At 36.1% G+C, this 72,089-nt stretch overlaps 5 protein-coding genes and 1 pseudogene across 6 annotated transcripts; 3 read left to right on the forward strand and 3 right to left on the reverse strand.

The window, feature by feature from the left end:
• Positions 1–7,299: 7,299 nt before the first annotated feature.
• LOC145040810 (protein CANDIDATE G-PROTEIN COUPLED RECEPTOR 7 pseudogene) lies at positions 7,300–8,576 on the forward strand (annotated as a pseudogene).
• A 27,215-nt stretch (positions 8,577–35,791) lies between these two features.
• LOC145043840 (putative amino-acid acetyltransferase NAGS2, chloroplastic) lies at positions 35,792–40,478 on the forward strand. The gene is made up of 6 exons (XM_078992603.1): positions 35,792–36,261; positions 38,220–38,307; positions 38,424–38,617; positions 39,437–39,588; positions 39,697–40,039; positions 40,285–40,478. The coding sequence occupies exons 1-6, from the start codon at positions 35,941–35,943 to the stop codon at positions 40,399–40,401; spliced, it is 1,215 nt and encodes a 404-aa protein (XP_078848729.1). The 5' UTR covers positions 35,792–35,940; the 3' UTR covers positions 40,402–40,478.
• A 33-nt stretch (positions 40,479–40,511) lies between these two features.
• Positions 40,512–41,949, reverse strand: FRO1 (NADH-ubiquinone oxidoreductase-like protein). The gene is made up of 5 exons (XM_078992604.1): positions 41,722–41,949; positions 41,255–41,343; positions 41,007–41,136; positions 40,892–40,921; positions 40,512–40,762 (listed from the first exon to the last, which is right to left on the reverse strand). Exons 1-5 carry the CDS (start codon positions 41,884–41,886, stop codon positions 40,703–40,705), a joined length of 474 nt encoding a protein of 157 aa, XP_078848730.1. The 5' UTR covers positions 41,887–41,949; the 3' UTR covers positions 40,512–40,702.
• A 6,163-nt stretch (positions 41,950–48,112) lies between these two features.
• Positions 48,113–48,894, reverse strand: LOC145043842 (Ribosomal protein L12/ ATP-dependent Clp protease adaptor protein ClpS family protein). The gene has a single exon (XM_078992605.1). The coding sequence runs from the start codon at positions 48,803–48,805 to the stop codon at positions 48,320–48,322; it is 486 nt and encodes a 161-aa protein (XP_078848731.1). The 5' UTR covers positions 48,806–48,894; the 3' UTR covers positions 48,113–48,319.
• A 1,685-nt stretch (positions 48,895–50,579) lies between these two features.
• QQT1 (P-loop containing nucleoside triphosphate hydrolases superfamily protein) lies at positions 50,580–52,759 on the forward strand. Of its 2 annotated transcripts, XM_078992607.1 has the most exons (11): positions 50,580–50,692; positions 50,786–50,899; positions 51,033–51,077; positions 51,164–51,243; positions 51,355–51,429; positions 51,497–51,600; positions 51,689–51,845; positions 52,012–52,099; positions 52,171–52,243; positions 52,323–52,453; positions 52,579–52,759. In XM_078992607.1, exons 2-11 carry the CDS (start codon positions 50,808–50,810, stop codon positions 52,637–52,639), a joined length of 906 nt encoding a protein of 301 aa, XP_078848733.1. In that variant the 5' UTR covers positions 50,580–50,692; positions 50,786–50,807; the 3' UTR covers positions 52,640–52,759. The 2 variants fall into 2 exon arrangements, with proteins under 2 accessions (XP_078848733.1, XP_078848732.1); XM_078992606.1 differs by having other exon boundaries at positions 50,583–50,899.
• Positions 52,760–53,007: 248 nt separating this feature from the next.
• On the reverse strand, positions 53,008–57,068 carry DG1 (Tetratricopeptide repeat (TPR)-like superfamily protein). The gene is made up of 9 exons (XM_078992608.1): positions 56,361–57,068; positions 56,082–56,273; positions 55,891–55,972; positions 55,607–55,798; positions 55,404–55,517; positions 55,204–55,297; positions 54,900–55,057; positions 54,150–54,584; positions 53,008–53,822 (listed from the first exon to the last, which is right to left on the reverse strand). The coding sequence occupies exons 1-9, from the start codon at positions 56,954–56,956 to the stop codon at positions 53,163–53,165; spliced, it is 2,523 nt and encodes an 840-aa protein (XP_078848734.1). The 5' UTR covers positions 56,957–57,068; the 3' UTR covers positions 53,008–53,162.
• Positions 57,069–72,089: the final 15,021 nt, after the last annotated feature.

Genomic DNA, 72,089 nt, shown 5'->3' on the forward strand with positions numbered 1-72,089 from the left:
GCATACCACTTAGCATAAAGCTAACTATCATACCACATATCTCCACTACAGCTAGTGTACCACATAACATAAAATGGGTCAGCCTTGGTGCCTTAGACCCATTGGTATGGTGAGAAGACTCACCTCGCACTGTAGAAGCTTCCCGCATGAATTCCATAGTTGTTGTCACTACCAAAGACTATACTCAATTAGCAATTAGGTCTCATACCATAATCCTTAATCAATGCATGAGGGTAAAATGACTATTCTACCCCTAGCCCAATATGATCCTAACTGAGGCCCAATCCAAAACAAAAGCCCAACACTAGGTACACTTTCCAAGCCTACTAGTGGCCCACTAATGGCCCAAATTGCTAAATCGGGCCTAACCCCTCCAATGGGCCTAACCTTAAGCCTAAACATATTCCTGGCCCAAAACATTTGACTTCTGATGGTCCACTAAGGCCCAAAGTCCCAAAGTCCACTCCTTGGCCCAAAACACTCCAATCCCATAACTGATGAGTATGCGGGGCATACTCCCTTGTACGCTAAGCGTACTGGAAGAAGGTGGTGTACGTTGCGCGTACGTTCATGTACGCCCAACGTACTCCTCTGTTAAGCCAATTTTCCATTAAGTGCTTAATACTCTACTCCAGAAGCTACAATTACAGATCCAAGTCCTCTTCAACATCTTAAACCATAGAGTTGTTTACTTTATGGCTTTGGATGACCCACATAAGCTCAAACTCCAAAAATGATAATGTACTTCCATGGAAATGGTCTTAACTCAAGCATGAAGCCATTAAGACCTCTAAGATGGAAACTTTCTGCCTTAGGCACTCATTTAACACTGAGAGTAACAACTCTAAGTCTAAGAATCGGATTTCAACCATAAAGTTCCATCCTTGGGACCAAAATAAACTAAAACTCACAATGGTAGATCTAAGAGATAAATGATCAAGATCAAATCTTTATACCTTCAGCAAGTTGAGAAGGAGTCCCAATCCACAAGCTCCTCCTTGATTCCCATCTTTGCAACAAGTTCCATCTTCTTGAAATGCACCAAAAACCACACAAAATGCACCCACAAAGCTCACAACACTCTTGGATGAAGCTACCGCTCGAATTTAGGGTTTAAGGCTCTAATAATGAAAGGGAGGCACCCTTCCCTCAGACTTAAGGTGCTTAAATAGTGAGCCAGCCCTAAAAATTACGGTTTTGGTGATGCTGGATGTATGTTGGGGGTAATCCACGTATGTTGGGCGTACGTCTTCAACATCCGTGTTTTATTATCCAGCATTATATTGGGCGTACCCCAGCTTACACTGGGCTTACTCACCTGGCTGCCACCTTGCATGCGTGCGCTAAAATGCAAGTTTTTACCTTAAGGGACCAATTCTACCAACAACTTCAAAGTACTATAACTTTTTCACTCTAACTCCATTTCTGACGAACTTTATATCCATGAAATGGTGGCAAGAATCCCTATGCTCCTAGCTACAGCCCAGGCCTTAAAACATTTTGAATAAAACCTGAGACCTATAAAAGACCGAGTCATCAGATTACGCTTATACCCTTAGCCTCTGAAGACACAATCGAACACTTTCAAAACCGGGTGTTACAACTCTCCCCCACTTAAATTAGATTTTGTCCTCGAAATCATTCCTTACCATTCCTCATGCCAAATAACTAAGGCCTTATGGCCACATCCCCGAGCATACCCTAGCATTTCCAAGGCAACCGAAACCAACCCTCGTAGGGTTCTAGAACCCGAAGATGAACGAATTCCTTGCAACCTGATCACATTTGCTTCATCCGAAATCTGAAGTTCAAGGCGATTTGTCCCCCTGACAGATTGCTCACATCGAATCATCATTGAACTGATTCCTCGAGAAAACCAGCCTAAAATAGAATACTTTCCACCCGTAATACCTTGAGGCTTCCACAAGGACAAAATCACTAGTCAAATGCGACTACCGAATAATAATCAATTCCACACACAGACCCCAACTCACTGAATTTGTTCCTAGTCCTCTTCCTGTCACATGGCTGCTTTCCTGAAGAACAATCGGGGACCTCCCTGGTCCCAACCTGTCTGCCAACTGCCTGAAATACTGTACACCTACCCGATTACTGAGCCAAAAACACTCTTTTCAGTCCCCTGCGACCTCCGAAGAATACCTTGTCTAACCAAAATAGCTCTATCTCCTTCAATCCATTTGATCCATCCGATCGAGATAGGATGACAACATGTCGCCACTGAAACCGACACAAAAAGGTATATACTACCAGAATAGTTGTAGTCTTACATCCTACCCAGTCTCCTTTGACCTACCGTTTCCTGATTCCGACATGTCGTGTCTCTATTACGGATAGAGCCACCCGGGACGCATCACAATGGCTTAAACTACCATCAAACCAACCGTTCTCCACCTTGGAATTCTATCCTCTATGCCCTCATCATATCGATGCCCCACATCCCATCTCGCTGAAACAAAATCATGCACGAATTCTGATTCTGGTTCCTACCCAAATCCGAATTGTTACTCCGCTCCTATCCAGAGATCCTCAAATCGGCATTTGCATAATGCACCATGACTTCCTGTCTTCCTTTACTCGACCGATTAATAAATAACCTTATCCGATTCCCTGAGACTCCCAGTCTCGCACTTAGTCCAACCACCAGGTTCTTATGAGATCCAATATCAGGGCTACCCAGTCGTAGCCCTACAGAAACATGTACTACTTGACCAAAATATCATGTATCACAAGTTCTAACCCTTAGCTCAGCTGTCTCTACTGGTTCCATCCTAAATTCCCATAACCATCTCGGCTCACCCCGAATAACTGATCGATCAATCACATCTGGTCCTGATCCTAGCTAAGTTCTGGTTCCCCCACAACCTTGCGAACTAGCCTACCCTAGACCAAATCACCTGGAAAAAAAATTCATTAACACTACGACACCCCCGCAGTCTTACAACATTCTCTACTACTAGTGAATGCTACGACACCCCTATAGTCTTACAACACTTTCACCCTTGCTTATTCCCTGGATACCTGGATGGTTCTCTCCCACTTAGATTCAACTAAGTCCGCTCGGCACATGATAATTGAAGGATTCCCAATCCTCATTATGTTCCAATGTTCACCTTGCTGACGGTCGATGCTTACCAAAGCTAAAACACCAAAAATACCCCTATCCAAACAACACACTTCCTGAAAACCAGCTAACACTTCTTGCGTTCCAACTACATCAATGACCTCAATCACTTAAAACCGATATCACACTCAGATCTCGGCTTCCAATGAACGGATAGTCTCACCAAAACCTCAGTGACCACTCTCTCTTCCCTCGGCAATCCCGATGGCTCCTCCAAAACATAAATACTAAGGCTACTGAATACTAGCCATAACTCCCTCGTTCAAGCCCTTGAACCCACCCCGAGAATGGCTAGAGCAGGTACACTCAATGTTCTTCCCTGATCGTCAGACAGTCGACCTCCTTATCGTCCACCTAAACACAACGAAAATGTAACGGGCTTACTCCTTATGGCCAATCCCTGATGACATGGAAAAACCTACTATACCTGTAGCAACCCAGATCACTAGACAGATTCCGACAACGACTCAGAGCAATCACGGTACACGCGGAATCCACTCCGCGAGATACATCCATCTGAAGATCTCTCAAAGATTCCTTGACATGCTGGATGGCATCTAACAACCCTTGCTAACCCAGACAATAGTATAATACCGACCTGAGAACCAACTTATCACAATTTCCCAAGCGATACAAATACCTGATATCCACCAGAAATGGCCGAATATAGCATATTCGCAAACATCTGAAGGAATCATGACCACATCCTCCTGTGATACCTCGACCACCCTGAGAACATGATGTAACACCTCATTCCGATCCCAATAACAATCCAAACCCTTGGAACGAAATTTGATCGCGCAGTCCTTCTGCTAACTGGTTCACCAACGGAGTCGGGACCAAACCCTGGTCCCATCCCCTGTGTGCTCATCCTTATTCTGCAAAGCATCTATTCCCACGATCAAGGCATAACCAAGAAGTCTCCTTCCCCTAAGCTTCTCAGATTCTCCAAGACTCTCACCGATTCGAGTATGGATCCTATGCTTTCAGTAGTACGGGCCCAATACTACCTTCCACACCTATCCATACTTTCCTCAGCAATCCTCCCAAATCCTCTGAGTCACTTAGTCCACCGATATACTAAATGTTTGCTAAACAGCAAGACAATCTCTACCATAGCGCCTCCTAGGTTCCCACTTCACTGAATCGCCCCCCTAAACTCACTGGAGCATATCCTAGGCTTCCCTAGGTTCCTAACCTCACCTTGCCCTCAGTTGTTGCAAGATTCCCATTAATGTCAACTAGCTACCTCGTGAATATAGCTACACGTAGCAGAGATCAGATAATCATTCAAGTAAATGACTCATCCCTAGAAGGGTTAGACTCATACGAGACTTGCGTACTGTGCTACATATGACTTAGCATATTCACTTAACAGCTAACTCACATTAATAAAAGTCCCACAAAGCACAAAGCAAGCAACATTTGGACAACGGATAACTAGCCAACATATTCCAATCAAACAATTCTATCTATACGTCTAATTTACAATCAGGTGAGTCATGTCACTAACCTCATCCTGGGCTTACCCTAGGGTAATCTCCGACCCACAAACTATTATAGAATATTCGGCCCATATACCACAACCATGCTGTCCACATCCACCCGTGTTGTCAGCTGCCTTATGCATGCAAATTATACACAGAATAGGAAATAAGGCCAAATCAATTATTCTAAGCCTATAAGATCCTAACTGTATACAATTGTAAAAGCATACACATTGCAGTTACAAATACCAAATATCATTCTCATTCCGGCATGGCATCCAATATCCTTATGGCTACAAGCACCACATATCAGGCCAACCTATTACTGACTACTCGACACAAGTATGCAAGTCTACCAGCTCATATAACATATACAGGCATCTCCCCTAGCCCTAACTAGCATGTGATTTACAGATTCATAATCATATCATAACAGATAACAAATGTGGGTATTCTAGGGAAACTTACTCAAGCTCGGCTGATTGCATGCACCACACCCTTTCTTGTCTTGGAAATTCTTTACTTAAATCATTTTTCTTTTGAGAGAATTACTGATCCTCAGTCTGAGTTCAAACACACCCGAAAGTATGTCTGAATCACTCAAACCAAGGCTCTGATACCAACTTGTAATGACCCAAAAATCAAGGGTAAAAAATTCATTTTTAATATAGCTAAAACATTGATACCATTTATTCCAAACATTTCAAATTATCATTAAGTAAAACATTTATCAGAGTTCATCACAAAATCATTCATTGCGGAATCATAGGTATGTGCACTACAATCAATCCGAGCTCTTCATTTCCAAAACGAAGATACCTAAAACCAAAATTGTAAACCGTAAGCACGAAGCTTAGTGAGTCCCCCAAAGCATACCACACACACAATCCACATAACACATACCATATCAGCTATAAAAACTACATGTATCACATAAACCATGCATACATAAACCTGTAAGGATGTTATGGGCTGCCCTACATGGTCTTTACCTAGGAATGTCATGGTCTACCCCACATGGTCTTACATCAAATGTCATGGGCTACCCTACATGGTCTTTACCTAGTAATGCCATGGGCTACCCCACATGGTCTTACATCCAATGTCAAGGGCTACCCTACATGATCTTTACCTAGGAATATCATGGGCTATCCCATATGTTCTTACATCCAATGTCATGGGCTACCCCACATGGTCTTTACCAAGGAATGATATGGGCTACCCCACGTGGTCTTACATCCAATGTCACGGGCTCCCGTCGGGGTCTTCCATGCAAGTATCACAAAGACAACTATCATAACACATATCATATAATCACTAGCATGCCACTTAGCATAAAGCTAACTATCATACTATATATCTATACTACAGTTAGTGTACCACATAACATAAAATGGGTCGGCCTTGATGCCTTAGACCAATTGCTATGGTGAGAAGACTCACCTCGCACTGCAAAAGCTTCCCGTATGAATTCCTTAGTTGTTGCCCCACCAGCTTCTCGAGCTATCACTACTAAACACTATACCCAATTAGCCATTGGGTCTCATACCATAATCCTTAATCCATGCATGGGAGTAAAATAACCATTCTACCCCTGGCCCAGTATGATCCAAACTGAAGTCCAATCCAAAAAAAGCCCAACACTAGGTGGGCTTTCCAAGCCCACTAATGGCCTAATTTGCTAAATTGGGCCTAACCTTAAGCCCAAACATATTTCTGTCCCAAAACATCTGACTTCTGATGTTCCACTAAGGCCCAAAGGCCCAAAGTCCACTCCTTGGCCCAACCCGAGGCCCAAAACACTCCAAGCCCATAACTGATGAGTACGTGGGTCGTACTCCCTTGTACGCTAAGCATACTGGCTGAAGGTGGTGTACGCTATGCGTACCTGTATGTAAGCCCAGCATAGTCCTCTGTTAAGCCACTTTTCCATTAAGTGCCACTCACCATATTTCTAAGAATCATGTTTTTCATGAAAGAACAAAACATGTCGAGATTGATGGTTATTTCTTTGGTAAGCGTGTGGAGTCCAAAGAAATTTTACCATGTGCGATTACTACTACAAATCAACTTGCGGACATTTTTACCAAACAACTAGGAACACCCTCTTTTCGTTTTCTTTTAAGTAAGATAGGCGTTCGTGACCTCCACGCTCCAACTTGAAGGGAATAAAGGAGTTTGTTTAGGATTAGATTTCCATATATCTAGTTTATTATTAGGATAGTTATAGTTTCCATATTTTATTATTAGTTGTTGATCAAGAATGTTCTTGTATAAATACTCTTCCTATTCTTCAATAAAAATATAGTTCATGAATGCAATTCTTCCTGTTAGCCTAATTCCGTTTTCTATATATTTTTCGGTTGCTACATTTATTTATTAGCATGTTGAAACATAAAATTCGAAAACAAACGCGTGTGGAAATATATACAAAGAGTTTTACTTGGTAGAAAAACAAAAGGATTGAATTTCACGAACCTTCGGTGGATATATCTACCAAGTACATATTTCTATATGATTAGGATGATCAGTCGATATATACCTTTTCGTGTATATCCTTTCGATTTTTTCAATATTAGTTGGAGAAGTTATAGGGTTTAGTTTAGATTCTATATAAACTATCAATTGTATTATCTGATATTCATTGTCTTCCTTACCGGTGAATCCAGCATGATGAATTTAGCCAGAATCCTTACTGGTGTTCTCCTCCTCTTCTTCCTCTTCACAGCACCATCCACCGGGGAGATCACATCTGTGAAGATCCAATCCGATAACCGACACAGAATCTTCTTCGAGAAGTCGGATTTACACAAACCGGTCATGTCTCCATTGCCATCTCCTCCGTTTCTGTTACCTCAATGCCGGTCACCTCCAACTTATCACGACCTGATCCTTCACGTATTGGTTTCTATCTTATCTCAGATGTTGCAAGACCCTATAAGAATTACGAACGTATTTCATGCAGTCTGGACTCCAAATATATCTCACTACTCTTTACTTTCCAAGATCTCTCCCCTTCTCCTCAGTCTTCCTTCAACAAATCCCACTCTGTGACTTTTCCCAGTGATTACTCACTCTACTTCGCCAATTGCAACCCTTTATCCTACGTGACGATGGACGTCAGGACAGAGTTCTACAACACTGATAATGGCGACACCAAAGACTATCTATCAGCCGAGCTAACACAGCTTCCGTCTCTTTACTCTAATTTCTCCCTCGTTTATCTCCCTTTTCTAGGGTTTTGGATCTTGGTATGCTTCAAGAACAAGCTATCTGTCAACAGGTTTCATTTACTAATGGGTGTGTTGCTTGTTATGAAATCGCTTAGCTTGTTCTGTGCTGCAAAAATTCATTATCATACGAAGGTTACAGGTAATCCTCATCATGGCTGGAATGTCATGTTTCACATATTTCAGCTCATCAAGGCTGTGCTTTTGTACATTGTGATGATGGTGATCAGTGATGGCTGGTTTTTGTTAAAGCCGTTTGTGCAAGAAAAGAGAATTAACAACAAGGTTTTAATGGTAGTGATTCCAATTCATATTTTGGCTACTGTGGCTTCTATAGTAACAGGGGAAAGCGGCCGTTTTATTAAAGGCTGGATGACTTGGAACTGTGTCGTATTGGTGATAGAGGCCGCATGTTGCTATGTTATAATGCTCCCCACAGAGGTGATTTGTTCGTTTTGTGATGTGACTCGTGAGAGTGATCAAGATGCGAAGGCTGCTAAGAAATATTTGACAATGTTCTCTACGGTTGTTTTTGGATACTTTGGTGTTGTGTGGTCCGGCATTGTCGTACAGTTGATGTCTATTAGGTCATTGGAAACGACTAATCTTGTGTTCTATATGGTGATGTTTTGCATGTTCAGGCCATTTGGGAAAAACAAATACTTTCAACTTAATCTTAAAGAACAAGGGGCGCAGGAGGAGTTCGTACTTATCTAGATTATACTCGAGTAGTTTTTTTTTTTTTTCTGGAACAATTTGTTGATAATGTCTTATTGTTTTCTTTTTTGTCGTATGGAATGAATGTGGTAATTGTTAAAAATTTTGGATACTTCTCGTTAATGTTGGTAGTTCAAAGTATCTGCAGCTGTAGTTCTTCATATTATATTGTTCGTGTCTTGCTTTGTTTCTTTTGAGGGTAATTCCAGTTTTGTGCTTGATCTGTTACCTATCTTGACATTTGTTATTCATGATATTTTTCCCACCACCTCTAATACATTTAGAGATCTCTCCGTATTATTATACGTTCCCCCATAGCATTTAAATCAAAAGATGTGATCTAAATATGTTAAAAGATATAGGGAAAATGAATTACCGGCCCAACAAAGTTTCCAAACCGTTCAACAAACTCAAATCATGTTTTGTCTGTTCAAAAAAAAGTAAAAAACCCAACAAACTTAACATTTTGTCTAAAAAACTCAACTAAGTTACACTTTCCTGAAAGTCAAATAAGAGAAACAGATGACATGGTTTATTAACGTATCGGAAAAATGACTTGTTAGACCAATGAAGTTTCCAAAACGTTTAAAAAACTCCAATCATGTTTGGACTGTTAAAAAAAAACCCAACGACGAACTTAAACAAAACAAAATTGGGATTTTTTGAAAGATTTGGAACTTTGTTGGACTTTTTAGACAAAATTTTAAGTTCGTTAAGTTTTTTTGAACAGACAAAACATGATTGGGGTTTTTTGAATAGTTTGGAAACTTCCTTGGGCTTTTAAGTTATTTTCCCAAAGATAAATAAATGATATATTCAAAAGAAATAAAAGATAAACATATCACAACAAGAATTGGGAGTATTTGGGACATCGCTTTTTGCAACGACATGACCATTAGCGGCGACACCAGAGTAGACGCGCTTGGTGTCGCTGCTAAAACAACATCGTCGTCGCTAATAGAGGCGTCGCTAAGATATGCGTAGGAGATCCGTCGGAGACACGCCCCTTTTAATCCTAACCCTTGGTTCGACACATAATCCAACGGATAGAGTTTGTTCAAGTGGAAGGCAATAAAGAAGACGCTTTTAGCGGCGACACGGTGCCGCTATAGGTGTCGATCCGTTGACCAACCTTGGATCAAATCTTGGCCCAACGATTCTTACGCAATCCAACGGTTTGTGATCCCCAAAAAGGGCACGTTCAGTTCCCTCCAGTATGCCGCCGCTAATAGCCCCTTTGTCGCCGTTATTAGTGTTGCCCTTTTTGTTCGTCTGCGTCTTCCCAGACTCCATTATGTAACTCCAATTGATAACCTGTCTCAGCTAAACGATGTCTTCGTCGACGATTTGCGATATCTCCAGTGACACCACTGCTCTCCACCGCTGATTCACCCCCAAAGCCGACTCCCACCACCGGTATAACCTCCATTCCGATTTCAACTGTTTTTTTTTTTTTTTTTTTTTTTTTCTGTTTTAAGTTCCCAGCTTCACCACCGAGTGCAGCTTCACCACCGAGTCTAACTTCATTTTTCCAGCCAAGAACAGGTTAGTTTGATCTGTTTCACTTTTGAATATGGATTGTATGCATGTGGATATCTTAATCATTGTATGAATTTGGAATATATATGTAAATATGATGGAAACTATTGACTGTGAAATTGATGGAAACTATTGCATATTAGTTTGATTATTTTGATTTGTTTCACTTGTTTGAATGTATATGTAAATTTGATTGAAACTATTGACTGTGAAATTGATGGAAACTATTGTATGCAGGAATATGTTAGTTTGATTAGTTTGATATGTTTCATTTGTTGATCATGTAAGAATTGATGAATTTATATGTAAATTGATATGTTTCACTTGTTGATCATGTATGAATTTATGAATTGATGAATTTATATGTAAATTGATATGTTTCACTTGTTGATCATTTATGAATTGATGAATTTATATGTGAAATTGATGTATATATGTGAAACTTTTGTATGTTTATCATTAATTTATATGTAAAATTTAAGAATGTTTATATGATTATTAGAAATATATTTTATTCTATATTAAAAAAATACATCATAATACATAATTTTTTTCTATAAGCTAATAAAGAAACATTGGTCAAGAATGTTTTTAAAAGAAAAAGAAGAAGAACAAGAAGAAGAATAAACAAACTTGTAATTGCTACAGCCAATTCAGCTTTTGCTAAATCTTTTAATTTCGTTATCCCTAATACATAATTTTTTCTATAAGCTAATATCATTTATGAAATATATTTTATATATTAAAAAAAGTCATAGTTCAGTTTATAAAATACAAATAAAAGCATTTTATGATTTAAAACAGTAGTGACTATATTTATATTTTTTTAACGATAATAAACCCAACTATTTCCAAAAAAGATTTTGAGATAATCAACTTTCATATTCTTTTGATATAATCAACTTTCCTATTCTTTTTATATAATCAACTTTCATATCTTTTACTCTAACAATACTATTTCCAAAAAAATATGATAGTTATCATTCAATAATACAATCATAATAAACTAATTAAATTATTTATAAATTAGTTATTGAAATATTAATCACTTTAAGTAAAAATTAGATTAAATGAATCTTATTATGAAAACAAAAAAACTTGATAAATGAATCTTATTACATATAAAAAATAGGTTATTTAGGATTATATCCATTAATTTTATCACTTCAATATCTATATTTTCAATCCTAATTCTAGTTCTTGTAGAGTAACACTAAAACCTAACATATATTTCAGTTGCAACATGTCTATTGATAAAACATGGACTAGTATTCAAAAACCGTAACATTATCCTGTTCCAACAAGGTCTCAAATCTTTTATCGAGAGGTCCAAGTCACACGTCGATAACAAAGGTCAAATCAGATGCTCATGTAACAAATGCAATGTCAATAAATTTATACTACTAGCCATAATGAAATTACATATACTTCAACATGGTTTTAGTCCACATTATGTTATATGGAAGTATCACGGCAAAAATATAGTTCATCCGGTTGTTGAAGACATACCACGTAGAACGAGATGGACGGTGTTATTGCTGATGTTATGGGGGTGTGATTGGAAATGATACCAACCACGATGAAGGGAACCTAGATACCGGCGGTAGCGGTGTCGATGATGGATTTCAAAAGCTGTTAGATGAAGTCTAATTAAAATTATATCCTGGATGTTCGTTTTCGTCCCTTGACTTTTTAGCAAAGCTAATGCATATCAAGGTGATCAACAAATGGACTGATAGTTCATTCGATCAGCTTCTTGAGTTGTTGCAAACTGCATTCCCTCAAGGAAACAGGGTCCCCCCCCCCCCCCCGGTCACATTATGAAGCAAAAAAGACACTTAAAGAAACATGTACGTAAAAACGACTGTTTCCTTTTCTGGAAAGAACACAAGTTGTTGCAAAGGTGTCCAATGTGTAATGAGAGTCGGTGGGTTGATGAAAATAAAAAGGGCAAGAAGGTGGCTCATTCACTCCATGCATGTGATATAAATCGGATTTTTCGTGCAATCCAAGTGTAAGATTTGGTGGTTCCAAGGAGATCTCTATCACAAGAATGAAACACACACTTTGGGGCCTTGGATAACCCTAAATGTATGGTTTGGATACATGCATCTAAAATTTTCTTGTTCTTCTGTAAACTCTAGTATAATATCATTCACTTTCAACCATAAAGGTTATGCATGTTGTACTTGTGAACATATGACCCAAATGGGCACTTTAATCAACCAAAAATAACATGCATTATGTCAGAAACAATTGTTCGGCTTTGAACAGCCATATCTCACTCATTTCTTGAACAAATCACGATATTCTTTTTCTGAGACGTAATTCTATGAGTTAACTTTCGAACCCACTTGTCTCACTGTAAAACATTAAGAGTTCGACTTTTGTCGATTTTTACAAAACAGTTGCGCAGACAAAACCTTTTATGTGGTCACTAGTATTTCATTACATAATAAAAGGCCTTAAGCCTCACAATAAATCTGAAGAAAATTATTTTAGGAATTTGACACATTTATCTCAATAGACCTAAAATTTCATGAACAAACACGTTATATAAGTTTCTACAAAAATTGTTGAACTTCCAACTACATTTGGAATTCATGCACTAGTTGGTGCTATATTTCTAAACTTCTTGGGGTTGAATACCCCCATTTAGCTCCGAAATAATTTTTAGCCAAATTGCTTTATGTAAGCTCATGGTTTCAAGGGAAGGGATGTTCTATAAAACCCCAAGTGCTAGAACAAATTTTTTATTTTTCTACAAAAATAAGGATTTAATGGCTAAAAATTCAAAATAAATACTTATGGATGAGATAAAATTCTGACAATTTATAGAACGGATTTATGTATGAAATAAGGATGTCACCTAAATTTTCATACAATTTGGTGAATGTTTCGTATTTTATTCAAATTTTTCATTGAATTAGAGCATGAATGTGCTAAGTTGCATAATGCTTAGATTACATAATTTTAGACGATAGGTGTTACTCTATTGCATATATCTTGTCTCAATCCAACCGTTGTAGTGTGAGACCTTTCAGTCGAAGAATTATCTAGTTTCGGTACTATGTAATTGCATTCGTGAGGTAGTTAGATGGTATTAAAGGGGGTTCCTTTTGCAGTTGATAGCGGAGAGTGGTGTGATAGTGTCCTAGGAGATCCAAGGAGATGCTTTAGAGTAGTGAGCGTTTCGCTATGTAAGTGGATATTTAGATTGTTAGAAAAGTAACTTAGAGGATTCGGGGTGATTCTTGAGGAAAGTATAGATAGATGTGGAAGGGAGTATGGGCTCGTACTACTAGAAGCAGAGGATCCGTACTCAAGTCAAGGAAAGTCACGATGATACCGGGGAGCTTGTAGGGTGTGGAATTCTTCAAGTATATTCAGTTGGTTTGTATGGTTTATTTTCAGAACGGTGGTCACTCAAGGAAATTTTGGTGTTGATATGGGTACCAGTGTCGGTTCTAGTACAGGTGATGGTTCGGGTTCAAGCTATGGGGTCAAGATTATGGATGATTAGATGCAGGAGTTCATTTCATCAAATATTACCCGCAACATTCTTGAGCAAACTCATGTGATCTTTGGTACAATCAAGGAGGGTATGATTCCGGATGAGCGCTTGGGTGCATTTTGTTCTGAGATGGTGTCGATGATGGGAGCTCACACTTTGACTTTCTGTGAGTTTCAGGCTTGTGGGGCTCCGGAGTTCTTCAGGAAGAAGGACCCGGTCACGAGCAAAAGTTGGTTAGCGGATGTAACGAATGCCTTCCGTACTATTTGTTGCCCCGATGGGGTAAAGGTTAGACTTGCATCCTGTCTTCTAAAAGACAAAGCTAAAGATTATTGGGAGGAGGTTGGATACGCCTTGGGAGGCGAGGCGGTGGAGTCGATGACTTGAGAGGATTTCATGATGAGGTTTTCGGCTGAGTTTGCACCATTGATTAAGGTCTAGCAGTTGGCAAGGAAGTTTCAGGACCTTCTCCAGATTATTGAGGCGGTGGTGGATATCACTGTTATGTTCTGAGAGAGGTCGTTATTAGTTCTGCAGTATGTGGTGGACAAGGAAATGAATAAGGTGAGATATCACAAGATGTTGAGGACCAGTTACAGCACCCGCTCCGACGACCTTGAGTAGGGATGTTATTCGGGTCGGAACCGAACCGAACCGAACCAACCCGAATAAACCGAAAACCGAATAAGGGTAATTGTATGAACCGAAAACCGAACCAAATAAGCAATATGGGTTCGGTTCGGTTCGGTTCGGGTATTATTCGGTCGGTTCGGTTCCGACCCGAGTAACCCAAATAACATGTACAAGATGATTAAGGAGTCGAATAACCTGAATAACCCGAGTAACCCGAATATTTTGTATTACTTTTGTAGCTTATGATTTCATAACAAATCTTTTAAAGAAACAAATTAAACACTAAAACTTACACATCCAAAACACCAAAAAAATCTATCTATAAGTATATAACCGGAATAACTTCATCAATATGGAATGAAACAAGTAAAACAACATATATGGTTTGTTTTCATTAAATTCTCTTATTCAAAGTCAAAGTCCCATTCCTTGGACTTATAGAAAAAAAAAAGTTAACTGTTAACATAGCACATTCAAATTTCAATTGATAACATACATAATAACACATTTAAAGATTGAGTAGTAGATTAACACATCCAATTTTCAATGAGTAACATACACAATATCACATTGAAAGATTGAATAATAGATTAAGATACAAATTCTTACTTGTGTTTCTTGATTTAGAACCCAATTTTCCATGAATTGAATGGAGTAGAAACTAGAAAACAAGATGAGGAGATGATTCATAGAAGTTTGAAGTACGGAAGTTGATCAAAAACTAATGTCGATCAAAGACTAATGTCGCAAGGAGCAATTGTCGATCAAAACAAATTGTCGGAAGGAGCAATTCGCAATCAACAACTGCCGATCAAACAAAATTGTCGCAATCATCAATATGGAAGTAGTCGACTCGATTTGGTGTAATAGGATATTCGATTTGGTGTATTAAGTGGGTAACGATCTTTGATTTGGTTTTTTTGGGATCGATTGTGATGATCACAGAACCGAATACGTAAATTGTGCAAGGGAAAAAAACGACTCTTCATATTCGGTTCGGTTCTTTGGACCGAATAAGCCCTTATTCGGGTAACCCGGACCGAATAACCCGAAAACCGAATAAGTCTTATATAGATACCCGAAAACCGAATCGAATTGCTTATTCGGGTCTAATTCGGTTCGGTTCTCGGTTCGGTTCGGGTTTTCGGGTCAAATTCTCATCCCTAACCTTGAGGATCACAGATAGCCGCCAGGGCAAGGCAGAGGCACCTGTTCTTAGGAGCTGGGAATTTCAGTTAATAGCCGAGGAGACTCATGCAGCACCAGATGTGTTCACGGGTATGTATGTTATCCTTATCTTTTTATTTATTTTGATTTTCCTTCTTATATATGTGTTTTGCTTTTAAGGTCGTTCCTGATGAACGGTATCTCTAATTTGGTTTTGTTTGATTTAGGGGCTACCCGGTCTTTTATATCTCTCGTGCTCAACAAGAGATTTGTTGATGCTCCCAGGGAGTTGGCGTATCTATTAGAGGTTGAGATTGTGGATGATCATCTTGTGCGGGTATCTAGGGTTCATCGGGGAAGTATATTGGAGTTGTTTGGTGATCGTTACCTGATTGGTCTGGTTCTTATTCCTCTGTATGGGAGCAATGTTATTATGGGGATGGATGGGTTAAGCCCCAATGGGCAATGATTGATTGCGAACATCAGATGGTACGTATTTGCACCCCAACTGGGGAAGAGTTAGTGATCCAAGGAGAGGGAGTTCATTATGGGTCGGTCCTCTATTCAGTAGTCAAGCTCAGGCGTTATCTTCAGCAGGGTTGTTCTGGGTTTGTGGCTTATGTGATGGATATCCAGGAGAAAGGTAAGACGACTATGAGTGATATACCAATTATTCGGGAATAGTTGGATGTTTTTCTATAGTATTTTCCTGGTGTGCCTCCGGAGAGGTAGGTGGAGTTTCGGATTGACTTGGTTCTAGGTGCGGCTCCGATAGCTAAGGCACCTTATCAGTTAACACCCCCATAGATGCAGGAGTTGTCTACACAGTTGCAGGAACTATTAGACAAGGGATTTATTCGGCCAACTAGTTCACCATAGGGAGCACCAATCTTGTTTGTAGAGAAGAAGGATAGGTTGCATCGGATGTGAACCACCTTAAATGAATTAATTAGCCTTAATGGACCACAAACCCATTCCTTGTACCATCTTGGGCTGTGAACCACCTTAAGAGACCAATGGGACGAAAAATATTAATTGGGCCTCATAATTTCGAACTAAGTCAAGATATGGCCCAAAAATTATCCCAATTCCTTTTCTTTTGGCCCAATCTCGGCCCAACAAGAATAATAAAAAAAATAAATAAATAAATAAATAAGAGAGAGAGAAAATGAGGATTTATCTATGCTTGCCACCACACCTTTAACCAACATACTCCTAAGCTATTAACTTCCATACAACAATGCACATCTAATCACCTTTTAAGAAGTCAAACCTCTTCATCTCTCCTCCCCACTCTTTCTCTCGGCCAAAGAACACAAAAACACATACACACATTTCAACTACAAACTCTCTCAATTACTCACTCAAGAACTCCTTCAATACTCTCTAAATTTTCGAGACTATAGGGCGCCTCAAGGGAAATTCTTCATCAAGAACTCATTTATTTTGGTAAGATCTTACAAACTCAAGCGTATTACTTCATCTTTGAACACCTTTACTCCCCTTACACTCTTGTTTTCGTACATAATGTTCTTAGAACATCGTAGAGCTCGAATATCATCTCCATAACACATCTAGGGTCGAGATATCTTCACTTCTTCATCAAAACCGACTTCCAAACCCCAAGGTGAGTTCATACCCCCTTGTTTTTGGTTTTTACTTGTTTTTGGGGGAGAATACAAGTTGATTTGTGTAGATCTATGTGTATATGCATGATTATGTGTGATTTCCTTGAAACATTTGGTGATTATGTGTGATTTCTTCACTAATCTACAAATATGTTAAGAAACTTGAAGTGTATCACTTGGATCTTTATATGAATCTTGAGAGAAGTATGTTTTATCAAACATAATACATGTAAACTAGTATATACTAGATTTATACACTTGATATAGCAAAAATGAGTGTTGTGGTTAGAGATCTATAAACTAAATTCACAAAACAACATTTGACAGAAAAGTTTTGGTCCAATCTCGGATTGTTTTGACCATTAAAATGGAAGTATTTTTCAAAACTGTTTTACATGGATAAATTTCAGGTTTATACCTTTAAAATGACTACTCGCACGTTTTCATACGATTTTTCTACGATTTTTGGCGAAATTTACAAAACTGACTATCATATTTGAAATAATTTCGGACCAACCTGTGAAGATGAATAATTTCACTAGGCCTGTCAAATCGGGTCATCGTGTCGTGTTTTTGTCTGACACGACACGACACGACAATGTTTTTTGTAACACGAACACGACACGACACGATGTCGTGTTTTTTTTCACTAACACGAAAACGAACCAATTAAAAAACGACAACACGACACGACACGAAAAAAATAATATTACATAACTATTATTTTATTTAATTCATATTTAATCATATATAACACGATAAAAACGACAAACACGAAAACACGACAAATACATGCTTAATCGTGTCAATTTCGTGTAGATTTGTAAACACGAACACGACACGACACGACATCGTGTTTTTTAAACTTGACACGAACACGACACGAAAACGAATTCGAATTTTGATTTCGTCCCGATTTCGTTTCGTTTCGTGTATTTTTGTCGTGTCGTGTCATAAATTGACACCCCTAAATTTCACACTAGTTTGAAGCCATCAAAAATTATGAGAAAATTGTTTTAACAAAGTAGACAAAATTTCCAAACTTCCAGAATTTACAGATCCAAATTTCAACTTACGATGAATTTTCTACAAATTTTCTAAAAACTAGGTCGGAAAAGCCAAAAACCAGAAAAATGTGCATTTTCACAAAAATCAAGCAAAAATGATATTTTTTGACAAAAGTGAGTTTATAAATGTTATTTTTACCAAAAAGTAGTCATCAACACAAGTTTTTAACAAAATTGGAGATCAAAGTGTTATTCTTACAAAAATTGGGCCTAATTGTAAATTTTATGCTTATTGGGCCAAGAACGTCATTTTTACAAAAAGGAGGGCCTTTTATATCAAATTTGTAAATAATCAAGCTAAAATAAACAAAACAATAACAAACGGGTTAAAAACGATATTCATATCCTTATTGGGCCTGGAAATAATAGACACGTATAGTGAGCCTTAGTGGTCCACTTACATGTTTATTGGGCCTGAGAATGGGTTTTATATGCGTTCTTCTTTTTATGCTATTTTAGTGAATACTTGAACTAAAACCAATGATAAACCAACAAATGGATTTAATTTGATCATTTTCTAGGTTATTGGGCCTTAGTGACCCATTTCTATGTGTGATAGGTCTTGTATACTATTTACATGTTTATTGGGCCTCATTGACCCATTAACATGTGCGACGGACCTTGGATGCTATTTGTGTGCTATTTGGGCCTGTAAATACTTTATATGTGAAATGGGCCTTAGTTGTCCTTTCATATATATTTCGGGCCCATGTTATATAATCTCATTCCATTTGGGTCTTGAAATGATTTACATGTTTAGCGACGCCTTAGTGGTTCACTTACATGGATCATTGGTCCTAGAATGATTTTATACATTTTTCTTCGTGTAAATTCGATTAAGGATCTAGCGAGTTTTTATCGGTTGGCACCTATTAAGTGTACGATCGTAGCATGTAGTTATAACCAGAGTCTCCTGGAGGGAGAACGGGGATTTGTGTATAGATCTATACGGGGTTGACACCCCACACCTCAGTTGTTCGCTACAGTTAGACTTACTCGGTCTAGGGTGACGAAAACCTTATTCTATTTTTCGCCGGCGTCCAACGACGCCAAAACAGGTGAAATTGTCATTATTTAGTATGGTTATGACGGCTCGCTTAGAGGAATTAACGTTATGAAGTTTACGGAAGACATCTACATTTTTTTTTAGGCAACGTTGGGTTGTCTGGGAACATTCTCTTTACATGCTCTTACATTCTCTCTACATTCTCTTTACCTTTTTAGTCAAATAAACAATAGTATACATGCATTAATACAAGATCTAACACAAACACACTAAACAATTTTCAGAAAATATCGGATTTTTTGGTGGTTTTCAAAGTTATACAAATCATTTTCACAAACATGCTTATGAACTCACCAACATTTTTATGTTGACCGTTTTCAAAATAACTTGTATTCTCAGGATACCGTTGAAGCAGGATGAACGAAACAAACTAATGGATATTGTGTGATATTTTGTTTCATCATACTCTTACTATTTTGACATGTAATATTCAAATACAATACTCGATGTAAACAATGAATGTTGTAATATTACATATGTGATGATGATGATGTTATGTTTCAATTATATTCACTGTAATGATATTTCAAGATGAAGTCACGCGCATGCCCCCGGACGTTTCCGCCGTCTGGTTCGGGGGTGTGACATCTATTCCAAAACCCAGGAACATCATGAGGACCGTCTGAGGGAGGTGGTGGAGAGTATAAGGATGGAGAGATTATATGCGAGGTTATCCAAGTCTGAGTTGTGGTTGTGCGAAGTGCATTTTTTGGGGCACCTTGTCAACCATAACGGTATTTTGGTCGATCCGGACAAGGTTGAGGTGGTGATTAGGTGGGAAGTTCCGAGGTCTACATTTGAGATTCGGAGTTTCCTTGGATTGACAGGTTACTATCAAAGATTCATTCATGATTTCTCCAAGATAGTGGTTCCTCTAACTCGGTTGACAAAGAAGACCATCATGTTTTGTTGGGGGCCTCAGCACCAGGTAGCTTTTTAGACTCTGAGGCAGATATTATGTGAGGCACCGATTCTAACCATGTCAGAGGATGTTATGGATTTTGTAGTGTACTGTGACACAATAATCACGGGTTTGGGTGCAGTGTTGATGCAGCGGGGTCATCTGATCACTTATGCTTCGAGGTAAATGAAGCCTCACGGGGCGAATTACTCTATGCATGATTTGGAGTTAGGGCTTGTGGTGTTCACCCTCAAGATTTAGCGACATTACCTCTATGGGGTCTGTTATACTATCTACACGAATCACAAGAGTCTGAGGTATCTGATTCATCATCCAAATCTTAATATGAGGCCACATAGATGGTTGGATGTGGTGAAGGATTATGATTTGAGATCCTTTATCACCCGAGGAAGGCCATCATGGTGGTCGATGCTCTCAACCAAAAGACGGTTATTGCCCTAATTAAGGATGTGTGTTTAAGGATGACCGTGATTACCCCACTCTTAGAGAAAATTCAAGAGGCTCAAGTTGAGGCAATGAAGGAAGAGCACCGGAAGAGTGAGAGCATAGTGGGTCAGGTGGCTTCCTTTGATTATGATAGCCGAGGATTATTAATCCTTCATCAGAGGGTGTGGTTTCATTATTGGGGTGGTGTGCGTCAGGTTTTGATGGAGGAGGCTCACAAGTCTAGATTCTCTATTCATCCCGGAGCGACAAAGATGTATACAGATCTCCAGCCTGATTATTCGTGGCCATGTATGAAGCGAGACATGGCCTGGTATGTGGAGAGCTGCTTGACTTGCAGGAAATTCAAGGACGGGCATCAACGACCTCACGGAAAAATGGATCCATTGGAAATTCCCGTTTGGAAATGGGAAGAGATTACAATGGATTTTATCACAAAGTTACCACGAACGACGCACAGAGTGGAATTAATATGGGTTATCATGGATTGATTGACCAAGAGCACGCATTTTATCCCAATCCAGCAGAGTATTTTGGTGGAGAAGTTAGACGATATCTACATTTGGGATGTTGTGGAAAAGCATGGGGTGTCGGTTTCCATGGTCTCTAATAGAGATGTTCGGTTTACTTTCAAGTTTTGGAACAGATTTCATGATAATTGGGGTACTTGACTGCATGTTAGCACGGCTTTCCACCCGCAAACTAATAGTCAGAGTGAGCGAACTATCCAAACATTGGAGGACATGCTGCGGGCATGTATATTGGATTTTGACGGGAGTTGGGATACATATCTCCCTTTGGCAGAGGTTTTGTATAACAACAGTTTGTTGGATTAGGTGTCTAAGCATATTATAATTAGTATGTAGTTGACCCGATAGTAGCATGGTCCTTTTGGGTTGCCTTTACCAGAGCAATTTGATAGGATGGACTTTTGAGAAAGAGGTTATTTGTGATTTATTAATATATTATAAGTATAATATATTAATTGAGAAATCATATTATTTAATTAGTATTGATCAAGAATTAATTTGGAATTAAATTAGTGATCAAAAGAGACTAATTAAATTTACAGGGACTGATTAAGTAAATCAAAAATACTTATAGTTTGGGCTAATGATCCATGGTTAATTAGGATGGGCTAAACCTATATGATAGTCCATGAAGGTTTAACCCAAAGGGACTAAGAAATATGAAGGGTCATGGTGAATTAGGGTTTGCATGGAAGAAACCCTAGTTTTTCCCATACTATAAAAGAAATCCCTTAACCCTTAAAATCGGCCCCATGCATTCCAAAGAAGAACCATAACCGATTTTGGTGTTACCTAGCCTCTCTCTCATAAGCTTCCTCTTGCATTTGGTGTTTGTGACACATTACAGGCATCACATTTGAGGTGTTAAATCTTTTTAAGGCCAAGAACTACAAGCTACATTAAGAGGTATTCATCTAACTTGGTTTTATGTTGTATATCTCTAATTGCATGCTAGTTAGGGTATATGCTTTGGAAAAATAAAATTGCATGTATAATTAGAGAAAACTTAGATCCAAAGCATCTAGGGTTGTATGTGCACCATAAGAGTGTTATAGTACTCAAAACCCAACAGTGGTATCAGATCCTAGGGTAGTTTCCTGTTATATTGATGCATTGGTAATTGTTCAAAGCAAGAAATCGTTTTCCTTGGAATCCGACTGATGACCACGACGTGGTCATTTCAGTGAACATTTTTTTCAGTTTTTTGGCCAAATTTTGGATTAGAATCATTACCACAAACTGTTTTGACTATTAAAAATCATTTTTGTGATAAGGTAATGATTTCTCTCATCCAATTAAAGAACAATTATCAAATTTTAAGATAACAAGTTGATTATTTGTATTATTTGATTTGAATTGCCTTGCCTTTTGAGTTAGATTAGATCAATGACAAATTACATGATAATGTTATTGGTTAATATTGATCTAAATGCTTTTAAAGAATTCCATAACTTGTCCTCAAATTATGGAAAATGAAAAGTCTCATTCATCAAAAATGCATTAACTCATAAGTTATGGAAACCAAGAGTTTTGAAGAGTTTCAAAACTTACCCTCAAGTTTTGGAATTTGTAAAGTCTCATTCATGAAACATTTAATTCCAAATCCTAGGATTTTAAAATTTTAAAATTCAACCAGTATACTATTATAATACTAAAAGTTAATACTTATATATATATATATATACATATATATATATATATATATATATATATATGTATGTATATGTATATGTATATATATATATATACGTGTGTGTGTGTGTGTCTAAGACAAGTCGGTATTATCGTTAGCAGGCCTCATTCACAAAGTTGGTCTATAAGGAGGGTATAAGAAAATTGCCTATAAAATGGCGGTTGAATGGGTGTCCACTCTTAGCCACTGCTCACTTGACTAGTGGAGGGTTGTTAGCCAGTAGGATAGGACATTAATCCTCGTTAATAAGTATAATAAAATTATAAAGTAACTAAACTTTTATAAATTCTCAATCTTGCATACTTTATGAAATATGTGAAAATGGTGCTATTCCATGAAATTGCACTTTGCACTTTGCCAACTCGTTAGTGGAGCATGTGTGGTTAACTGTGTAACGACCCGAAAATCCTATTGTAAACAACGTTAATTTTTCTGTTACTCGAGAGACTATTTATGCAAAATATTTTAGCTCTATGAGGTTAAAATGGAATAAATTAACTAAAATAGTATTATTCAATATCTAAAAAAATTAATATAAATTAAAAGGTGTGTAATTTAATGAAATTGACTTATGAAATTATTAGGGTAAAATATAATTCGTTCTAATGGGGTAATTGGGGTTGAGGGACTCTAGGGTTTAAATTTAACAATTAAAGGGGGCATTAGGTAAATTATGGCATAACATCCCAAGGAGAAGGATCGATCCTTCTCGCATCCGTTCCCTATTCACGTCCAAAAAAGAAAACGGCGATATCTTCTATTCTTGTGCGTGTGTGTCAATTGGGGAAACAAGAAAAAAACAATCTTTGTGTGTATGATCATGCGACGCAAGTTGCAAGGGAAGAAAAAAATGACTTGAGAGGGAAGAAGACATCAACAAACCAAAGGAGGAGGAGGGAGGAAAGAAACCTTGATTGATCAATCCTAGAGAGAAGAAAGAGGGTTGCGATTTTGGCAACAATTGGTAAAAAAATTCTCTTCTAATCTCTTTTGTTGTGTTTATATATCAAATCTCATGTCAATTGGTGATTGTTGTTGTCAATTATCTTCCTAATTAATGACTACAATCTCATCTTCTTCTTCATAGAAACCTTTAAAAGTTCATATGGTTTAATTCCAGTGGTGTTGGGTGTTTTTGATGGCTTAATTTCTGTCAAAAAAATTTATGAACACCTTAAATAATTTCCTTGTTCAAGTTCTTGTTTTAGTTATCTTCAATTCTTTTGGATTCGTATGATTAATTTCCTTCATCTAAGACTTTGTTTTGAACCATCCAAAAGGTCCTCAAAACAGTCCCTAAAAGGTCTTAATGTGATGCTTAATTGTGGAGAAAACTAAAGCCCTAGTGATATTTTCTCTTGTGGCAAAGTACTTTGTTTTTTCATATAAGCAATGTACTTTGAATAATGGCTTGAGGTGGTAACTGTTATCTAAACTTCTTGACATGTTGCTACTGTTTAGTATTTAATTTTCATCTATATAGTTGATTTTGGTTAAGTTTTAATGGGTTAAGTTGTCAAATAACCCTTAAAATGCATTGCTGGGAAATTCTGAAAAATTACCAATATGCCCCTGTTTTGAAAAAAATGTAGAAAAATCATCATATGATGTATCAGTGATCCGTAAAATCTCAAAGTTTTAATTTTGAGTCTAGTTTGTCCATGAATTTTTCCAGGACCTGTTGTTGCCTCTAACTTAGGTGAAAATCGCCTTTTTCACCAGCTTGCAGAATTTAGTTGCACGGATAGGCTGTCTTGTAAAATCCATATAAAATTGTAGAAAAATCCTTTGGACCTTCAAAAGTACTTCCTGAAACGATAAGAGTCCAAAATACTATAATATACAAAAATATTGTATATTTTGAAGTTCTTTGTGGTGTTAAAATGGCTTTGCAACTTTACGTGGAAACCATGCCCTAGGAGGTTAGATCTGTAATATGGAGCTTTGGTGTGGCTTAAAAACATATGGATAAGAAATGGATTGCATGAACTCAACAAGTCACATAGACGACTCGACGAGTCCGATGACGATTGAATCTTGATAGTTTCTGCATGGACTTGGCGAGTCAGTAAGACGACTCGAAGAATCAATTAGGGTTTTCCCGACTTTTAGACGCGCATGGACTTGACGAGCTGTCAGGAAACTCGGCGAGTCAACTTGGGCTTTAGGAATTCTCGAGTTCTAGAAGGACTCGACGAGTCAATAAGCTACACTCGACAAGTTGGGTCAACACGGAATTTTGACCTTGACTGTTGACTTTGACTTTAACCAAGGGTTGACCAATTTCACTTTTGGGGGTATTTTAGTAAATTGGAAATTTATGGAAGTGGTCTTATGGTATATAAAGGTGGTGGAGTTCATGGTTATAATTCGACTTTGAGCTTATCACTTCAGTTCGACATTTGTGAGGTGAGTTCTCCTCACTATACTAAGGGGTCTAAAGCACCAAGGCCAACCCATTAGATTTGATATCCTAATAGTTGTTGATATGTCGGGTATGAGTTAGTATGGCATGCTAGTTGTTATGATAGTATGAGAGTGGTTATGCATGCTAGTTGTTATAATAGCTTGGTAGATCTGTAAGACTACATGTGATATGGCTTGATTATCTGTATGCATAGTTAGTATTATATGTCGACATGTTATGTAGGTAGGGTTGAGGTTGCACTGCTCCGTGCGATGACCAACAAACCCTAGAGTATGCCAGATATGATTTGAGGACCAGGGAGAGCATGCCAGACTCATACTGAGGACTACTAAGCATTCCAGATGCAAGCTAAGGGCTAGGAGAGCATACCATACTAGCATTGAGGGCTAGTCATTTCCTTATAGTCCAAGGACTCAGGGAGCAAGCCAGATATGAGTTGTAGGCCTATAGGGCAAGCCAGACTCATAGTATGGTCTCATGGGTAATTCAATATGTAGAGTTGTGGACCCATCACATGTTGTTTTTATGTGTGCTACTTGTTATGTTTCGATATTTTGGGGAACTCACTAAGCTTCAGGCTTACAGTTTCAGTAATGGTTTCAGGTGCATCAAATGATCGCGGGAAGTTGAATGCATGATCGTACAATTCCTCACATTTTGATTTTGATTTCTGGGATACTCTGACATTAAAATATTTTGAAAACACTTTGTAATAATTAATGGTTTTAATTTGGTTGAAAAAGTTTTAAATTGGCTCAAATTTTATGGATGTTACATTCTCACTATACTCGTGGGTTAAAGGCACTAATGTCGTCCCACTGGATTATGTTTGTAGGATGCTAATTGTCTTTGTGGCTCTTGTATATGTATGTATGTTTCATATGGGTTGGGCCTGATTATGTGGGATCGGCCTAAAGCATGTATGTTGGGTTGGACCTGTTCTTGTTTGATATATTGTACTTTGGGGGAAACTCACTAAGCTTTCTGCTTACGATTTGTGTTTAAGGGTTTCAGGTACTTCCGGTTCAAAAACAAAAAGTTCGGTATGATGGCATTGAACACCCTAAAGTTTCTTCAGCATTATCTCTTAATTTATCATTGATGTTTTAGGATATATTATCATACTGTGATCATTTTTATTTATATTGAATGGATGTTGGTTTTTGGCTATTTTAAAAATGAATTTTCTACCTTGAATTTTTAGGATGTTACATGGATCCTAAAACTTTATGATGTAAAAAAAATATAATTAATAATGATTGTTGATGCAAATTATATAATCTATAATTTTAAGATGCAAAATGAGTGTTTGGATAATATACACATTCATCAAAAATTATGACTCAAACTTTAGATCATATTTTTATGTATCAAAGAATTTTTTGAATCTTACAATTATAAATCATAAAATTTTTCATTATTTACTTTGGATCAAAAAGTTTAACATCATACAAATCTCAATTGTTTTTTATCATGTATTTTTTTAATCATATTTTTAAATATGAAAAAAAATTGAACCATACAATTCTAAATCATAAAAAATTTGTATCATTTTATTTTGGATCATTAATCTTTTCTTATTATAAAAATACTTCAACTTTATACTACAAATATAATAAAGATCCAAACTTTTATATCCTATATTTTTGGATCATAACTAATATTTTGCGTCATAACTTTTGGATTATAATTTTAGGATAATAAATTTCAAGTATTATAGTCATGATCCATAACTTTATAACTCATCTTATGTTTTGGGGATATAAAGTTTGGCATCATAAGTTTTGGATCATTAATTTTGTAACTTGTATCTTTGGATTCAAAATATACAATAAATAATTTTTATGATTCAAAATGTACGACATACTTTGAAGTTTTAGTTAATTATAGCATTGTCCTTTCAAATGTTTAAAATTATGACATTATACTCTTACAAATATCCCTAGTTATAGCATTGGAGTTTTGAAGATCCATTAAATTGTACACCTTGACCTTACAAAATATACATATATGTTATGATTCAAATGGTGAATATGCATTCCAGCTACCTACTTCTAAATTTCTTTATTCAAGCATTATAATGGTATAAATCTACATGAGTATAAAATTATATTTTTTAATATTATGGTGCAAATAATCTACTATGATTCAAACACATAAAACCTATATTGTGTATTTTTTTTTAGTTATGTATTGTAAAAACTATAAACATGTCATGCCACATTATTCACTCTTCACATATCCTTTTTATGAACCCATATTTTTTATGATCTAAAAGTTGTTATGATCCAATACATGTTATGATCCAAAAACTGTTATGATCCAAAAACGACTATGATCTAATAGCAAATAATTAAATTGATTTTTCTAGTCCAAAATGATATGATACAAATATATTATGATCTTAATCACTACAATGCTCTAGTTTATATCAACACATATATTATGATCCTAAACTCTACAATTATCTAATTCGAACAGTTTACAATCCAAATAGTTTTATCATCCAAACATGTTAGGTTTCAACTCTACCAATGAGATTAAAACTAAAGATATAATTTATCTAATCCAAAAGGGAATTAAAATTCCAAACATGTTATGAGCCAAAACTATGATATGATCGATAATTGTGTAATGCTCCAATTCAACAATAAAATGATTCAAACATGTGATAAACCATAGAATATATCAATGTATAGACCTAATACCAATATAAACCTACAATTAGAAGACATTCAAAAAACATTTAACTTGAGCAACTTTTAGCTTAACATTAGGGAGCTTGAAAACCATGAGAAACATTACACTTGTGAAACTCTATGATGAAACATTAGGCATCTTGAAAACCTTATACACATTGATGTCCCTAACAATAATAGAAAACGACTTTAATCCTTAATAATGACTAAAACAGCAGCTTTGAGAGCTAAAATTGCTATGAATCTTGTACATACTATCACAATTAACCCATTAAAGTAATGGAAAAAGAGCTTTTATCCCCTTACTAAATAAGACCATGTATTTTGAACAATAAGGAAGCAACATCAGAAACCAACTTTGTAATGGAACCAAACCAACCCAAAGATGCAGTTTAATGCCCATAAGATGAACATTAAGATCAAGCATATACCCATGATCATCACCTATGACATTCCATTTCAAAAAAAATAGGTCAGGCCACTAGACGGAGGCCAATACAACAAAATTATATAACATTTAGGAACCACCAGACACAAATTATGATCATTAGGACATCAGTTATAGAGAAAGTTGAACCATCAAGCAATCCAAAAGACAACAAATAACATTATGACACTTGCAAATATGCACACCATCAAAAGAAAAAACACTTGAAAGACACCCACTAAACACAAAATTAAGCTGAAAACGATAAACACTACAAGAAAAACTATGAACTCTCTTATACATTTCATCAAACTGTTGGAATAGTGTCTAAGGCTATAACTATATTCGGTTGTGCATGGTCCTTTTGGGTTGCCTTCACCATAGAAACTTGAAGGATGATTTGTTAAGAGAGAGTAAATATTATAAGAAATAATATTTATCTATTTGATTAATATAAGTCATAAATTAATTGGTATTAATTTGGTGACTTAAAGAGATTAATTAAATAAGAGGGTATAAACTGTCAATTGTTTGATAGTTAAACTTTAGACTGTAAATCCATTAGGATAGACCTTGGACGGATTCTAAGAGCTTTAGGATAGCTCAAATCGTCCATATGGTTATCTATGGAATGGATTTGGATAGCCTTAAGAGAAGATTATCCAATTAGGGTTTAGGGTGAAACCCTTAAGGAGTCTACAAGTATAAATAGACCCTATGGGTGAGGGAATTCGACACACAACCTTAAGCAAGGATACTCTGGCCGAATTCCTCCCCTCTCCTCTCTCCTAAATCATCTTGCTTGCTATTGGTGTTTGTAAGCCATTAGAGGAGTGACAATTGTGACTCTAGAAGCTCCAAGACAAACAAGATCAACAAGGGATTCAAAGGTATGATTCTAGATCTGTTTCAATTTTGTTATTTGACCTAATTAGCCATTAGAAGTCTTGGATTCAAAAGCATGTTTATTAGAAAGCCTAGATCCAAGCATTAGGGTTTTGCATGCGCACATAGGAAAGTTCTTATGGCTAAAACCCATCAATGGTATCAAAGCCAAGATTGGTTTTCTTTAAATTGTTGCTTGATTAACTGAAACAAACCGGCAAAATTCGAATTTTTGGGTTTTGAGTCACTGACTCGTCGAGTTCCAAGGTGGACTCGTCGAGTAGGCCTGACTCGTCGAGTCCCCTTGTGCACTCGGCGAGTCCAAGCGTCAGGAAGGGCCAGATTCTGGATTTTTTCATAATTATCTTATGGAAACTTACCTTAATCATATTAGATCAATCTAAATCCGATTTTTTGATAAATATGATTGTTATCTTGATCTAATTAAAGATATTTATCATCTAATAAAATATTTAATTTCCTTATATGATAATGATTAATTATTTTGGTAATTATCTTCAAAGAAATCAAGATAAATCAAATAAAGATAATTAGAATATTAAATTGTTAATTGGAATTATTTGTTATTTGATCCTCCATGGTTTTTAAATGTTTAAAACCTACCCTATAGTTTTGAAATTTATATTTGTGATTAAAAGTTTTAATTTAGACAACTTAAATTTCAAACCCTAGATTTTGAAAAGTTTAAAATGCAACCCTATACTTATATGATATTACTAGAATAATATATATATGTATAACTAAATGCTAGTCTTACCGCTAGTAGGCCTCATTCACGAAGCCGATCTATAAGGTGGGTATAAGGTTGCGGCCTATAAAATGGCGCTTAATGGGTGTACACTCACACCCACCGCTTGCTTGATTGGTGGAGGGTCGTTAGCCGAACGGGTAGGATAGGGCAACCTCATCCTCTCATTAAAAGTATAATAAGAAATACGAAGTAACTAAAACCTTTTTTAAAAATTTCCCAATCTTAGTTACTTTAGGAAAAGTGAATTGATGCAATCCCATGAAATTACACTTTGCACCTTGCTAAGATGTTAGTGGAGCGTGTGTGGTTTACCGGCACACTAATTGGTTCTAAGCGAAGGTAGCAAAGGGTGATTCATTGTTCATCATAGTTCGATGGAGCGTGTGTGGTTTACCGGCACATCGAATAGGTGATCGTTACAATGAAGGCACCATGTGAATTTGCATGGTAATTCACACCCGCTTTGTGATCCTCGGCATCCCAGTCACAAACAAGAGGGGCATATCGAGATTTAAACATGCCATTGAATAGTTCAATGAATCTCATCCGAACCTAGGAATTCTCAAAGACACTTAGGACTAATAGTTTAAGTTTTTGTGATGGAGAATTAGTGAATCATCATTCACTTACCTTCAATTTATTTGCATGTTAGATTACGGCATCCCTTTTCTAGTATGTAAATGTTATTGTTGGATCCTAGCCCTAATTTTCTTATTGGGTGATAATTAGGGATTCTTATTCTAATCTATCTTTGTCCTTTCTATAGATGTCAAACGCAAACAACGCTGCTGCTAGTTCTTTCACGTTGATGAGCCTTTGTCAAAAGGTCACCTTCGATGGAACGAACTTTAGCGAATGGATAAGATACATTCGCACTATTGCTCGCTATGAGGATAAAGAGTATGTCCTCGATGAGAAGCTCGAGAAAATCAACCCCGAAGTTGCTACTCCCGAAGAAATCACCGCCTTCGAAACCCATGAGCGAGATGCAACGAAGGTACATTGCATCATGATCGCCACCATGAACTCCGAATTCCAAAAGTCCTACGAGGACATGTATCCATACGAGATGCATCAAGACTTGTTGGAGAGGTACCACCAAAACGCGAGGCAAGAGCGTTACGAGATTTTCACTAACATGATTTCCGCTAAGATGGGTCATGGAGAATCTCTTACCGTGCACTTGCAAAAGATGCAAAGGTATGTCGACCGCCTTCGCAAGTTAAACGTTGACTTTGGCGAAGACTTGGCGATCGACATGGTGCTTCACTCGTTGCCTCCGATGTACAACCAATTTAGGATGACCTACCACATGAACAAAGAGGAGGTCACTCTAAGTAAACTCCAAGGTCTCTTAAGGGTTGCTGAGAACAATTTCAAGGACAAGTCTGTTGCACCAACTCCCAATCCATCCGCTGCTCCTGTCTTGGCTATTGGTCAAGGGAAGGGAAAGAAGAGGAAAGCTTCTTCAAATAACTATCGAAAGGTGAAAGCCCGAGATGGTTCCTCTTCTAGTGGGACCAAAGTTGATCCCTCTAAGCCGTGCTCTAACCCGAAGGAGGCAGAGTGCCACCACTGCCACAAGATAGGACATTGGAAGAGAAGCTGCCCGGATTACCTGCAAGCCATCAAGGAAGGAAAGATCAAGCCATCTTTCGCAGGTATATATGCAATCAAATCTAACGATTCTAATCATGCTATTTCTTGGGTTCTTGACACCGGTTGTGGTTATCACATTTGTTTTAATGTGCAGGGACTAAGAAGAAGTAGGGATGTGGAGCAAGGAAGGATCAATCTAATCATGGGGAACAGAAGATCGTCGCCTGTGACCAAGATTGGAGTGTATTCTTTAGTGCTTAAGAATAGTTTAGTTTTAGATTTGAACAATTGTTGCTATTCGCCAGAAATGGCTAGAAACATCATTTCATTTCATGGTTTATATAGACAAGGATTTAGATTTTCTTTTAATAAGGAAGCCATGGCAGGCCCGGAGTCTGCGAAATGGAAAGAGGCGATGGATAGCGAGATCCAATCTATGTACGATAACCAAGTTTGGAATTTGGTTGATTACGTGCCCGAACGTAAGACCGTAGGGTGCAAATGGATCTTCAAGAAGAAGACCGACGTGGATGGGAACGTACACACTTATAAAGCGCGATTGGTCGCGAAGGGCTTTACTCAAACTCCCGGAGTTGACTATGATGAGACCTTCTCACCAGTTGCGAAGATTAAATCTATTAGAGTGATGCTAGCAATTGCCGCATTTCATGATTATGAGATTTGGCAAATGGATGTCAAGACCGCTTTTCTTAACGGAAAGTTGGCTGAGGATGTTTACATGGCTCAGCCAAAGGGGTTTGTGGATCCGAAGCATCCGAATAGAGTGTGTAAGCTTGAGAAGTCCATTTATGGACTTAAGCAAGCGTCTCGCAGATGGAATCTTTGCTTCGATGAGAAAGTCAAAGAGTTTGGATTTGTACGAAGCGAATACGAATCTTGTGTATATGTCAAAGCCAGTGGGAGTATAGTAAGCTTTCTCGTTCTATATGTCGATGACATATTACTCATAGGGAACGATGTCCCGACTCTGCAGGAGGTTAAGTCCTGGCTCGGGAAGTGTTTCGCTATGAAGGACCTCGGAGAGGCTTCTTACATTTTGGGAATAAGGATAGTAAGAGAAAGAAGTAAGAGACTAATTGGACTTAGTCAGAATACTTACTTAGAGAAGGTACTAAAACGTTTTAGTATGGAAAACTCAAAGAAGGGAGAACTACCGATACAAGGAAATGCCAAGTTGAGTAAGACTCAAAGTCCGAGTACCGAAGCCGAGATAGCAGAAATGATCCGAGTACCATATGCTTCCGCAGTTGGCTCAATCATGTACGCTATGACTTGTACTCGCCCTGATGTAGCTTTCGCTTTGAGCATGGTTAGCAGATATCAAGGGAACCCTAGCAAAGCACATTGGATTGCGGTGAAGAACATCCTTAAGTACCTTCGGAGGACGAAAGAATGGTTCTTAGTCCTTGGAGGGAGTGATGACTTGAAGGTGCGAGGGTATAGTGACGCCAGCTTTCAAACCGACAGAGACAACTACCGTTCGCAGTCGGGCTGGGTCTTTACCTTAAATGGAGGAGCAGTGACATGGAAAAGTTCCAAGCAGGAAACCGTAGCTGATTCAACGTGCGAATCATAGTACATCGTAGCGAGCGAAGCGTCGAAGGAGGCAATATGGCTAAAGAACTTCATCGGTGATCTTGGAGTTGTGCCAGCCATAAAGGAGCCCATGGAGATTTTCTGTGATAACGAAGGTGCGGTTGCCTTGACCAAGGAACCGAGGGATCATGGTAGATCTCGACATATCGACAGAAAATATCACTTCATTAGACATCGTGTAGAAGAAGGACAACTCGTAGTGAAGAGGATATCATCAGAAGATAACCCAGCAGATCCGCTTACGAAGGGACTGAGTAGGGTTAAGCACTTGCAGCATGCTAGGAGTATTGGGCTGAAGGATGATATTAGCATAAATTAGATAGTATTAGAAACGTATAATAGATAAATGTAATTAACATTTGATGATTAAATAAAGGAGTGTTATTTATGAGTAAAGTTACTGTCACATGTTAGTTGTTTAACTATGGTTTCACTTTGCATGTTTTGACTTCCAGAATAATTGAATTTATTAGGAATAATCGAATTATTCAAATGGTCCACAATCGTTCATATGTTGGGAGTAGATATGAATGAAGATTGTCATGAATTGGTGTGTAGAATGTCTAAATGGTGTTAGACATAGCAAGGGTTGCTGCAACGTTCATGAGTGCTTATGAAGTGGTTTTGAGCATTGGAATAAACCCGCGCTTGCTGGAATCACCTTATGGAATACGATATAAAAGGTGATCGCAAGACGATAATATCATATAGTCTTAAAACCTAGATATATGGTTTATTATTTGTTAATTAATTGTGCATTGATAATGCGAAAACGCATCAGTAACTTGATGTTATAAAACGCATTGTTGTGTATAGTTGGTTAATGAATAAGTAAATGCATATAAGTCGAAGTTTATCTGTAAATTTTAACCTAAGAGGGTAGAAGAGATATCTTGGCCACTCGATGATTTGATTTGACTTATGTGCCGGGCCCGGTCAGAACTGAATTGATGTGTTCGATTAAGTTCTTTGTCAAATAAATCGGAGATCGAGAAATCAAAATGCTTGACTAACCATTCCATAGGATTGTCAGCATGATATCTAACAGAGGACTGTAAGATCCCTTATCTAAAGGACAAGATTGATTAGATCAGAGTTGACAGCGTCTTTGAGAGCTACAATTGCAAACCGTATTGTACTTGTATAGTTACTAGACTTATCCAAGTGGGAGACTGTTGGAATAGTGTCTAAGGCTATAACTATATTCGGTTGTGCATGGTCCTTTTGGGTTGCCTTCGCCATAGCAACTTGAAGGATGATTTGTTAAGAGAGAGTAAATATTATAAGAAATAATATTTAGCTATTTGATTAATATAAGTCATAAATTAATTGGTATTAATTTGGTGACTTAAAGAGATTAATTAAATAAGAGGGTATAAACTGTCAATTGTTTGATAGTTAAACTTTAGACTGTAAATCCATTAGGATAGACCTTGGACGGATTCTAAGAGCTTTAGGATAGCTCAAATCGTCCATATGGTTATCTATGGAATGGATTTGGATAGCCTTAAGAGAAGATTATCCAATTAGGGTTTAGGGTGAAACCCTTAAGGAGTCTACAAGTATAAATAGACCCTATGGGTGAGGGAATTCGACACACAACCTTAAGCAAGGATACTCTGGCCGAATTCCTCCCCTCTCCTCTCTCCTAAATCATCTTGCTTGCTATTGGTGTTTGTAAGCCATTAGAGGAGTGACAATTGTGACTCTAGAAGCTCCAAGACAAACAAGATCAACAAGGGATTCAAAGGTATGATTCTAGATCTGTTTCAATTTTGTTATTTGACCTAATTAGCCATTAGAAGTCTTGGATTCAAAAGCATGTTTATTAGAAAGCCTAGATCCAAGCATTAGGGTTTTGCATGCGCACATAGGAAAGTTCTTATGGCTAAAACCCATCACAAACACCTCTAAAGCGTCATTAAACATAAGGTTTAGTTTTATAATTTCGAGTAAAGATCATGATCAATCATATAGAAATATACCACAAATTAGATCCTAAACTACTTTCTTTTGTTCAACCATTAGTTCAATTAACAAATTAATGAACTTTGATTAACTAAATCAAAGTTTAACTGAAAAAATGGTTTTTTTAACCTAAATATTGTAAGACATATAACATACCAGTTATTTTTTATAAATCATGTTTTTTATTCATAAATTTTATTTAATCGTATCGATTAACTATCTGAATCAATATGATCAAAAAAAAAACAATATCTTTTTTATTCTTGAATTAAAAGAGGAGTTTAAAAAAATTGAATATGTAAATAATTACGGTTTGTTTTTTTGTTTTTTGTGGTTTTTGTAAAACTAGAAACCACACTATCAGATTTTGTTGTTTTTATACGGTTTTTTCAATTTTCTGTATTTACGGTTCGGTTTTTGCACAACTAAACAATATAAAACAAAAATCACACTAGTTGTTTTCAAAATATACAAACACCATTACATATGCTTAAACAGTTAAAAGAATAAGAAATATCCATATTGGCATATCCCCTTCTTCCAACAACACTCCACGCAAATTGCAACATTGACGGTGTATGTACACATGTACCTGACTGTAAAACCAGCTCAAATGCAATTCCACAAACATCCAAACTCTCTCTCACATCAATCAATCAATCAACAAACATTTCGCTGCATCTTTCACTCACGAATCACTATCCACAGTAGTCCGTACTCAAAATCATTCACATTATAATAATATTCTACTCGATCACCGCTTTTCATGGCTGTTCCCATATCGAAAACTTATTTTTCTCTGAAACACCGTCATTCATGGAGGAATACGGCGGAATGTGGTGGTGGAACTTTGAGAGGGTTTGGTGTAAGTAAGATCGGAGCTAAGTTGGTGATGAATTGTAAAGTTAATGAAGAGTGTAGAAGGTGTCGTGGTTGTTGTACGGACGACGGTGGTCGGAAGAAGGATGAGCTTGTGGAGATGATGAGGGAAGCTTGGCCGTATTTTGAGGCTCACGGCGGAAGAACGTTTGTAGTTGTGGTGTGTGCTGAAATAATCGAGAGCACCAATTTGGGGGGTATTCTTGAGGTATTTAAATTAATTAATTTCCGTTTAAATAAACTACTACAAATCCACAATAATAGATTTAGTCGGCTTGTTTAAATTAGCTTTTATGTAAAAGAAAAATATAATTTCATTCATTAAATAAGTACTATACAAATACGTTTTTTTTTTGGGAAAAGGTTAAGTGTAACGAATGTCTTGATTGGATTATTAATCCAAACAATTCTAGCCTTACGAAAAGAAAAATCATCTAAAGAATGTTTCAACAATGCTATCGAAAATAAATTGTTTCATGTATTTATTTGAACTAAAAAAAAAAAAATTGTATTCTTGTAAGCCCAAAAAACTCAAATCGCCACTCGAAGTTAAAAAGCATTACGCCAAGTTGACTACTAACAAGTCGAGTTGACCTTGAATTTTTTGGCTTAGGTATATCACGGTATACTTATATTATTTTAAGGATATTTTTAAAACTAACCATTTTTTAATGTAATTTTTAAGAAAATAACCTGTTTTTAGAAAAATAGCCAACTTTTCCGACATTCCGGACTATTTTATGTTAAACTAAAAGTATTAAAGTACATTCTAGACCGACATTCCGGATCAAGATGAACAATTCTAGAATTTCACAAAAAAAAGTTTTGTTTTTTACTAAAATCTAAAAAAAAAATTTAAAAGATAGTAATTGGAAATATATATGATACGTGGGTTTAAAATGTGATATTTTGTTGAAAATCATAGATATTAGATACTTCAAAATACTCATTTCGGATACGAATAGAAAGAGTGTTTTGAAAAGTTTTTTATGGAAATGAGAAAGAAAAAAATACAAACTATATACTCTTTCTCGATAATGACCCTATTTATGACAAAGTGGTAAATTTTTCAAAAACGTATAAAACTTGGTTATTTTTATTAAAACACATTCATTCTTAATGATTAGTTTTGCTAATCTCCCTTGATTTTAAGGTTAGATGCAAATTATAGCAACCACCTACCACTCAACTATCAATAACAACAACCATCGTTTCTTTTACAATTATAGTGTTGTTTTTCACTAATCAAATTGCCAACCTACGAGTAATAAGAGCAATACTATGTAGGAAAATGTATGATTATATACATAATCACACCTTCATAAGAAAAACCAACAAAGTCGAGAAAACACATTCTCAACTTTGTATTAAGAAAAGAAAAAAAAAATCATTCTCAATACTAACATCCATCAAGAGACTTTGTTCACAAAAAATGCAATTCGAGCAAAAATCCAAGTTTCCATAAAACCTCCAAATTCTTCTTTGACATATAGCCCAACATCGAGAGATTGTTTCAACACTTATTTCTAGTTGTAAGGTGGCAAGTTGAGACTCCATTTATTCTAGATCGAATTCAGAGATGGTTTTGAGGACCTTATGGATCCTTTTATGTTAAAGGTTTGTCTTTTATGCGATTGTTTATCTTGAAGAAGATTCACACATTTTAATCAAAATGTCACCTTACAAATAACACCTCACACGTTGAATCATTAATCGTATCATATTTTAACAAAATAACAACAAACCGGCTATGTACCAATATATTTACAAATCGAAAATATGTATGACACTATTTTATTTAATTTCCTAATATTGTGCTTTGATGTTGTTAATATACGCTACATATAACTAATAACTTCATACAAATAATTATCAAAACGTGAAAACAAATGTCCACCAATTCACGAACTTACTTTTTGTGATATCATATATTGCGGTTTTTAAAATAATTCGTGAAAATGACATGATTGTTCACAAATATGATATCATTTAACCACTCTATGGTAAACTATTGACAATACACAAACTCAGTGACCATAATCATTGTAACAACTGAAAATAGGCACCAAAATGGCAAGAGAAAATTATACAGGACCAAATTTGCAATTTTTGAACAAACTCAGGGACAATAAATGTAACTTACTCCAATATGAAAATGCAATGCAGGATATCTCTCTTCTTCATGGCCTAGGAATAAAGTTTGTTCTTGTCCCAGGGACACACGTACTGATCGACAAGCTGTTAGCTGAGAAGGGTTTGTAAAACTTAGCTCTTTCATTTTTTATAATAAAATAATTGTAGGTATTATTATTAAATAACAGTATTAATTAATGCTAGTTTATAATGAAATTTCATATAATTATATTACAGGATGCAAGCCCAAGTATGTTGGAAAATGGAGAATTACCGACCCTAATTCTCTTAAAGCCTCAATCGATTCAGCGGGAAGAATTAGTCAAATAATCGAGTCAAAGCTCTCTCCCACTCCCTCATTAAACATCACAGACAACACTTGCTGGCATCACAATCTTACTGTTGCTACCGGTAATTTTCTTGCAGCCAAGGTAAAAATATCAAACATATTAATATACTGCTTTTAGACTTGTTTTCACAACACTAACTAGTAAAAACCTGTAGTTGATAGCTAGAAGCTATAGCTTTTATTTGTAAATAGTTGAACCTTTTAAAATTACATAAAAATACATCTTTATAAATGTAAAAAGAAACATAATTTTAAAACCGGGTATTTAAGTCGATTTGCAAAAATATACAAAAGCTTCTGTTAATCGTTACTTGAAATATCTTTTGGGATTTGAAGCTTTTTATTTAAGCTACGCTACAGGATAAAAGCTCCTACTACTGAATAAATCTTTTTATTTTTCTCAAGTTTCTTCTTATAGGTTAAAAGTTTACATGCTGAACACGCTGATTATAAAGTCTTTGATTTTATGGATTTTATAAATGGGAAATCTCCGATAAAGTCCCCATAGAAAATCTCTAATAAAGTCCTAATATTTTACATCAGTTTACGGTTTAATCCCAACATTTATTTTTTAAACAAAAAAATCTCGATCATCTAATTTTATACAATAATCTGTCATTTTCTGTTGAAAAAAATAAAGATTGTATTGTTAATTTGGACAAAATATAAAATAATCGGGACTTTTCTGTTCAGATTAAAAAAAAAATCCTATTTTTTTTTAACAGAAAATGACAAATCATCATATAAAACTAAATAATTAGGACTTTTCTATTTAAAAAATAACTGTTAGGATTAAATCATAAAGTGATCCAAAATATTGGGACTTTATCAAAAATTTCCCTTTATAAATTTGACATTATCATTTTTCTAAAATGATATACTTGTCTATTTAATTTGGCAGAAAAAAGGAGTGGTTGAAGGCATTGATTATGGAGCCACGGGTGAAGTAAAGAAAATAGATGTTTCACGTATCCATGAAACACTGGATAACGACTCTATTGTGATCTTAAACAACATTGGATATTCGAGCTCTGGCGAATTACTAAATTGCAAGTATGATTGATATAAATATAATACAAGAATATAACATTTACAATCTTTATGAATTATGACGACAAATAAACCATTTTAAGTATTTTTGTTATTAAAAAAATAACGCAGCACATATGAAGTTGCTACAGCTTGTGCTATGGCCATTGGAGCTGAAAAGCTTATTTGCATTATAAATGGGCCCATATTGGATGAAATGGGCCGTGTTATTACGTTTTTAAGTGTTGAAGATGCGGATAGGTTGATCAAACAAAGTGAAATCGCTGATAATTACGTAAATGCCATTGCTGAGAAAGACCATTCCAATTCCAATTCCAATTCCAATCCCATGTTCCGGAATGGAATTGGATTTGACTTTGACCATGGGAATGGCTTTGCTATTGGTGATCAAGAAAGAGTGTGTAGATCAAATGGTTATCTCTCAGAGTTAGCTGCAGCAGCTTTTGTGTGTAGAGTAAGGGTTGCTTTTTTTTACTTGATATTTGTTTCTTGAATGTAAGGGTAAAATGGTCATTTTGTCTCATTCAGACAGTTCATCACGTCTAGAAAAGAAACATACCTTATGTATACAGAACCTTATCTACCCTAACCTAAAAAGGCGGAGCAAGATAGGATAGGGAGTTAGGGTCTTGCTCTAGATCTCTTGTTTGTACAAAAAGACGTAAATGCCCTCATCTGACATAAACTTTATTACCACAGGGAGGTGTGAAGAGAGTGCATCTACTAGATGGGAATATTCGTGGAGTGCTATTGAAGGAATTATTTCAAAGCAATGGAGTTGGAACAATGGTAGCTAAGAAAGAAGAAAAAAGATAAAATCTTTTTATAACAAAATTGAAGTTTTATATGAAACAATTGCTAGCAGAATTCATGTTGAAAACAATGTGTAAACTATAGCATATAACTATCTTATGTAATCATGTAAATAAATCAAATGTTCTTAATCAGATTCCATGAGCATAAATGTTTTTGTAGAATTGTTAAACACTTAAACATACAGAATAAGGAGAAATGAGGGTAAGTGCATCAAACAGACTGATTTATTGTAATCCATGAAACCAAACATACAAATTGCAATTGAAAAAACCTGAACAAGTGTTGTAATTGTAAAGCCACTTTAGTTCTCAGGTGTTTTTGGAAGCCCTTTCCATTTGAAGTTGTCTGAATATGCCTTTGCCTGAAAAAAGTTAATTACAAAGTTATGTCAAAAGAAGAAATTAAATTGGATTATAAAAAACAAACCCATGAGTGCTTCATGTAGAGGTAATTAAAAGAAGTAATTAGAGTTGGTTTTTGAGTGTCAAACCTTCAATAAAGGTGATTGGTACTTCTTGACCTGTAGTTAAGAATCATTTAGATGATCAATAAACAAGTTTAAGAACAAGAACAAAGCTGTGAAATAGTTTGGATGTAGTTCTCACAGTGTAATCCCAACCATGTCTTTCTGCAAAGGCTTTTGCATCTGCTTCGCTACTAAAACTGAGTGCAGAATCACCAACATTGGCATAAGGATCCCCTGTTGATGTCCAACCCATCAATGGATTCTCCCATCTACATAAATTGGAAGAAAAGAACACTTATTCCATCAGGTAGATGTCTAAATGAATGACTATACTTCCTTTGAGTTGTAGAGTATGTGAGAATTACAAAAGAAGAGAAAGAAGCATACTTCTGTGTCGACATAAAATTAATCTTCCACTTTCCAACTTTTCCAGCTCCTTGCTGTGAAGCTGTTCGAGCAGGTGAATAGATCAGAACCTGGCATTCATTGAAGTTATACAAGTTAAACAATCAACAAGATGGGGAATTAAAACGTTTTGATCGATTAGGTCAACAAGGACATAAAAATTAACAATACATACAATCAACAATTGCATACGAATATGATAAACAATCAAATGGAAGTATACAGTATTGGTATTAGGGATGCATGTTATCTTATTAGTGATATGCACATCCAAAATGTTCGAAAATGACATCATGATTGACAAAAACCCTAGATTCAGAATCCCATCGATCGACGAACTAGATAAAAAGGGGGAAAATGAAGTGCTAAAGGTTCTAATCGATGGAACAAAATGAGAATTCGGCGAACGGAAAGATGCAGTAAATTAAAGAATGATAAATGGATCTTACCCTCCTTTGAAGATGTTCATCCGGAATACCGGAAACTGTGCCGATTTCTCCAGCTTTATACTCAACAGACAAGGCATCTGTAGAGAATCGACTGATTAATTGAGGAAGAACAAACCGATGCGCTGTACTTGAATGGCTTCCGATACGACGGAGAGAGCTCGCCATTTGTCTGCAGAGAAGCAGATGCCTAGGGTGTTTGGAAGTCCAACTAGGAATGTTAACCTCCGTAAAGCCTTTATTTTTCTTTTTTTTAAACTTAGGTCGCTTAGGAGGGTCAAAAGTTCTTTTTAAAAAAGTTGTAAAAAATCAGGTTTTCTTGATTTTTTCAAAAAGTTAATTTTTCTTCTATCAAAAATTCAAAAGGAAGTTTTAAAATTGTTTTGCCAAACATCTTTTAATTTCTATCTTTTTCTAAAAGATTTTTTGGTATTTCAAAAACTAAACCAAACACCTCCTTAGCTTTTCAAGATTGAATTAAATTATGATTTTGTATAACAAAACATATTATATATAATCAGGTTCATTAGTATCATAGAAATAAGTAAAAAAATATAAAAACCAATAATTTACAGTGACACGTATATAAAGTAAAAAAGTTTAAAGTTAAAAAACAGAATTTCAAATAATCAAAAATGCATAATATATGAATGGACTCATACATAGGAAGTGTTTATAAAATTAGCACAAAAACATAAAAACAAAAACAAAATTACGTCAAAACATAGGCAAATTCAAATTTATATCGACACATATGTAAAAAAAACAAGTAAGTTTTTCTAATTAACGAACGTAAGTTCTAAATTTAAGTTGAAATGTTGACTGCCTCGAACATATCGAATCTTTCTTGTCCTGAACACCCCATTACCTCCTCAGGATGAGCCATTGTTGACACTTTATTACTCAAGTTTGTTGCTTTAAATTGCCCGTAAATTCAAGTTTTCTAGCACCCTGCTTTTTTTAGCAAATAGGTTTTCAAGCAAGATTTTTCTTACTATGATAGGTGTCGTTAGCAATGGAAGAGGTGGAGTTGGCGAGGTCGGAGGTAGTTGTGTTTGTCTGCTAAGATGGAGGAGCATAAGAAAGAAAACATGGGTGTGGCTTAATTAGGGAAAAACGAAAACACAATTTATTATTTCATTTAGAATCTTCTTAGGTCTGATCGAATCAAAGCCTTGTTGGCCTGATCAAAATAACAAACAAAACACTTTGAATTAACAGATTCAACGAGCCTCTTAATAGAACCATTAAGATGCTCAACAAACAACCTCTTAGACGCTTTCTATGTTTACGTTTCGTGGTTTCTTTTCCGGATTTTTTAAGGTCTTGTTTGATATTCTATATTTGCAAAAAAAAAAAAAAAAAAAGAACTTCACAATCGGATGTTTTTTGTTGTGAAGATATCAATTTCAATGGAGCATCATGGTATGTTAAAGCTTTGTTTGGGGAGGCAGCTAAAAAGCTAACGTTTAGCTTATAAATCAAATTATCAAAAGCTAGCTTATAAAGTATTTTATAAGTTAGAATAAGTTACATTTATGGTCTTACAAAAACTAAATTACAGTAAATTAATTTATAAATTGTCTAATTTATAAATTGTCGTACTTATATCAAATAGAGCGTAAATGAAATTATGAAAATAACATGTTTATGTGTAGGCAACATAAGAAATATCTCAGCACCACCACATCACCGCATCAAGATTCATATAGTTGCGTTTGTAACCAACCTGTTTACCTGTAGTATTATTGTTGTCTATAAGGAAAAAGTCTGCTATAATAAATGGTGTATTAGAAGAGGTTAGCCTTCATATAAAGAATGTATAATTTTTGAATAAAAAAAACCCAACAATATACACACACATGCAATGTGGGAAAGAAAACCAATCTGAGTAATATTTCTTAAGGAGTTACAAATGGATATATTGGTTCACCACTTCACCATTCATTGATGTTTCTAGAACCTTAAGCCTAAGTAACATTCAAGAGTACCTAGAATTACTATTCAAATAGTATACTGTATAAAATGATCATTATACACATGTGTGTATACATATAGAACAAATATAGTGACTAATGTACGTTGTTTTCAGGTTTGATTCAAAGAAATTATTGTTCATTTCAAAATTTTACAGTTAAATAGTTGGAATAAAAAGGATGCCCGTGTAACAAAATGAAAAGTTAGACACAAGATTTAATTTCCACTCTACCATAGAGGTCCTTTTCGTAATTTACCCATTATACATTATAAAAGTATAGTTATATTTACATTTGTTTTTGGATTAAGGAGCTAGAAAAGGAAAAACAATTACAAAGCATTTAAAACTAACATTTGGTTATCTTACTAAGAAAATCAATTGAAATTATTTTTGAGTTTTTATGAACAAGCCAAAAAAATAACAATGATACATTATTTTATCGAAAACATAACCTCTAAGAAACTTATGAGATTTAAACAACGCCACACTTTTGTACTTCCAAAACTCCCATATGATCATTAAAATGACTACCTCTAAGCATGAACATTGTGTGATAGTTAAATGACATAATCCACCCAAGATAGTTTATTTTTGAATCGAGGTAACATAAGGAGTCGCCAAATCCCATCGTCGGTTGAGGAGATATAGAGTAGTCTTCACCACCTCACACAAAATGAACAAGTTAATCGTTATTATCATCGTGATTTTGACAAATCGGACAAAAAATAGAATCCAAATCAACACCTCTATTAGCAAAATTGATCATCTTGAAACGCAATTTAAAAATAAAATAAAATAAAAATAAAAAAAATAAAAAAAAAACTCCACATTAGGGTATTTAACTTTTAGGGCAATTCCATCTATTGGAATAACCTCTAGTAACATCATCATTATGATTTCGCATTGAACTAATAGCGAAATCCTCTTAAACATCTATATATCTAGGGATGAAAGTGGGTCAAACCCAATCCGGATGGACCTAAACACGAAAAATGGCTAACTGGATTTTGTAGGATCGGAAACCAGACCGGTATATAGGAACCGATTTCAATATTATTTTTGGGTACAATACAGGGTAAAGTGGGTGTAGAACTGGAAAACCCGAAAATATCAAAGTGGGTCGGGTGGAACCTGGTAATTATAGTCTAGTACTGAAAACCCAAAAACTCGGGAAAACCAAATTTTTTTGGTAATCACTTAGTGGGTTGAAATTTGATATTTTCCATATTTGATATCCCGATTTCAGGGGATTATAAATCATTGAATATTAAACAAAAATTAACAAAATTATAGTCTAAAATCATGCACAAACTCTAAACTACACGTTAGAAAAAAAAAATGTATGCTAATCCTACTTAAAACGAATTAAATATGTATGTTTTAAATTTTTTACATACTTTCAATTTTGATATCCCGACTTTAGGGGACTGTAAGTCAATGATATGAAACCAAATTTGATATAATTATAGTCTAAATCATGCACAAACTCTAACTAAATGTTGTTAAAAATTGCATACTAATTCGACTTCAAACGAATTAGATATGCATTTTTAAAATTTTCATAGAATAACAAAAAAACGTTGGAAAACATAAAATTTTCAGTTTTGATATCCTAACTTTGGGGATTGTAAGTTAATGAATATAAAACCGAAAATAAAAAATTATAATTTAAAGTCATATACAAACTCTAAGGTTGCGTTTGGTTGTGGAAAATTTTCCAGTTTCCATGAAAATTTTCAAATGAAAATGAAAATTTCCCATTTTTCAAATATATGTAAATTAGGAAAGTGATTTTTATAGTTTTTCAAAGTTTTGCAACTTTATAAAATGGAAAATAAAAACTCCACCAATTTCAACCAAACACATTTTATAAAATTTTGACAAAACTGCAAAATTGGTCTTTGTGGTTTCACAAAAACTGTGGATATGGTCCAAAAAGTTTCCGACTTGCATAAAAGGTCCAAAATAAAGGATTTTCCGTGATTTTGGTCCCAAAATTAAAAATATTTTGCAGTTTTGGTCCTTAAAAAAACTAAAAGGACGATTTTGCCCTTTTAATTTATTTTTTCCATTTTTTTTATATTTACTTTAACATTGTTTTAATTTAAAAATAAGAAAAAAAAAAGGAAATCAGCCAACACTATCCCCTTCTCTCTCTTTGACTTCTCTCTCTCTCTCTCTCTCCCTCCCTCTCTCTATCTCTCCCTGAACCAACACGCCATAACACACATATACACATCTCTTGATCTCTCCGTCAAAACCCACACACATAGAGAATCAATCTCTCAAAAACCCCATCTGTATGAACGATCAGTCAAATCAATCTCTAAAAACAACCCATATGTATGGATCAACTTTCAAGCCATCTGTATAAACGACCATTGTGGTGTTTTGGCTCTATCAAATCGACGGTGTGAAGGTTGTCGACTTGTCAAGATGATGGTTGCGGGTACGATTTATTCAACACTTCCAGACCACCACCATCAATGAAATTAGGGACCTTAAGAACAGGTCAGAAATCAAGGCTCGTCCCAATGTCTCAAGCTTTTCTTCATTTGCCTCAATATATCCATCAGAGAGTATGTTTAGCGATGATGATAGTGAAGAACGGCATGTAGGAGGTAAGATGACAATGGTCAATGGTGAAGAAATTATAAAAAGTCATTATCTCTCAAGCTTTCTATCTGTTTCTCAGCAAAACTATCTCATTGTAAAAACCCGACGCAAGGCTCAAATTCCAGTTTCTACTCCTGATTCAGGTCACTCTCATTCGAATCCTCTGATAAGCACGCTAATCGATGCAATTCTCCCGATCGCTACTATACGCTGAGAAATGACGTTAATCAGAAGACGTAGAAGACGATGATTTGGGAGATTCTTGAAAAGAAACCATGGTAGATTGTAGGATTTACCAGGGACAAAAATTACATCTACATCCTTCGTATTCTTCGTAGATTTCGAAATAAAAAATCATCATTATCGCAAAGGGACCAATCGGGATGAAGATAAAAAAAACGAGGCGATTAATAGATATGTGTTAGAGACTAGAAGGATGAAAATGAGAGAGAGAGAGAGAGAGAGAGAGAGATATATGGGGGCACTGATGGGGTAGGGTGGATAGGCCTAATTCTTTTCTTTTTATTTTTATTTTAATAAAGTATTTAAAATGGTATGAAAAAAATGCAAAAAACAAATGAAAAGGATAAAAGAGTCATTTCAAGTTGTTAAGGGACCAATTCCGCGGAAACTTTGTGATTTTGGACTGGTGGTGCAAGTTGGAAACTTTTTGGATTGCATCCACATTTTTTTGATAACCACGAGGACCAAATTTGCAGTTTAGTGTAAAATTTTCATTGAAAACTGAAAATAAAAACTCAATTCTATTTTTTAAAAACATTTTCTTGAAAAATGAAAATAGTTTTCCACATCAAATTCACCATATGCTACACACTCGAAAAAACCGCATTACAATCTGAGTTCAAATGAATGAGATATACATGTTTTAAACTTTTCACAAAAACCGGTTTTTGCTCCTAACACTGGTTCTAGTTCTTAAACCTCGGTTTACCCAAACCCGAAGGACACAAACCCGGATAAAATCATTTTTTAAACTCGAACCAATTATACATATTCTGGTTCTATTAGTTCTGGTTTTAAATATCATCTCTATCTATATCCAAATCCCACTTATTTAATTAATATGAGGCATAAATGAGCAAGTGAACTAAACAAGACCATTATGAGGCACAATGCCTTTATCGTCTAATTGATTTATCAAACAAACAATTATGAACCAACCCCATGCGTATTTGCCTCATGACCATTCGACCCAAACCCACCTCCAACACCATATAATAGCCCACAAGGAACTCGAATCAACAACAAACCGCCACCTCCATTTAAGTAACAAAGCCCGATCAAAAACTCCCAATGCAAGTTCCACCTTTCTCTTTAGAAGTCAACACCCTACTCCATTTAATCCAAAGAATTTCATATCGACCTTCAACTCCCCAAAAGAAAGGAGACCTCAAACTTTTGCACTAATTCTTCCTAGACTTTAAAATTTTGACCTATAAAATTGCTCAAGCAACCCAAAACAGATTTCAACAAAGGTGTACTCACATTTTTACTTTCGAATTAGAGTTTCTACTTGAATCTCTCAATGACCCCATCCCCCAACATGACACTCTATACAAATTTCTCGCATTATCTTTGACCTACTCTAACAATTTTATATATAAGATATATGTATATTTGTTTTAAAAAGCATTGTAATATAATTGTTTGTTATTATGAAAGTGTATATGATAAGTAAAAAGTTATACAAATTGGGTACATGTTTACCTCAATGAACATTTTATGAGCATGTTTACCTCAATGAACATCTCTTAGGCAACCGAATATGAAAGTTGAAACTAACAACGAAAATCAAGTGCAACATTTCTCCCAATGAATTACAATGGAATTTTCATTCTAAAATGTGTGGCTATATAATACTTTGATCTAAAACACATTGAAAACTGAGGAAATCAGCAATCGAATTAGAAAAATCGTTTGCAACTACTCAAAAGAGCTTCAAGAGTTATTCAAAAATGATAATGAAGAACTAAAAAGAGATCAAGTTTATTCCAATACCACAATAGCACCCAAATCCTTGAGCTTCGCCATGATTGATTCAGCATCGTCCTTGGTGATTCCTTTCTTCACCACCACTGGTACTTTCTCCACCAAATCTTTCGCTTCTTTCAATCCTAAATCAGTAAAAGATCTAACTTCCTTAATGATTTTGATCTTCGAAGCTGCATCATATTTCTCTAACTTCACATCAAAAACAACCTTCTCGGCGGCTTTGGCATCGGATCCTGGTCCGGCAGAGGCAGCGCCGGCGGATGATGGTGAACCAATGCCGGTCACCGCCGGGCCGTAGTTATTGAAACCCATCTTGTAACGTAGGAGGACTGCGTAATCATTCCTCTCGAGTTTTGTAAGGCTGAGGATCTCGTCGGCGATTCTTTCGAGCTTCTGTGATTGAGTTCCGGTGGCCGTGCAAAGGTGGCGTGAAAGCGAGAAGAATCTGGTTAGCGATTTAGGAGCAGTTCTGGCAATCATTTTGGCTGGGGTTTCAGATTTGGGGGTTTAGGGTTCCATAGTTGTGTCTGGTGGAGTGAGTTAAGACGAGAAGAGGGTGATTTTGTCATTTCGATAGGTATTTGATCTCACATTTTAGACTTGTTTGCGCTTTGAGTCCCTCTACTTTCAGTTATTGTGAGATGTGGTGTATAGCTTTAATTGGAACAATTTTTGTTTAGAAGGTGGTGATTTTGTCAATTCGATAGGTATTTGATCTCACAACTTAACTTCCGTAACGTTTTCATCAACTTATCTATGAAAACCATCAGTTCTATTTATATTATTTGATCAAATTTTATACAAATTATTCATTTCAAATTTGTTAGAAAATCTATAGGACCACGTAATCAATCAATAAGTTCAATATAAGGGTGGATGAAACTATTTTTTCCAACCCTTCCAATCTAGGGCCATCTAGGAGCTACAGAAGCTTCTTGTTTTTTTTTTCTTTTTTAACTTTCATTTTTATAATCCTCAAACAAAATGAATTATGGTGAACAAAAAGCTCCGAGCTAGAATACCGAATCAATGTTGTTTATGTTAATATGAGACGATGTTCAATGCTTGAAAATCACAAAATTTACGATTTTGTACGGTGGATATTAGTGCTACTACCAAAAACCAATACTGTATCGGGTACCAATACCATTAACTTCAGTTCTGTTCGGTATTCAATATCATTTTCACCCATTTTTGATACCCGATATTCTTGGGTCGGTATCGGTTGGTCCAATACCATGATCATCTCTACAATGAATCCTACTTTTCCAATCTACTCCCAATATACAACTAGTGAAGTCTATTGCAACTTGAGAAAGAAAGAGGATGGTGTGCTCAAGAAGATCACCATCTTTCCTAACCCTCATCTTTTGACATCTTTCACGTAAATGGATGGTGATCTTGTAGGTAACTGGGTACCAAAACCACCTTTCGGGCCATCTTTCGCAACACTTTCTATCCTAAGTGTTAGTAAATTTACAACTATTTAAAAAAAAAACTTTGGATTAAACACGATAACTTCTTTTGAGTTACAATAGCTTATTTGACGCGATAAGGTTCTATAAAAACTCATATCTTGGATGCTTTTAGTAGGAATGTGTATATATTAATTAAATGAAAACAACCAATCAACTCAACCAATTTAAGAATCGTCTAATTTTCAGGAATTATGAGAACCAAATTATGTTATATTTTAAAGTAAAATATAAGTTGTCTAATGATGTTACATCAACCATAATATTTATATTAATATTACTAATTATATGACATTGTAAAAAAGTTATTTTACGTCGTATGGAACAAATAAGGGGTTCATAACCCACATTATCTCTTCATAAAATAAAAAAATTAATTACCATTTAAACCAAAACCAAATAATCAAAAGGTAAGAGAATCTTTGGATAGAAAAAAGAAAAGAGTGACTATTGCTTATAGTTTATTTCCACTATAATAAGTTAAATTTAAGTATTTAAATAAAATCCTTAAAAATCAACGTTAGAAATAAACTAAATAAATTAATTTTAATAATCATCTTCTTATTATTTATTATTTATTATTTATTTCCAGTACAAATAAACAATGAACAACAATGTTTATTAAGCAAATCCAAACGGGTAGGTTTCATTGACCCAAAAAATTAATCGTAAAACATAAAGTTAAACAAAATGAATATGAATTTGTATGGGCATCGGGTCGGGTCGGGTCGGGTCGGGTTGTATGGAAAGGAACTTTCTAGTATCACGGCTGGAGAAGCAGAACAAAACAGCCTCTGCTTGCCTGCTTTACGAGCTACGACTTCTCGACGACTGTTCTTTCAGAGGCCTTATCGCCGGCGACCACCCTACTGTTTATTTACTTTTGCTTGGCGTAGCCATACACATACCCTAGATTTTCTCCAAAGAATTTCCTTGCATTTTCCCTAAGAATCTTCGTTTTTCTCACACTATTCTTAAAATTTAGGGTTGTGCGGAAGGGCTAAAAGATGGTGTTCGGTCAGGTGGTTATCGGTCCTCCGGGCTCCGGCAAGACCACTTACTGCAATGGCATGTCGCAGTACCTTCAACTCATCGGGAGGTAATATCTGTATTCATCTTAAATTCATCCTTGTTACTTCTCACTTCCCTAAAAATCAATGTGCAGCTGTTTTTCAATTTCGAGCCTGGATTCTGAATATATATCATGTTGATGACACTTATACTTGTTGCAGGAAAGTCGCTATTATTAACTTAGACCCTGCAAATGATTCATTGCCGTATCCTCTATAAGCTTAGATCGCTATTCTATTGTTTTTGGCAATTGGGATTTGGGAATTCATATTTCTTTAACATTTATATCAAGATATGATTGTGCAATCAACATTGAAGATCTTATAAAACTCAGTGATGTGATGAATGAGCACAATCTTGGTCCTAATGGAGGTTAGACATCTTTTGTAGTTTACTTGATTAAGTCATGTCCCCAATAAGCCCATTAAGTCAAAATTAAACTTTTCATTTTCCATGTGTGATCTTTTTGTTATTCTCAACTAGGTCTTGTTTATTGTATGGATTACTTGGAGAAAAATATCGATTGGTTGGAATCTAAATTGAAGCCACTTCTGAAAGGTTAGTATTCATTGAAGGCTTTTATGTTAACTTTGTTCCTTTGATTTAACTTTACATTTATTTACAGATCACTATTTTCTCTTTGATTTCCCTGGCCAAGTAGAACTATTCTTCCTTCACTCAAATGCAAAAAATGTCATCATGCAACTTATCAAAAAACTTGATCTTCGGGTAATTTAATGATATCATTTTCAAGTTTCTTTTGTAATTTGTACATTTCCCTTAACATTATTAGATGACTTTTTAATCTCTTCTACAGTTGACAGCTGTCCACTTAATAGATGCACACCTGTGTAGTGACCCTGGGAAATACGTGAGTGCATTGCTTCTCTCACTATCAACAATGTTGCATATGGAATTGCCACATGTCAATGTTTTATCAAAGATTGATCTTATTGAGAACTATGGAAAACTAGGTATCAAAATCTTTTTCATTACTTTATACCAATATTGCCCCTGAATCGACTGGGACGCTTGTGCTTTTCAATCCTTCATCATGTCGGTTGTGGGGGCGTTTTGGTCATTATATTTTTGTAGTGATTAAACCATTAAAAAAAAATTATTGCTTTGTTTGTTATGTAGCCTTCAATCTTGATTTTTACATGGATGTTCAAGATTTATCTTATTTACAACATCATCTGGATCAAGATCCCCGCTCTTCTAAGTATAGGTAGGCCACGTCAGCGCCAACTCAGCAACACGAATTTTCTAATTCTAATGAATCATTATTTATGGTGTTAGAAAACTTACAAAGGAACTGTGTGAAGTGATTGAAGACTTTGGATTGGTCAATTTCACTACTTTGGCTATTCAGGTATGTTGATTACTTGATTTCTCCCCCAAAAAATTTATTTAATAAATGTATTTTATTTATTTAGTTTTGATATTTTCAGGATAAAGAAAGTGTTACAAATCTTGTGAAATTAATAGACAAAACAAATGGTTATATATTTCAAGGGATTGATGCTACTGCAGTTGAATTCAGCAAAATTGCTATTGCTCCAACAGATTGGGAATACTATAGATATCCTTTTAATAAATTTCATTTGTTTTTTTTAATATATTTGTGTATAATAATTTCTATAATTGAGTAGATTTTTTTTTAAAACTACATGGCTATTTCAATGGTGTCCTTAACAGTAATTTCACAACAGCAGCAGTGCAAGAGAAGTACATGAAAGATGATGATAATTTTGATTCTGATGATTAATTCAAGATGTGAGATTTTTTTTTTTTTTTATATATATTTTCTTATGATACATGGAAGTAGTATCAAGATATGTAATTTGTACTTTGGTTTATAAAATTTTGTGTTCTTACTTTTTTTTTTTTTTTTCTCCAAGGAGTGTGTTGATTTTTCTTTGAATCTTATATATTATCATCACCCATTCCATAAAGGGACAATATGTTGAAAAGAAAATTTCCAAATTCAAAAGAGCAATTGTGTTGAAAAAAAAGACGATGATTTTAATCATCTTGTTATCTTATAATGAAAACTCTAAAATAAACAATTGGGTTATTTTCAAAAAAAAGTCATTGCCAGGGTTTTTCAAGTGAATTTGAAGATTCTTTCACGCATTTGTAAAAATGTGACTAGTTATTATTCATACACAGATTCGTATAAATTAAAGCGTTTGAAAACTTGATTTTCAGCCGTATATAAAAGCATTTATAAATTATACATACACACTTTTACACAAACTAAAACTCTCATCTTCATACTTGTATGCAAATCACTTCATCCCGATTTTAAAAGGCAAAAAAACTCCATCTTTTATCATACTTTCCTTCCAATTCTCCAAAATCCCATCTGCAGAAGGCAACTTACTTCTCTTCGATTCATCCACTTCTCCTTCCCCTAATTCACCCACCAAAAACCCTTCCGAATCATACCCATCATCATCATCATCCAACTCCTCATCATAATCGGTCAACTTTGACTTTTCATCACCAAAACAGTCAACCGATTCATCAATAGTCAACTCATCCACAAAATGTTCCATTATACTATCCAATTTCCCTGGTAATTCACGTTCAATCTCACCCCTTTCGTTTGACTTTGGCTTTGACTTTGACTTCGGCCCACAGAGCGATTGTAATAGTCTTGATAACTTATATGCGGAAGCTTCCATTGTGATATCATGAGTCCCGATTTTTTCGAAAAGTTTTCGTAAGTGGGACCGGGTGATTTTACCTTTGTACTCCTCAAATAGGCCCCGCCATTCCTTTTCACGCACGTGGAATGGGGCGTGGGCCATGGTGTTGAGAATGGTCAACGCCCGGTCAAAGTCATCTTGGATCATGGATCGACATATGATTTCAACAAAAAATGATGATGGTGGGATTTCTCCCGATTCCAACATCACATCAAAAGCATGCTCTAGTAAATGAGTCTGTAAAATAAAGATAAATATTTTGTTATTATTATTATTTTGGTAAAATATGGATTTCCCACGAGAAATCCTAACATTATGTTACTTTTGTAACATGCAATATGTAACCTAAAACTTGTAAAACGCTTACGAGTTTCACGTTACATATTGCTATTAGTAAGGTTGACAACAAAAATCAACCTTACTGATATAATCAAAATAAAAATTACAAATGCAATAGGTAACCTGAAACTTGTAAAATGCTAACGAGTTTCATGTTACATATTGCTATAAGTAAGGTTGACCACATAAGTCAACCTTACTAATAATAATAATAATAAAACGTACCTTTCCGGCCCTAGAGGCTTCAACAAGCAAAAACGCGTGTTTATTTTGATCAATTTGATACCCCGAAAAAACCATTTCTTTATAAATATAATCAAAATACTCCCATTGATGAGCACTTGCAGAGACTCTAAGCATCTCACCATACGTATACGCATCCGGGCTAACAAAAGGACCATCACGCCCTAAGCTTATATTATGACCGTTGGATCGTTTTGTATCTTCAAATAATTCTTTTGCTTCAAAAAACATATCATTTCTCCCATAAACTTTCAACATCGCGTTTATAATCCCAATATCGGGTGCACAATGCTCTTTACTTGTTTCAAATATCCTTATACAATTACCAATATGCCCTCCATCCATTGAAGACAATATCATCCCCGTGAAGGTAACCACCAATGGTCTAGTGAGTCGAAGTCTTTTCATTCTCTTGATCTACAAGAATAAAAATGATAGATGAGGGTGAATTTGTAAAAAGCTTGGACTTTATGGGAGAATCTCATTTTCTTGACTTTCTTTATTAAGTTGTTCTTTCTACATTAAGCCAAAAAGATTAAGTGGTTGTTTCAACTTTCAAACCATCTAGATGAGACTATATGACCATTTTGTCCTTACTTTTCAAAACTAATAAATTCACAATCTCATTATGTCAAGATTAAGTAAAAAAGAAACAACCATATATAACTATCCAAATTAAGTGCTTAACTCATTAAATCTCATTGAGTCAACTAAGTCAAGGTTAAGAAGTACCTCTAAAATAGCTTCTTGCCACAATCCATTATAGCAAAGGGAGAATGCTAACTCACAATATACGGATGCTTCTCCAACAACACCTTTTTGTTCCATATCTCTAACTGCTTCTATGGCTTCATTCACTTTTCCTTCTTTTGAAAACGCCTTCACAAGCACTAAACCATTTGCACAATAAAAAAAAGTGTTTAAATTCATTGTACACTTCAATAACATACTCTCAAAGATATTGAAATTACTTTTTCACTATTTGTTACATCAAATATATGTGAAATCATGATACATTTGAAAGGAAAATCAGTACCTTTATAAGTAAGGGCTTTTGGAGCATTTCCACTTTTCTTCATCTTCTCAAAGTACTCATGCACAAGGTCATATTTCCCAGATGCCAACATCACCTATATTTTTTTTTAATTGTAATTAGGTATTGCTTCTTTTTTACTTAATCTATATACAAAAGTGTGGGAAATGAGGCTTTTTACAAATTTGCCCTTGTAAGTATACCTCCATTGCAAGTCCATAAGTTGCTCCAGATGGTTTTAAGCTACTCTTTCTCAACTCCTCAAACACCCATGAAACTCCCTTCCATTCACCAGATAAAGTACAAGCATTTAACACCTAACAAAAAAAAAAATTTAAAATTATTTTGAAATAAATAACAAAACCCCATGAAGCTAAATGATAAATCTTTTGGAAATCTAACTTACAGCATTGTATACAACTAAATCCGGTTGAAGAACAGGATCCCAGTTTTTGCGTTTTGTTTTCTTGATAATCTTTGAAGGATTTTGCTTCAATGAGTCAATCACGTTGACCAATTCTTTAAGAAGACCAGATTGACCAAGTGCAATTGCAATACAATGATATGCAGCCATATCAGGATATAAGTGGTAATCAGCCTACATTGATTGTTTCATTTCATAAGAAGAAGAAGAAGAAAATTAAAAATTTGGTGTATAGTAAAAAGAAAAGATGTGATTTTGATCATTACTAGCATGAAATTAAAGATTTGAAGGGCTTCATGGGGTCTTCTTGCTTTTCCCAAAACTGATAAGAGTTTTGTGTATACGAACCTATAGATTAGGAAACAGAATTGTTCATATATGGAATAATGGAATGTTTATTGCTCAAATGGGGAAGAAACTATAGAAAGATTATTACTAAATTGGAAGAAAAATTAACCTGCTCTTGAAATGTTTATGCTCTTTAGAGTTGTATACGTATTTTACAACAGATAAAGCATGCTTCCATTGACCTTTATCACCAAGTCCACCTACAATCTTCAACAATTGATCTTCTGTGAACTGTAATTCCGATTGTTTCATCATCTTAGAAAATTTCCAGTTCTTCATACTCGGTTCTGTTCCACTAAGCCTACAAAACGAACAAAAAAAAGCCCCAATTTTACTGTTTTGCTATCGATTGTAAGAAAAATGTAAAGCCTCATGGATGGATGGATACCTATCGACAAGAAACCGAATAGCTTCACCATCTGAAACTTTCCTTTTGGGTGGAACCCAATTGTCGTTCTTATTCTGAAGCATTCCATCTTCCAATTCGATGTCATCTTCCATAATCCATTTGAATTTATCACGCTCCTTCTCGATAAACTCGCTCAATTCATCTAAATGCTCGTACTTCAGATTCTCCCCACCAACAAACTCCTTGTTAGTAATCGCACACTCCATCAATTGAGTTCTCTCCAACCTCTCCCATGGCTTCCCCACCAGCGACGACGACACTCCACCATGTTTTATGTCCGTGTCTTGTTTACTTTTTGTGGCTTTAACGATTTCCCTGTTGAAGGTTTTGAATTCGGCCTTTAGGGTCTGAAAATTGGCTACTTCTTGTTGTTCTTGTTCTTGTTCTGGGGTTTGGTCGGGCGGAGGAGGACGGCTGCGGTTGGATTTTTGCAGCTGTTTCTTCCGGAGGGTGTGGATGATTTTGGGGGTTGGAGTGACGCCATTTTTGAGGAGATTGCGCTTGATGAGTTCGGTGTCTGGTTGTTGAGAAGGGATGGGTGGACGTGGTGGCAACCTTAAGCTTAAGGATTCCATTGTTGAGACTTGAGAGCAGAATTTAGCTCATCTGTAAACAAGGAAGATGAAAAAATCTATAAGGCCGGGGTTTTAGATAGTACAACAACCCAATGCATCGCACAAATGTGTTCATAGATTTAGGGGTTTGGGATTTGCTTCTTTAAAAGAAATTTTAAGAAATATCTATTTAGTGTATCGAAATATAATTTTAAAAAAAATATTTATATGAAAATGTAATAAATCGAAATTTTTATCCAAATATGTAAGTTAATTTATTAGTGGTATAAAATGATGATAATTTTTTTTTTCTAAATTAACATAACAACTGAAATACTAAAATTTAACTTATTAACGATATAAAACTATAATAACATGATAAGTTAATACAAAACAATTTATACAAAGATAATCAGTTAACTCAATAAATTTTTATAATCCAAATAGTCAAATAATTTTTAATATAAACATACAATACATTAACAAATTCTTCTATTAGCAATACAAAACACTCTTGCTAAACTAAACTCTCAAGGGCTAACTGCATATTTTAGTGCTAATTGGTATAATAATATGTTACTTTAAATAAAAAAATAAATTATACTATATCGTATGAATTTAAAAAAGAATAAAATAAAAATATGTTGCATTTTTAAACCTTTTTAATAATAAAAATAATATTTGATTCAAAATTATGACATAGATTTTATCATTTTCTAAGAAATATTTTTTTTCACGTGCCTAAAAATATTCACACACTGAGCAACAACAAGAATGATGTCAATTTCATCTAGTATACAAAAGATTCTCCTAGGCTATCAGGCATCACATATCGCACATCACATCCCAGACAATTTTATCATGCAATTCTTAAGGATCCCTAGGTTACAAACTAGTGCAATTATATCAAAATCATCATAAACAAATAACAGTGTGAGTATCTTGGGGGTACACTTTCTTGCTCTGGCTGATCGTACACATCTCATCATTCTGTAGTTACCTTTGAAAACAATTTTGAAAACTTTTATAGATCCTTAGTTTGAGTTCGGATTCACACGAATGCTCATCCAGTGCACTCAAACCATGGCTCTAATACCACATGGTCTTCCTACAGGGTATAGTGAGAAGACTCACATGTCTCACAAAGTCAGCTAAAAACTCAGTTTAATGTCACGCCATCCTCAGCTAACAGTTTCCTCCAGCCAACGAATGGGTGCTAAACACCTCATAATAATCCACACAAGGTAAACCTAAGTCTACATTCTAAAAAATAGAAATTTGACCAAAAGTCAACCCATGCCAAAAGTCAAAGGTCAAAGTCAAAGCCAACAACAAACATTGTCCAACATTAAGTCTCACATCGTGACCAGTCACGTCGTGAGAGCACACTCGGCCTGATTCCAACTCGACTCGCTCCAACTCAGCTAACTCGGTCATAGACAACTCGTTAAGCAAACCTCACAACGTGAACATTCTTCTATCACGTTGTGAGCATAAAAGACACAACAGTCGCAGATTCCTTACATGGTCACGTTGTGACACCCTTAGTGTCATGTCGTGACTATAGTTTGAAGCAACATCCCAAATATTTGAGTCCTTAATCCATTAAGTCTCTAACTCCAACTTTTCTAAAAGCTAAAGGGGACTCCAAAGGTCCATAAAAATGCCCACTTTATGGACATACATGCTTTATGTATGTCCTTTATCCATTCTAAGTTAAAAGCGAAGATATAACACCAAAACTCATATGCATGGATCCAATAATCAACCAACTTCTAGATCTAAACCTTATGATACTCAAGGTACCTTAGAACCCATACAGTTGCCAAGTTTATGATTCCCTTCCACTTAAGCTTGCACAGACATGAAGAAAATGGGACAAAAACTTAGATCTAGCAACATTAAGCAATAAAGTTTGGATCTTTCACACTTACAAAGGTCCATAATGAGTTCAAGATGATGATGATGAAGCTTTCTTGTTGGATCAACACTCTAGAACACATCTTCTTCTTCTTCAAGCTTCCAAAAGCGCCAAAATGAGCCAAGAACCACAAGGAGAGGCTATGGTTAGGGTTTTTCTGAGGATGAGGATGATGAAGGTTGATAATGAACCCTAAAATTAACTTAGAGGGGTTTAAATATGAAGGAAACCCTAAAAGATCATGGGCTTGGGCTGCTGTAGGCTTCATGTCACAATTAGCATTTTTGCTAGGAAATTCTACTCTCATGCAATCATTCACCTAGTGTAATAACTTGTACTCTAAGTGAATACTATACTTCATTCTCATTCAAATATATCTCATATGTTCAAATAAGGGTTGGAAACCCTAGAAATCCCGGTTCAAGGTTATTATGGACTAGGATTCCCTTATTGGGTCTAACGAATCAATAAACTTTCAACTTGACTACTTTGGGCCTAAAATGATCCATCTTATTCCTAATGGGCCTTATTGGGCCATAACAGCTCCAATTAACCTTAATGGACCATAAATCCATTCTATTTGTACTAATTGGGCCGTGAACCCTACTAAGTGTCTAATGGGCCGAAAACTTATTTAGTGGGCCTCATATTTTCGAGCAAAGATAATGAAAAGGCCCAAATTAATAAACTCCCGTCCAAAATCCAAATTCTCGGCCCAATCAACATTTATATATAAAAAAAATGGATAAGAGGGTGATTTATGTAGTGCCACCTCATTAATAACCATCAAGTATTTATGCTATTGTTTACCATACATTTAGGCAATTAATCTTGATCCTCCATGCAAAAACCACCACACTCCCTCCTCCATCTCTCTACTCACGGCCATAAGAGCTAAATCCCCCACCATTCTCTTTCATTTTTCAACACATTATCATCTAAACTCTCCAAAGAAAACTCCTTCTTTTCCTCTTAAAAATTGTGAATTGGTGTGCTTCAAGAGGTTCATTTTCAAGCTTCTTATCAACTTGGTAAGTTCTTATGAAGCCCTACAACTTTTAATCCAAGCTTTCACTAGAAATCTCTCTTTAAACCACTCTCATTTCATGATCTATGCTCCTAGAACTTCATAGATTTTGAAGATCTCCTCAAGGAAACATCTAGGGCCGAAAATCTCTTCAATTCTTCATCAAAACCGAAACCTCAAACAAAGGTGAGTCATACCCCCTTGTTTTTGGTTTTTACTTGTTTTTGGGGGAGAATACAAGTTGATTTGTGTAGATCTATGTGTATATGCATGATTATGTGTGATTTCCTTGAAACATTTGGTGATTATGTGCGATTTCTTCACTAATCTACAAATATGTTAAGAAACTTGAAGTGTATCACTAGGATATTCATATGAAACATGAGAAAAGTATGTTTTATCTCAAGTATTACATGTAAACATGTAGATCTGGGATTTGTATACTTTATATAGCAAAAATAAGTGTTGTGTTCAAAGATTTATAAACTAAATTCACAAAACAACTCTTGACAGAAACGTTTTGGTCCAATCTCGGACTGTTTTGCCCATCCAAATGGAAGTATTTTTCAAAACTGTTTTACATGGATAAAGTTCAGGTTTATACCTTTAAAATGACTACTCGCACGTTTTCATACGATTTTTCTACAATTTTTGGCGAATTTTACAAAACTGCCTATCATATTTGAAATAATTTCGGACCAACCAATGAAGATGAGCAATTTCACACTTGTTAGAAGCCATTAAAAATTATGAGAAACTTTGTGAACAAAGTAGACAAAATTTCTAAACTTTGAGAGTTTACGGATCCAAATTTCGACTTACGATGATTTTTCTACATATTTTCAAACAACTAGGTCGGAAAAGCTCAAAAACCAGAAAATGTGTATTTTCACAAAAATCAAGCCAAGAATGTTAATTTTGACAAAAATGGGTTTTAACATGTTATTTTTACTACAAAATAGTCATCAAAACAAGTTTTGAACAAAATGAAGACCAAAGTGTTATTCTTACAAAAATTGGGCCATAAATCCTAATTTTTTGGCTTATTGGGCCAAGAACGTCATTTTTACAAAAAAGAGGGTTTTTATATCAACTTTGTAAATAATCAAGCTAAAATAAACAAAACAATAACAAACGGGTTAAAAATAATATTCATATCCTTATTGGGTCTAGAAATAATAGACACGTATAGTGAGCCTTAGTGGTCCACTTACATGTTTATTGGGCCTGAGAATGAGTTTTATATGCGTTCTTCTTTTTATGATATTTTAGTGAATACTTGAACTAAAACCAATGATAAACCAACAAATGGATTTAATTTGATCATTTTCTAGGTTATTGGGCCTTAGTGATCCATTTCTATGTGTGATAGGTCTTGTATACTATTTACATGTTTATTGGGCCTCATTGACTCATTAACATGTGCGACGAACCTTGGATACTATTTGTGTGCTATTTGGGCCTGTAAATACTTTATATGTGAAATGGGCCTTAGTTGTCCTTTCATATATATTTTGGGCCCATGTTATATAATCTCATTCCATTTGGGTCTTGAAATGATTTACATGTTTAGCGACGCCTTAGTGGTTCACTTACATGAATCATTGGTCCAAGAATGAGTTTATACATTTTTCTTCGCATAAATTCGATTAAGGATCTAGCGAGTTTTTATCGGTTGGCACCTATTAAGTATACGATCGTAGCCTGTAGTTATAACCAAAGTCTCCTGGAGGGAGAACGGGGATTTGTGTATAGATCTATACAGGGTTGACACCCCACACCTCAGTTGTTCGCTACAGTTAGACTTACTCAGTCTAGGGTGACAAAAACCATATTCTATTTTTCCGTCGGCGTCCAACGACGCCAAGACAGGCGAAATTATCATTGTTTAGTATGGTTATGACGGCTCGCTTATAGGAATTTACGTTTTGAAGTTTACGGAAGACATTTTCATTTTTTTTGGCAACGTCGGGTTGTCTGGGAACATTCTCTTTACATGCTCTTATATTCTCTACATTCTCTTTACCTATTTAGTCAAATAAACAATAACATACATGCATTAATACAAGATCTAACACAAACACACTAAACAAATTTTCAGAAAATATCGGATTTTCTGGTGGTTTTCAAAGTTATACAAATCATTTTCACAAACATGCTTATGAACTCACCAACATTTTTATGTTGATAGTTTTCAAAATAACTTGTATTCTCAAGATACCGTTGAAGCAGGATGAATGAAACAAACTAATGGATATTGTGTGATATTTTGTTTCATCATACTCTTACTATTTTGGCATGTAATATTCAAATACATTACTCGATGTAAACAATGAGTGTTGTAATATTACATGTGTGATGATGATGATGTTATGTTTCAATTATATTCACTGTAATGATATTTCAAGATGAAATCACACGCAAGCCCCCGGACGTTTCCGCCATCTGGTTCGGGGTTGTGACACTTCACATCGTAATCACCTATGTATCACGTCGTGCGAACAGTTGTAACATTCCAAAATCAAGAGGTAAAAATTCCATTTTTAATACAATCAAATCACCAATTATCTTTTACAAAATCATTCAAAGTAAAATAGTTATCATAGTACAATCCCAAAATCGACACGTTGTGGAAACATGGGTGGATGCGCTGCGATCAAACTGGGCCCTACCCTTTTGAAACTGAAATACCTGAAACCAAAACAGAAAACTGTAAGCACAAAGCTTAGTGAATTCCCTAAAATACCACATACCATACATATCTGTTGGGTTTTAGCCATAAGAACTTTCCTATGTGCGCATGCAAAAACCCTATTGCTTGGATCTAGGCTTTCTAATAAACATGCTTTTGAATCCAAGACTTCTAATGGCTAATTAGGTTAAACAACAATATTAAAACAGATCTAGAATCATACCTTTGAATCCCTTGTTGATCTTGTTTGTCTTGGAGCTTCTAGAGTCACAATTGTCACTCCTCTAATGGCTTACAAACACCAATAGCAAGCAAGATGATTTAGGAGAGAGGAGAGGGGATGGAATTCGACCAGAGGTTCCTTGCTTTAGGTTCTGAAAGGTTGTACACGAATTCCACATCCCAAGGGCCTATTTATACCTTTAGACTCCTTAAGGGTTTCACCCTAAACCCTAATTGGATAATCTTCTCTTAAGGCTATCCAAATCCATTCCATAGATATCCCTATGGACGATTTTGAGCTATCCTAAAGCTCTTAGAATCCGTCCAAGGTCCATCCTAATGGATTTACAGTCTAAAGTCTAACTATCAAACAATTGACAGTTTATACCCTCTTATTTAATTAATCTCTTTAAGTCACCAAATTAATACCAATTAATTTATGACTTATATTAATCAAATAGCTAAATATTATTCCTTATAATATTTACTCTCTCTTAACAAATCATCCTTCAAGTTGCTATGGTGAAGCCAACCCAAAAGGACCATGCACCACCGAATATAGTTATAGCCTTAGACACTATTCCAACAGTCTCCCACTTGGATAAGTCTAGTAACTATACAAGTACAATACGGTTTGCAATCGTAGCTCTCAAAGACGCTGTCAACTCTGATCTAATCAATCTTGTCCTTTAGATAAGGGATCGTACAGTCCTCTGTTAGATATCATGCTGACAATCCTATGGAATGGTTAGTCTAGCATTTAGATTTCTCGATCTCCGATTTATTTGACATAGAACTTAATCGAACACATCAATTCAGTTCTGACCGGGCCTGGCACATAAGTCAAATCAAATCATTGAGTGGCCAAGATATCTCTTCTATCCTCTTAGGATAAAATTTACAGATAAACTTCGACTTATATGCATTTACTTATTCATTAACCAACTATACACAACAATGAGTTTTATAACATCAAGTTACTGATGCGTTTTCGCATTATCAATGCACAATCAATTAACAAATAATAAACCATATATCTAGGTTTTAAGACCATATGATATTATCGTCTTGCGATCACCTTTTATATCGTATTCCATAAAGTGATTCCAGCAAGCGCGGGTTTATTCCAATGCTCAAAACCAGTTCATAAGCACTCATGAACGTTGCAGCAACCCTTACTATGTCTAACACCATTTAGACATTCTACACACCAATTCATGACAATCTTCATTCATATCTACTCCCAACATATGAACGATTGTGGACCATTTGAATAATTCGATTATTCCTAATAAACTCAATTATTCTGGAAGTCAAAACATGCAAAGTGAAACAATAGTTAAACAACTAACATGTGATAGTAACTTTACTCATAAATAAAACTTCTTTATTTAATCATCAAATGTCAATTACATTTATCTATTATACGTTTCTAATACTATCTAATCTATACTAATATCATCCTTCAGCCCAATACTCCTAGCATGCTGCAAGTGCTTAACCCTACTCAGTCCCTTCGTAAGCGGATCTGCTGGGTTATCTTCTGATGATATCCTCTTCACTACGAGTTGTCCTTCTTCTACACGATGTCTAATGAAGTGATATTTTCTGTCAATATGTCGAGATCTACCATGATCCCTCGGTTCCTTGGTCAAGGCAACCGCACCTTCGTTATCACAGAAAATCTCCATGGGCTCCTTTATGGCCGGCACAACTCCAAGATCACCGATGAAGTTCTTCAGCCATATTGCCTCCTTCGACGCTTCGCTCGCTGCGATGTACTCTGATTCGCACGTTGAATCAGCTACGGTTTCCTGCTTGGAACTTTTCCATGTCACTGCTCCTCCATTTAGGGTAAAGACCCAGCCCGACTGCGAACGATAGTTGTCCCTGTCGGTCTGAAAGCTGGCGTCACTATACCCTCGCACCTTCAAGTCATCACTCCCTCCAAGGACTAAGAACCATTCTTTCGTCCTCCGAAGGTACTTAAGGATGTTCTTCACCGCAATCCAATGTGCTTTGCCAGGGTTCCCTTGATATCTGCTAACCATGCTCAAAGCGAAGGCTACATCAGGGCGAGTACAAGTCATAGCGTACATGATTGAGCCAACTGCGGAAGCGTATGGTACTCGGCTCATTTCTGCTATCTCAGCTTCGGTACTCAGACTTTGAGTCTTACTCAACTTGGCATTTCCTTGTATCGGTAGTTCTCCCTTCTTTGAGTTTTCCATACTAAAACGTTTTAGTACCTTCTCCAAGTAAGTATTCTGACTAAGTCCAATTAGTCTCTTACTTCTTTCTCTTACTATCCTTATTCCCAAAATGTAAGAAGCCTCTCCGAGGTCCTTCATAGCGAAGCACTTCCCGAGCCAGGACTTAACCTCCTGCAGAGTCGGGATGTCGTTTCCTATGAGTAATATGTCATCGACATATAGAACGAGGAAGCTTATTATACTCCCACTGGCTTTGACATATACACAAGATTCGTCTTCGCTTCGTACAAATCCAAACTCTTTGACTTTCTCATCGAAGCAAAGATTCCATCTGCGAGACGCTTGCTTAAGTCCATAAATGGACTTCTCAAGCTTACACACTCTATTCGGATGCTTCGGATCCACAAACCCCTCTGGCTGAGCCATGTAAACATCCTCAGCCAACTTTCCGTTAAGGAAAGCGGTCTTGACATCCATTTGCCAAATCTCATAATCATGAAATGCGGCAATCGCTAGCATCACTCTAATAGATTTAATCTTCGCAACTGGTGAGAAGGTCTCATCATAGTCAACTCCGGGAGTTTGAGTAAAGCCCTTCGCAACCAATCGCGCTTTGTATGTGTGTACGTTCCCATCCACGTCGGTCTTCTTCTTGAAGATCCACTTGCACCCTACGGTCTTACGTTCGGGCACGTAATCAACCAAATTCCAAACTTGGTTATCGTACATGGATTTGATCTCGCTATCCATCGCCTCTTTCCATTTCACAGACTCCGGACCTGCCATGGCTTCCTTATAGCTATTAGGTTCATCAAGATTTACTAGTGTACCATCACTAATATACGTGTCCCCTTCGGTAGTAATCTGAAAACCATAAAACTGGGGTTGAATTCTAACTCTATCGGAACGTCTAAGAGGTAAGGATTCGTCAATCGGTTCAACCGGAGTTTCCTCCTCGGGTTGAACGCCAGTGGTAGAGGTTCCTTCATCTATCGATTCTTGAATCTCTTCAAGTTCGATTTGCCTCCCACTGTCTCCTTGGCTTATGAGTTCTCGCTCTCGGAAAACTCCTCTCCTCGCAACAAAGATAACATTATCTTTCGGTCTATAGAAGAGATATCCAAAGGAAGTTTGCGGGTAGCCGATGAAAATACATCGCTCACTTCGAGGTTCAAGCTTGTCGTGAGTATCTCGTCTTACGAAAGCCTCGCAACCCTAAACCTTGATATGTGCCAACGAGGGAGCTTTCCCCGTCCACATCTCGTGAGGTGTTTTGGCAACCTTCTTAGTAGGGACTCGGTTAAGGATATGGGCGGCAGTCTCTAAGGCATACCCCCAAAAGAAGATAGGTAGTGAAGCACGACTCATCATAGAGCGAACCATATCCAATAAGGTTCGATTACGCCTTTCTGCCACACCATTCAACTGCGGTGTCCTAGGAGGCATTAATTGAGAAACTATTCCACACTCCTTGAGATAATCGTGGAATTCAAGACTTAGGTACTCTCCTCCTCGATCGGATCGAAGCATCTTGATTTTCCTGCACAATTGATTCTCCACTTCATTCTTGAACTCTTTGAACTTTTCAAAGGTTTCTGACTTTTGCTTGATTAAATAGATATACCCATATCTACTATAATCATCGGTACGGGTCACATAGAAGCGGTTCCCATCCTTCGTGGTTGATCTAAAAGGTCCACATACATCGGTATGTATTAGGTCTAATAGTCCCTCACCCCTTTCACAAGTACTCGTGAAGGGTGACTTAGTCATCTTTCCAAGTAAACAAGACTCGCATGTGTCATCTTCCCTAAGGTCGAATGACTCCAACACTCCATCCTTTTGGAGTTGGGCTATGCGTTTCTTGTTGACATGTCCAAGACGACAATGCCACAAGGATGCTTTATCCATACTAGTGGAAGAATCAATATTCAAAACATCATTTCCTAAGTTATCAACAATCATAACAGTTTCATATATTCCATTACATGGTATAGCTTCAAAGTAAAAGACACCATTTAGATAAACCAAAATAGAACCATTCTCATTATTAAAAGAAAATCTAAATCCTTGTCTATATAAACCATGAAATGAAATGATGTTTCTAGCCATTTCTGGCAAATAGCAACAATTGTTCAAATCTAAAACTAAACTATTCTTAAGCACTAAAGAATACACTCCAATCTTGGTCACAGGCGACGATCTTCTGTTCCCCATGATTAGATTGATCCTTCCTTGCTCCACATCCCTACTTCCTTTTAGTCCCTGCACATTAGAACAAATGTGATAACCACAACCGGTGTCAAGAACCCAAGAAATAGCATGATTAGAATCGTTAGATTTTATTGCATATATACCTGCGAAATATGGCTTGATCTTTCCTTCCTTGATGGCTTGCAGGTAATCCGGGCAGCTTCTCTTCCAATGTCCTATCTTGTGGCAGTGGTGGCACTCTGCCTCCTTCGGGTTAGAGCAGGGCTTAGAGGGATCAACTTTGGTCCCACTAGAAGAGGAACCATCTCGGGCTTTCACCTTTCGATAGTTATTTGAAGAAGCTTTCCTCTTCTTTCCCTTCCCTTGACCAATAGCCAAGACAGGCGCAGCGGATGGATTGGGAGTTGGTGCAACAGACTTGTCCTTGAAATTGCTCTCAGCAACCCTCAAGAGACCTTGGAGTTTACTTAGAGTGACCTCCTCTTTGTTCATGTGGTAGGTCATCCTAAATTGATTGTACATCGGAGGCAAAGAGTGAAGCACCATGTCGATCGCCAAGTCTTCGCCGAAGTCAACATTTAACTTGCGAAGGCGGTCGACATACCTTTGCATCTTTTGCAAGTGCACGGTAAGAGATTCTCCATGACCCATCTTGGCGGAAATCATGTTAGTGAAGATCTCGTAACGCTCTTGTCTCGCGTTTTGGTGATATCTCTCCAACAAGTCTTGATGCATTTCGTATGGATACATGTCCTCGTAGGACTTTTGGAATTCGGAGTTCATGGTGGCGATCATGATGCAATGTACTTTCGTTGCATCTCGCTCATCGGTTTCAAAGGCGGTGATTTCGGCGGGAGTAGCAACTTCGGGGTTGATTTTCTCGAGCTTCTCGTCGAGGACATACTCTTTATCCTCATAGCGAGCAATGGTGCGAATGTATCTTATCCATTCGCCAAAGTTCGTTCCATCGAAGGTGACCTTTTGGCAAAGGCTCATCAACGTGAAAGAACTAGCAGCAGCGTTGTTTGCGTCTGACATCTATAGAAAGGACAAAGATAGATTAGAACAAGAATCCCTAATTATCACCCAATAAGAAAAATTAGGGCTAGGATCCAACAATAACATTTACATACTAGAAAAGGGATGCCGTAATCCAACATGCAAATAAATTGAAGGTAAGTGAATGACGATTCACTAATTCTCCATCACAAAACTTAAACTTTTAGTCCTAAGTGTTTTTGAGAATTCCTAGGTTCGGATGAGATTCATTGAACTATTCAATGGCATGTTTAAATCTCAATATGCCCCTCTTGTTTGTGACTGGGATGCCGAGGATCACAAAGCGGGTGTGAATTACCATGCAAATTCACATGGTGCCTTCATTGTTACGATCACCTATTCGATGTGCCGGTAAACCACACACGCTCCATCGAACTATGATAAACAATGAATCACCCTTTTCCACCTTCGCTTAGAACCAATTAGTGTGCCGGTAAACCACACACGCTCCACTAACATCTTAGCAAGGTGCAAAGTGTAATTTCATGGGATTGCATCAATTCACTTTTCCTAAAGTAACTAAGATTGGGAAATTTTAAAAAGAAAGTTTAGTTACTTCGTATTTCTTATTATACTTTTAATGAGAGGATGAGGTTGCCCTATCCTACCCGTTCGGCTAACGACCCTCCACCAATCAAGCAAGCGGTGGGTGTGAGTGTACACCCATTAAGCGCCATTTTATAGGCCGCAACCTTATACCCACCTTATAGATCGGCTTCGTGAATGAGGCCTACTAGCGGTAAGACTAGCATTTAGTTATACATATATATATTATTCTAGTAATATCATATAAGTATAGGGTTGCATTTTAAACTTTTCAAAATCTAGGGTTTGAAATTTAAGTTGTCTAAATTAAAACTTTTAATCACAAATATAAATTTCAAAACTTAAGGGTAGGTTTTAAACATTTAAAAGCATAGAGGATCAAATAACAAATAATTTCAATTACCAATTAATATTCTAATTATCTTTATTTGATTTATCTTGATTTCTTTGAAGATAATTACCAAAATAATTAATTATTATCATATAAGGAAATTAAATATTTTATTAGATGATAAATATCTTTAATTAGATCAAGATAACAGTCATATTTATCAAAAAATCGGATTTACATTGATCTAATATGATTAAGGTAAGTTTCCATAAGAAAATTATGAAAAAATCCCGAATCTGGCCATTCCTGACGCTTGGACTCGCCGAGTGCACAAGGGGACTCGACGAGTCAGGCCTACTCGACGAGTCCACCTTGGAACTCGACGAGTCAGTGACTCAAAACCCAAAAATTCGAATTTTGCAGGTTTGTTTCAGTTATTCAAGCAACAATTTAAAGAAAACCAATCTAGGCTCTGATACCACTGTTGGGTTTTAGCCATAAGAACTTTCCTATGTGCGCATGCAAAAACCCTATTGCTTGGATCTAGGCTTTCTAATAAACATGCTTTTGAATCCAAGACTTCTAATGGCTAATTAGGTTAAACAACAATATTAAAACAGATCTAGAATCATACCTTTGAATCCCTTGTTGATCTTGTTTGTCTTGGAGCTTCTAGAGTCACAATTATCACTCCTCTAATGGCTTACAAACACCAATAGCAAGCAAGATGATTTAGGAGAGAGGAGAGGGGATGGAATTCGACCAGAGGTTCCTTGCTTTAGGTTCTGAAAGGTTGTACACGAATTCCACATCCCAAGGGCCTATTTATACCTTTAGACTCCTTAAGGGTTTCACCCTAAACCCTAATTGGATAATCTTCTCTTAAGGCTATCCAAATCCATTCCATAGATATCCCTATGGACGATTTTGAGCTATCCTAAAGCTCTTAGAATCCGTCCAAGGTCCATCCTAATGGATTTACAGTCTAAAGTCTAACTATCAAACAATTGACAGTTTATACCCTCTTATTTAATTAATCTCTTTAAGTCACCAAATTAATACCAATTAATTTATGACTTATATTAATCAAATAGCTAAATATTATTCCTTATAATATTTACTCTCTCTTAACAAATCATCCTTCAAGTTGCTATGGTGAAGGCAACCCAAAAGGACCATGCACCACCGAATATAGTTATAGCCTTAGACACTATTCCAACAATATCAACATATATTAGGCCCCGCCCGACATCGGACCTCGTCTGGCATCGGGCTCCGCCCTACATCGAGCCCCGCTCGGTATATAGATCTATTGGTCATCAGGCCATGCTCGGTATAAACATTAATCATATAAAAACACAACACATGCCATAATCACAAAGATAAATAGCATACATACTAGTCTTCGGGACCCGCCCGACATCGGGTCGTACCCGGTAATCATAAAAACACATACAGATAACTAACATACAATATACTCATCAGGCCCCGCCCAACATCCAACCCCTCTCGGTAAACATAAAACACATAACACATGCAAGAGTTATGCTATTAATAATCATACTAAGCATAACAAATCATGGGCCGGTATCGGTGCCTTCGACCCGCTAAACATAGTGAGGAAACTCACATCAATCTACTGATAACCACATAACTGCTCGGACCGCTGAACCGGATAACCTCCCGCCAACTAACAAAAGAAATACAATCTTAATCAATAATTAACCCAATAATCCAAAAATCTTAGGCTCACTCCATAAACCATCCTCCTAAATGTAAAAGACCATTTTACCCTTTTCTTACTTGTTCCATAACCAAGGCCCAACCTAAAATGCATAAATAGCCCAATACCCAAAATGGCAATCCAAAACCCAAATCAAAAGCAAAAAAATCCTATTATGGCCTAATAACCAGATTCGGCTCCAAAACCAACATGGACCTACTTTCAATAAAACCCTGCGTCCATCCATGACCCAAAGTCAGAAGTCCAATGGCCCAACAAGGCCCAAATCTTCAAAAATCCCAAAATGCAAACTAGGGAGTACGCCCCGCATACTAGAATGGTACGCCCCATGTACTCGCCCTTGAAGCATACTATACAAGTCCATAATGCACAAACTCAACATTACGCTGAGCGTACTCTTAAGTATGCCCCGCATACTCCTCTATTCACCTTTTCACTCCAATAAGCCCTTAATCGGTTAAGACAAAGTGCCAAACTCTCAGATCTGATTCTATAAGACTACTTATCACGTAAAGTTGGCAACTTTACGTGCTTGCATGGCAAAAAGGGACTTGAAAGCTCAATAAGGACTTAATAAAGGTCTTAATGCTTGCATGGACCAAAATACACCATAAAGCTTGCATTTTTATAAACTTGGGACTGAATGGAGTTAAGATCTAGCACCCATTGCTTCTAGAGTATATCAAAAACCCATATTTATCACAAAAGATCCAAAATGCACAAAATACTCCATGAACTAGATCTAACAAAAAAGATCATTAAGATAGAAACTTCATATATCCAATAGATCAAGATGCAACAACCGTGGATCCAAAACCTTCAAGCAATCCCACAATTCTCCAAGAAGTTCCTTCTTCTTCTATGAACACCGAAAAGCATGAAATACCACCAAAAGCTCAAAAACCACCCAAATGGGGGCTAGGGTTTTGATTCTAGGGTTTTGAGGGATGGAGGTTGAAGATTTAGGGTTAGGTGATGAGATAAGGATCTTAAATAGGGTCCAAGACCCTAAAATAGGGTTTGGGTCAGCTGGAGTACGTCATGCGTAATTCCTATACACCATGCGTACTCCAAAGAACATCTGCGACCAAAATGCTTAGTACGCCCCAACGTACACCATGGTACGCCCGACGTACTGCCTTAGCACTAGTACGCCATGTGTACATATGTGTACGCCCCTTGTAC

The sequence above is a fragment of the Lactuca saligna genome, chromosome 4 (genome assembly GCF_052625555.1).
Source record: "Lactuca saligna cultivar CGN05327 chromosome 4, ASM5262555v1, whole genome shotgun sequence".
Lineage (NCBI taxonomy): Eukaryota > Viridiplantae > Streptophyta > Magnoliopsida > Asterales > Asteraceae > Lactuca > Lactuca saligna.

Bases quoted from the DNA above. Each gene is read 5' to 3' on its own strand.
- LOC145043840 (XM_078992603.1), top strand. From the start codon at position 35,941: ATGGCTGTTCCCATATCGAAAACTTATTTTTCTCTGAAACACCGTCAT. The intron at 38,618-39,436 runs GTAAAAATATCA...TTAATTTGGCAG, and splicing joins GTAATTTTCTTGCAGCCAAG to AAAAAAGGAGTGGTTGAAGG. The intron at 39,589-39,696 runs GTATGATTGATA...AAAATAACGCAG, and splicing joins GGCGAATTACTAAATTGCAA to CACATATGAAGTTGCTACAG.
- FRO1 (XM_078992604.1), bottom strand. From the start codon at position 41,886: ATGGCGAGCTCTCTCCGTCGTATCGGAAGCCATTCAAGTACAGCGCAT. The intron at 41,344-41,721 runs GTAAGATCCATT...AATGAATGCCAG, and splicing joins ATGAACATCTTCAAAGGAGG to GTTCTGATCTATTCACCTGC. The intron at 40,763-40,891 runs GTTTGACACTCA...AACTTTTTTCAG, and splicing joins ACCAATCACCTTTATTGAAG to GCAAAGGCATATTCAGACAA.
- DG1 (XM_078992608.1), bottom strand. From the start codon at position 56,956: ATGGAATCCTTAAGCTTAAGGTTGCCACCACGTCCACCCATCCCTTCT. The intron at 55,973-56,081 runs GTTAATTTTTCT...CCTAATCTATAG, and splicing joins CATAAACATTTCAAGAGCAG to GTTCGTATACACAAAACTCT. The intron at 55,799-55,890 runs GTAATGATCAAA...CAATCAATGTAG, and splicing joins AAATCTTTAATTTCATGCTA to GCTGATTACCACTTATATCC.
- QQT1 (XM_078992607.1), top strand. From the start codon at position 50,808: ATGGTGTTCGGTCAGGTGGTTATCGGTCCTCCGGGCTCCGGCAAGACC. The intron at 51,244-51,354 runs GTTAGACATCTT...ATTCTCAACTAG, and splicing joins CAATCTTGGTCCTAATGGAG to GTCTTGTTTATTGTATGGAT. The intron at 51,601-51,688 runs GTAATTTAATGA...TCTCTTCTACAG, and splicing joins TCAAAAAACTTGATCTTCGG to TTGACAGCTGTCCACTTAAT.
- LOC145043842 (XM_078992605.1), bottom strand. From the start codon at position 48,805: ATGATTGCCAGAACTGCTCCTAAATCGCTAACCAGATTCTTCTCGCTT.